This window comes from Chenopodium album, chromosome 4 (assembly GCF_948465745.1).
Source record: "Chenopodium album chromosome 4, dcCheAlbu1.1, whole genome shotgun sequence".
NCBI lineage: Eukaryota > Viridiplantae > Streptophyta > Magnoliopsida > Caryophyllales > Amaranthaceae > Chenopodium > Chenopodium album.
The window spans coordinates 64731137-64792084 of record NC_137837.1 but is presented as its reverse complement, the minus strand read 5'-3'; the positions used below and the strand labels follow the sequence as shown (position 1 = coordinate 64792084).

The 60948-nt window shown below is 37.4% G+C and overlaps 6 protein-coding genes and 1 pseudogene across 8 annotated transcripts in view; 4 read left to right on the top strand and 3 right to left on the bottom strand.

The window, feature by feature from the left end:
* Nucleotides 1–251: 251 nt before the first annotated feature.
* LOC145627089 (uncharacterized) lies at nt 252–5681 on the bottom strand. Its single transcript, XM_081679485.1, has 8 exons — nt 5610–5681; nt 5464–5496; nt 5250–5383; nt 3150–3330; nt 2289–2355; nt 1466–1580; nt 1160–1235; nt 252–567 (listed from the first exon to the last, which is right to left on the bottom strand). The coding sequence occupies exons 3-6, from the start codon at nt 5351–5353 to the stop codon at nt 1576–1578; spliced, it is 357 nt and encodes a 118-aa protein (XP_081535611.1). The 5' UTR covers nt 5354–5383; nt 5464–5496; nt 5610–5681; the 3' UTR covers nt 252–567; nt 1160–1235; nt 1466–1575.
* A 628-nt stretch (nt 5682–6309) lies between these two features.
* On the bottom strand, nt 6310–8158 carry LOC145627088 (uncharacterized). Its single transcript, XM_081679484.1, has 2 exons — nt 8008–8158; nt 6310–7922 (listed from the first exon to the last, which is right to left on the bottom strand). Exon 2 carries the CDS (start codon nt 7598–7600, stop codon nt 6926–6928), a length of 675 nt encoding a protein of 224 aa, XP_081535610.1. The 5' UTR covers nt 7601–7922; nt 8008–8158; the 3' UTR covers nt 6310–6925.
* Nucleotides 8159–18663: 10505 nt separating this feature from the next.
* Nucleotides 18664–20355, top strand: LOC145628022 (uncharacterized). Its single transcript, XM_081680354.1, has one exon. It carries the CDS (start codon nt 18664–18666, stop codon nt 20353–20355), a length of 1692 nt encoding a protein of 563 aa, XP_081536480.1.
* Nucleotides 20356–20412: 57 nt separating this feature from the next.
* LOC145628021 (uncharacterized) lies at nt 20413–21083 on the top strand. The gene is made up of 2 exons (XM_081680353.1): nt 20413–20958; nt 21054–21083. The coding sequence occupies exons 1-2, from the start codon at nt 20413–20415 to the stop codon at nt 21081–21083; spliced, it is 576 nt and encodes a 191-aa protein (XP_081536479.1).
* Nucleotides 21084–36692: 15609 nt separating this feature from the next.
* On the top strand, nt 36693–38126 carry LOC145627087 (uncharacterized). The gene is made up of 2 exons (XM_081679483.1): nt 36693–36809; nt 37196–38126. Exons 1-2 carry the CDS (start codon nt 36729–36731, stop codon nt 37826–37828), a joined length of 714 nt encoding a protein of 237 aa, XP_081535609.1. The 5' UTR covers nt 36693–36728; the 3' UTR covers nt 37829–38126.
* A 15664-nt stretch (nt 38127–53790) lies between these two features.
* Nucleotides 53791–59715, top strand: LOC145629199 (dolichol-phosphate mannosyltransferase subunit 1-like). The gene is made up of 5 exons (XM_081681740.1): nt 53791–54021; nt 58110–58209; nt 58306–58339; nt 58413–58489; nt 59158–59715. Exons 1-5 carry the CDS (start codon nt 53924–53926, stop codon nt 59566–59568), a joined length of 720 nt encoding a protein of 239 aa, XP_081537866.1. The 5' UTR covers nt 53791–53923; the 3' UTR covers nt 59569–59715.
* A 762-nt stretch (nt 59716–60477) lies between these two features.
* Nucleotides 60478–60948, bottom strand: part of LOC145629198 (tRNA-splicing endonuclease subunit Sen2-1 pseudogene) — a 10830-nt pseudogene continuing 10359 nt past the window's right edge. For both annotated transcript variants that reach the window (XR_014111598.1, XR_014111599.1), the window contains exon 2: nt 60478–60948. This exon is cut by the window's right edge. The product of XR_014111598.1 is annotated as a tRNA-splicing endonuclease subunit Sen2-1 pseudogene, transcript variant X1 (transcript).

Here is a 60948-nt window from a genome sequence, read left to right as displayed (position 1 = left end):
TAACTAATAAATTATCATGACCCACTTTGGTAAAGGTGTAGAGGTGCAATTTATCTTTCGAAATTGAGTTATGTTTCACCTTATTACTAGCTTGATCACTACTTTACTTTGGCTTATTTTCATTGTTGAGTCATGGTGGCTAGGGAGGTATGTGTTGTTTCACAAAATAATGTGGAATATTTTTACTGAATTCAGCTGTGTTAGATGGGAGACCCCCACTATAAAGAAGAAGAAAATAACAAAAGTAATCATACAAAGAATAATGACTCACATCATAGAAACCATAAGGATTACATAAAGCAGTATTCACTCAGACCATCCAATTTAACCGGTGCCCATCGTATATGATGTATCAAAATGTGCAGATACAAAATTGAAAGGCTTGGTAGGTATAATCACATATTAACAAATCTCAGCAGGTGCATAGAGCCAGAACCAAAACCAGAGCCCCACCTCTCTTCCTTCAACTTCAGCTTCTTACAAACATAGTTGTTCCTCATAGTTGTTCCCATTTGCCTTAGCCTATGTTCTTGTTATGAATTTTAATACACTGCAAGCTGAATTTTCCTGTTAAATTTATTTTAGTTAGTGAAAATGTTTTAGTCATATTAATTTCAGTAGAAATGTTCAAAGATAATTTCAGTAGGCGAAAACAAGGAAAATTATTGCAGTCACATTTTCCCTATCTCTTTATACCCTTTCGAATCCTTCATCCGCTCCCTCTCCTCCCCTCTTGCTTTCTATACTGCTCTCATATTCTATGTGCAATCAAGGACACAATCGAGGTCAGGTCTCTGTTACTTAATATATTTGGTTTTAGCAACACAACATCAAAAGGCCAATTTGTATCCTTATTGAAACTACCCATGTCTAAAACAATGCACATATTTACCAAATAAGTATCCTTCAATAATTCCAAATGTCACTTTTAAGTTTAACGCACCTCGATCATAGATTAACAAATAAATTATGGAAGGTAAATGAAACGAAATTGATTTGATGATAAAAATTCTAATAAAAATGAAACCCTAATCAGTATTAACTTCAGACAATTATAGCTAATCCAAATCAGGCTTACTCATAGCCCATAGGGTCTTAAACTCTTAACACATTTAAACAACCTCTCAGTAATCTTAACTCTTGGAAAAAGAGTTTTTACCTGAACATTTCTTTTCTGTAGACTTTGTACAACTCGTCTAAAGCATGAATGCTACTGGTATCAATGTCGATGAAAGCTGCATCAACCCAGGGCAAAAGTTAGCTTGGGTTATTAACAAACAGGTAAACAGATCATCAAACATTTCTATTAATCAATAAAAAGTTAAACTTGTCTAAAAATAGCTTACAACAGTTAGTTATCTCAGCAATATAAGAGGTCAACAAAGAATAACAGAGTCAAAGGATAATCCTGATGCCAATCTACCATACAAAGTGTCAATATAGATCTCATCCAGTCACCACTTACCTCCTCCATTGAAGATTAAATATCAGAAGGGGGCTTTGAATGCTCTTCGGAATACAAAGCAGCTTGTCAGTGCTGTAAGAAAAGTTTTGTTTGCCAGATTAATCAGTAATTTAGCCTGCAAAACAAACATAATAATGTAAAGAGGAAACAATTGTATAAATGCAAAAAAAAAAAAAAAAATTAAAACAAATTGCAGAAGGTAGATCAAATAGACAGATTCATAAACATTGGCAGCCACAATTAGTGACCTGATTATATTGTTTTTCCTTGACTATTGTTTCTAGATTCTTATATAAAAAGACAAACAAAAGCAACATAAAATGAATACCAAGAAGAGAGGCAAAGATCATCAATGAACAAAAACATCTCTGATTTACTGCTAATCAAATCCTTTGACTATACTAGGACACTGGTCTTATAAGCCTTCCTCTAACAATATAATGCCTAGGTAGTATAGTAAGTAAAGGGTGCTCTTACATAGATAACCACTATCCGAAATTTCAGCAGAATTATAGAGAACTATGAATAAGAATATAACCCTGATAAATCCAAGTCCTTAAACAATTAACATACAAACCCATTAGCACCAATTATCAATACTCTAGCACATAGCATATTACTGAAGATAATCCCTCAACTGCAGATTTCAATCAAACCCCAAAAGCAACCCCATCGAAGACAACAAAGTAAAAAGCTTTAAGCACACCACCTGCTCGTAGATATGACAACCCAAAAGAGAACCAACAATATGTAACCTTCCTGAACAATGAAAGCTCTAAACACAAACAAAAACACATAAATAGTCAGAACCACAAAAGCTTACCATGTAAAAAGGCAAGGTGATAAAAGGCAGAGCACAAAACCTGCAGACAAAATGACCAAGCTGCTTCCTGAGTCACCAAAAATAATGATATCAAAACTAACAACCTTCAGCAATTTTAATTAATTACAAATCTTAAACACAAATCAGCAGGTATAATGAGATAGTCTTTCAGAGACAAACTGTAATCGAAATTAACTCCATACTCATGCAAAAGAGAACTTCATAAACCCACATAGCTTAAAACAATAAGCAGTCTATATAAGCAAACCACCACCTACACATCAGGTCCAATAACAAGTACAAGCAATTAACAAATTCATAGAACCAAATAATCACAAGAAATAAACACCCTCTAATCAAACAAGAAAAGGTTTTTAAGGAAAATGGGTGCAGCCACGACACTTCCAGAAGAATTATAATGATATAGCAAATTCTAAACTTGACATACACCCTGAAACCAATTCAAAATATGAATATTACAACATTAAAAAAAAAAAAAAAAAAAAAAAAAAAAAAACAATATAAAGAGAGTTAAATCTTCAGCATATATGAAATATTATAAGACACTTATACAACATCATCACCAGCATCCTATACAAAACGACATTGATCTGCTTCAGACATTGAGATTTGCAACACAATTCTCCAGAGCTGCCACTGGTTACCACCATCCACAGCTTTCTCATGGAAAAGAGTGGGGGGCAGAGGGTGTATAACAAAACCACTACTCATATAGGTCAAGCGAAAACAAAGCCCTGCAAATTTCTTTTTGAATTTTATGGACCAGTGGAGCGGAGAGTTAGGTAAACCCCTAGTGTAAAAATACTACAGCAGTATCGCCAGAATGAGTGTATGACATACCTGGTATTGTGGGGAACTTGTAGGCCGAAGAATACTGTTCTGTATCTTCCAATCAATCGGATTCAGAGTTACTGCCTCAATCTTAATCAATACCTTGTCAGCCTTTGGATTGATCAGTTGCTGCCTCAATCCTAACCAATACTTCATCAGCCTTTGGATCAGGAGCAACAACCTCAACATGCTACAGCACGAACAAACTTAATGAGAAGACCTCTAGATAATAATTCTGTTCAAGAATTATTAACCTTTTTCTTGTTTAAGATATTTCATCTACTCAATAAATGCATCAAAGATTTAAACACACAGCATATACCAATAGGTCCAAATGTCCAATACTTTAGTGACTATGAGCAAAAGTTAGAAAGTAATTTAAATAACATTATGCCCCCCTTTTCTGATGCAACCGCATTGTTAAGGCTAAAAACTTGACATGGACATACACACCAAAATGTCCAAAATAAGTGAAAATTTATAAAATAAAATAAATCAAAAACCCTTTCTTGAATTCAAGACCACTAAGCCTAGGAAAATGTATATGTAAGAATTTTGTGGCATCCCTTACTACTAGACAAACATTAATGTAAGACGGATCCAAGGTGACTGATTATTATGCATCTCCTTTGTTCCATTAAAACAATTGAAGTTTCAAGGTCTTAAAAAAAAAATTATTTTATTCTGGGCAGTGAATGAGTAGATCTGTTGTTCATCGAATGTTGATCGTTGACATAACTATGAAGAATTGTTGGGCCTCCCCCCAAACACTGAGTGAGCAACTCTAAACAATTTATGAAAATTTATTCCCCCATGACTTACATGTCTCACAATAAATTAGTTTGAAACGGTCTCACCCAAGACATAATCATTCCACTTGATAGAATTCATGAACTTTGAACAATCCTTTAAAATCCAAATATTTTTCAAACTGACTCCGCTAAATAAAAATAGACATACACCTATATCCTATGCTTGAAAGTAAAAAAATAAAAAATAAAGTACACAAAAGGACAAATTGATCAATTCAAATCAAATTCCAGATGCAGTTTAATGCATATTGGCAAAGCAGCTATTGTTTTACCTCCATGGACATTCGTCATGATTTGAGCTTCTTGCAAAGAAAAGGAACATATTAAAGTCTAAAAGGGGCTCATTCTGAAAATGGAAGATTGTTTAAGAAGATTTGACAAAAAAATAAATACTAGTAATACATTTTGGAGGGAAAATTTTTAACCAAAAGATGACATATGGCACTCCTAGTCTCTCTTTTAGTATATAGTTATTGATGATTTGGCTCTTCAGCAAAAGACTTGGATAGTATTATTTTGACTCTTTAGCAGAAGACTTGGATAGTATTATCTTTGTAACAACCGTGTCCTTAGGAGGATTCATCAAGCTAGGTGATTGGCTGAAGACAAAAACCTATCCCACATTATACCTGTTATCATCCATGATTAGAATAGCTAAGCTTAGACATCTGCGACATTGACATTTTCATTAATCAATCATCTAATATCTCTCCTACACATGTATAAACCGACAAATACAAGTTTATCTGCCGGATAAACGAATTTTTGTTAATCAGGTGACATTTCTGTAAATATATTAAAAAAATGTGGTCATTTATTCAGTACTTTTGGTGAGGTGTCCAATTTAGAAAATTACACATGTACCCCTCAACTAGTACATAAAAAGACGCATGAAACCCTCCTTTGGTACTTGAAAAGACAATTATACCCCCAGATAAACAAAATCATTTATTTAGGGAATTAACTGGGCACAACTCTATATAAACACAATAACAACACAAAGCCAATTACAAGAGTTGTGCTCTTGTTCCAATCGCGTACCAAATAAAAAGTAATTGAACAGTATAAAAACACATGTAATTGATTTGTATTATTATATCCAGACCCTACAAGATCACTAACTCAAATTAATCAAGGGGATGAGTAAAAACTTAAAATGCCAAAACACAAAAGTAGAATTTCCGGTCCTAATTGACGCTTATAACTAAAGCCTAATTTGCAATTTGCGTCATTTTCAAAGCATCAAAAAAGTACTTGTAAAAGCAGCACTGGCATAAACAATAATATGAAAAATTACCGAGAAGGCGGAGCAGCATTAGAAAGCATCATGATCAAATCGCCATCGCAAACACCGAGTACACTGAGTTTGTCATGATTATTCATCTCCTTGTCATTGTACATCAATTGTTGCTGCTACAACACCACCCCACTCTGCTCCCCCAAATCTAAACCAATTACTACAATTCAATTTGATCAAATCAACAAAGATAGATTAGTGGTTGTAATTGTACCTCGACTTCAAGCAAAGCCTTGACATTTTCGACCTGAGAAGTTCAATTAAGATCATTAGAAATTGAATTGGAAAATTGAAATTTAACGCAAAAATTAGGGTTTAAGAGAAGAAAGTTAAGTTACAGTTTACTCGGGGTTGACATACATCTAAGGAGATGAATTTCTCATCAGCGATCATTACTGTAATCTTTATCTTCTTGTTGAACAAACCTGAATTGAAGAAAACTTCGCTGTAGGCCACAAATTGTAATCATTAGCTTCTTGTTAAACAATTGTGACACCACCAATTGCAAATGAAACCAAAATTAAAAATATCAGCAAATATATCACACAACTTCATTGAAAATTTTCCAAATTTCAGCATTGAAAGATTTGAAACCTCTCTATAATTCTTAAACAACCAGCTTCACAAGAGGGAAATCTCTTGTCCCTAATCAGATTGATCTTCTCCAATTTGTACTGATCTAAAGCAAAATGAAAGGTAAAAACTCTGGAAAAGGAACCGGCACACCCAATTTTTGATAAAGCAGCCCTGTGTCAAACAAATGAGGAAGATAGATCCAAAAATTCACTATTCATTTGGGGTATACTATTCTCTATTTTTAATAATATAAGTGAAATCTCTAGTATAGCTCCTCCCACAAAAGTGGTTCAGTAGAGGAGATAGATAGCATCACTCTGAATTCCGCACAAGACCAACATTGCTTTGCACAATATCACTCCTTGGCTCCTTGTTAATAATGATGCAGTTTCTTAAATTCAATTTCACAAGCATTACGAATAGTTTTAAATTTTAAAATGTACGGAGTAGCAAAACTTTTGCTATAAAATCACAAACGCTTGAATTCAACAAATCCCAGAAGCCATATATATTATAATAATGTAGCTAATTCAAGTTAACAATAACAAATATAAAAATGTATTGGCTAAAAAGAAACTTTACAAGAACAATACCAACTACCAAGAAACAAATAAGCTTGTTTGCAGTGATCTTAAATCATCAATACATTGAAAATCTGTAGTTGTTCCTATGTAAGACGGAGTCCAGATTTCTGCTTGGCTCGACAGCTTGGAACTCCGTATGCTGAATGATGACTTTGGCTGCTTTCGTCCAAATGATGAAGAGATTTTTCTTTACCTGGCTTCAGTCCCCCGTTGAGCTGACTGAACAATCCCATTCTTCCATTCTTTTCCAAGATCTGGAATGCTAATTTCAGCAACAGTTATCCGCCCTTTGCCTTTCCTAAATGGTCAAAACTCAAAGGTTGTGTCCAACTGTGAGAGTCCTAGAACCTTCAGCATTCTTCTTTAGAGAATCCTGGATAAGGTGGCTCAAATTCATGGATGCTAGAAGACCCTGAACTGTAAACACTTACACAGAAGACCCCATTCAAAAATTTTAATTGCAGGACATTATTTACGTAGCTACATGGTACCTTTCCTAAACTTAGAACATTTCCCTTACAACAAAACTTTCTTTTGTTTTTGAAGCTCACGAACAAGCCTTACCATTTCTTCAAACACAGCAGGAGTCACAGTTGCATGGTTATTTTTGCTCTTTTTTTGCCATTCAGTCAAAATCTTGTCCAGGTTGGTGTTGCACAAAACAGCTAAACAAGACCTCAGGCTCTTCTTAGAGCGTAAATGAAGCTTAGAAACATCTTCTGGTTTCATCTCAAAAACCCTCCTTCCACTCAATGAATATGTAAGCCATACTTTGCTTAGTAGTTTGAATTTTTTAATGAAAAACTCAATATAATTGGGAGGATTAATCGAAAGCTCGAAATCAATAGGTCCATCTCCCTTCACTAAAGAGTAAACATCGAATTCACTTTCAATAATTTGATTCTTATCACCAGGGAGAATAAAACTCTCTTCATCTTCATAAATCCGTTGGGTAAAGTTTCCAACACCAGAAGGTTTCAGACTTGTGCAAACAAATGATTCAATAACATATAGCCTTGCAGCTTCACATATATGAACATAAAAAATCTCAACCGCATCAACATAAACTGACATATTGGCTAAATCATTGGCATCAGCCTCATGAAGCAAATTGATAGCATCAATCATGGATTTTGGACCAATCTTTTTCCAAGGTTTTGTTCTATAACTCCCATCATAAACTTGTAGCATGACGAACGAATCAATTAAAAACTCACAACTAAACTGAAAGCTCAGCAAACGCAGCACACAGCCAATTACATATCAAGACGACTTAGCAATAAGAAATTTTGCAGACTTGTTTTCCGGTGTTACCACTTCAACTTCAACAAGTGGGTAACTTTCTCCACCCCAATTCAGATTTGGAATATCCTCAAAGACACTACCCTCAAAACATCCCATCACCCTCAACCAACTTACCATTCCAATGTATTTCCTAACACAACCACCTACATCGTCATTAATGAAGAACTTCTTCTTGTGATTAGAAGGCATTTCATGATAAGAAATTTTACTGGAAAAAAAAAATACAAATGTATCAGAAAACCTCAAGAACAAGTGATTTTGCAACCAAAAAAAAAAAAACCACAGTGACTTACGGGAGTGGCGGTTTTGATGGTTCTGGTTCTGGTTGAGCAGCGGTGGAAACTTCGGGTTGTTTCCGAGAACCTTCAGAGGTAGTAGATGGTTGTTTCCGAGAACCTTCAGAGGTAGTAGGTGGTAACTCATTCTCTCTCTTTCGTTCCTGGTTAGCTGGGTCTTGTTTGCTTTTTTTTTTTTTTTTTTTTTTTTTTTTTGTTGATTTTAATTTTTTCCCTTCTTTTTAAATCGTTCCTTTCTGATTTTGTAAGGGTGTTGCATTCTCACTAGTGAGCAAAAAAAATTCTCCTCATTCTCTCTCTACCCACTTTCTCTCTCTTCCCAACTAAATTTGCTCATGAGCATTTTTAGTGAGCAAAATCTATCCCACTAGTGAGCAAAAAAAAAATGCTCATCAATCTCTCTCCTACTTTTTCACATACCCCACCAATATCTCTCTCTCTTACACATCACCCTATTAATATTTAATATGTTTTGGTTAAATTAATATTTATGGGTACTAATTACAATTATACTTTTATTTAATTTAATACAATTATTAAATATTCATTCAAAATATTGAAATTTAATCGCTAATTAATTATAAATGTAATACAACATAAAATTTAATTAGCGTACGAATACATTTAATACTACAAACCAATAACGAACCTAGATTTTAAACGTACGATTAATACTCTATTAAATTGTAATCTTACGACAAATTTATTTTTTTTACTCATTAATAGAGCCATATTTTTGCCAAATGTGTTCCACTAAATCCGCTTTTAATTGAACATGAGTGTCTCTGTCACGTAGTGACATTCTTCTGTGGACGTACGTGTCGAAATCAACGTTTGGCGGTCGGCCAACATTGAATTCAAAAGGCTCGTTATTGTTAACTGTAGCACTTGTAGTGGGTCTTGTAATTTGCGGGCGATCTTGTTCATAGTACCTTCTTAAAACTTCGGCCCGAGCATAGTTGTGTCGTTCATCTTCGACAATCATGTTGTGCATAATGATACAAGCTTTCATTATGTCACACAATATGTCTTCGTTAAACGCAAGGGAGGGTTGTCGTAGAACGGCAAACCGAGCCTGTAAAACCCCAAAAGCCCGTTCAACGTCCTTCCGAGCTGCAGCTTGTTTATCAGCAAATAATTTTTCCTTTTGAAGTTGTGGAAGTGTTATACCTTGAATAAAAGTAGCCCATTTTGGGTAAATGCCATCTGCTAAGTAATAGCCCAAGTTGTACTCATGGTCGTTCACGGTGAAATGAATTGGAGGTGCCCGACCATGAAGAACATCATCAAAGACCGGAGATCGGTAAAGGACATTAAGATCATTACAAGATCCCGGGATCCCAAAGAATGCATGCCAAATCCATAAATCTTGATCTGCAACGGCCTCTAGAATGAGGGTTGCATTTTTATTACGGCCTGCGTATTGCGCTTTCCAAGCCATAGGACAATTCTTCCACTCCCAATGCATGCAGTCAATGCTACCTATCATACCGGGAAAACCTCGCATTTCATTTTGATGCAAGATTCTCCTTAAATCTTCGTCGGTGGGACTTCTGAGATATTCAGCTTCAAAATGTGTAATAACCCCATCACAAAAATGTTGCAAAGCCAATCCGGAGGTAGTTTCGCCAATGCGCAGATACTCATCCACCGCATCTGGACATGTACCGTACGCCAACATTCTAATCGCAGCGGTGCATTTCTGCAACGGTGATAAACCAAGCCTTCCAGCTGCATTCCTACGCTGCTGGAAGAATTGATCCCCCTCGACAACCTTGTTCATAATCCTACAAAACAAAGGTCGTTGCATTCGAAATCTACGCCGGAATTGTTTGTCGCTATAAACTGGATTACTTGCAAAGTAATCATTAAATAATTGAACATGCCCCTTTTCCCTATCTCTTCTATCCGTATCCCCTCTACGCTCTGGAACACATTCAACATCGGATACGGGTTGGTGTTGTGTTTGGTTGTTATATAACAAAGTTGGTAGATGGGTTGTGACAAATTCGTCAACTAAATGATCAAATTCAACGTATTGATCAGAATCAGACGAGCTGGAGGTTGAGCTAATGGAAAACATTGTGTTTGCTGGTTACTTGAGTGTTTGCAATATTTTTTGAGGAGTTGGATTATATTTGCTTAAGATGGTATAACTATCATTTATAAGCATGAAAACTCAGTGACAAGTCCAATTAATGAATGACAATTCCATGACTGATGAAACATGATTGACAACTCAATGACTGAGGAAACATGATTGACAATTCAATGACACTTAAGATAGTAAGACAGAAAAGAATCTTGACTATTCAAAATACATTTATACAACTGACATCAAATACATATGACTACTCAATGTCTAATAAGACAAGGGACATGAATACAACTCATAAAAATTGAACAAAATAAAGATATACTAATTAAAGATAAAATAATTAAACAAATCTAAATTCGGAATACAACTACTAATAAACTAATTGAAATTGAACAACATAAAGATAAGCTAATAAAAGATAAACTAATTAAACAAATCTAACCAAATAATACAACTAATTAAAAATAAACTACTTAAGGAAATACAGTCAATTTCTACCGTAGACTAGTTGAAGTAACTCGTCCTTGTGGGCCTCTTCAGCTGGAGTGAGCGGTGTTGTCCTTGCTAAAAGTGATTGAAGCATATCAAAATTCATCTTCTTCTCTGCTAACTCAACTTGTTTTTGCTTCCTCTTTTCCTTTTCTCTATCAAGTTCCAACCGTTGTTGTCGTAAATTCGCCTCCCTTTCTCTAACCTCAGTACACGCTTTTATCTGCTCACTAATGCTCAATATTGCACTTTCGGAAGCAACTGCTTTGCCCTTACGCTTAGCCTTCGTTTTTTTGACACCGTCTGGTCGTGGTAATCCTCCGGACATAAATCCATCAGTACGGATTTCATTCTCACTCTCCGCCCTAGACCTTTTCCCACTTCCACTGCTATCTTCCTCATCATCGGCACCGCAACCCTTTCTTTCCTCCTTTGACAGACCCCATCTTAGTTTAGTCCTCCACTTCGGATCTTTATTAACCATTTCCACTCCATGTGAAAATGCAAAATTATGTTGTGGATTAGAGGAGATATAAAACAACTTGGAAGCGTGTTTAATTCGATCGGCTTCGTTGTAACCACTTCCGCTTTCAGGGAGTTTGCCCGCCTCCTCATAGCAATTAGTCCACTGTAGCAAATCAGCTGCCATTCTTCTCCAATGTGTCTCCAAACTCTTCAAAGGTCTTGGCGGGAGAATATGCGGTTTCTCAGCTTGTAGTTTACAGTAAGCTGCATGAACTTTTCGCCATAGTTCGGATGCCTTTTGGCTCGTACCACGAAGCGCATCATCACTTAGTTCTAGATAGAACCCAATTAGAGCTTCATCCTCAGCAACCGACCAAATGCGACTCGCTTTGGCAAGTGGTTGATTGGTCGGAATCCTTGGAGGTGGTGGAGGGTACTGTGGTGTCTCCGGAACAACTTCTTCTTGGCTGAGATCGTACTCAGAGTTGCTCCCTTCGGTAACGGGAGGAGTTTGTTGCTCAAAAAAAGTGTTTTCATTGTTGGGAATCTGAGGAGGTGTTGGTTGATGAACGGAATTTTGAGAAGAAGGGTTGCCTAATCTTCCTAGGAATAATTGAAAATTTGGACTACTAATGAAATCATCACCTAAATCAGAAAAATGTTGAGCAAGTTGATTGTAATTAGGGTTGTTTGGATCCATTATATTGTATAATAAACAACATTAATTACTTAAGAGGCACACCTAAATTAAAATGGAATAACGTTAATAACGTTTTAAATAATTTCTAGTGCTACAAAAAGTAATAAAATAAATTTTTTTTTTTTTGTTGAGAAAAAAAGTAGTTATACTAAAAAATAAACAGTAATAGTAGAAAATGAAAATTGAATCAAACTAAACTTGGGAGTGAAAATAATAAAGAGTTTTTTGGCTTTTTTAAACAAAAAAAAATATTGCTACTTAAAATATCATTATAATAACGTTTTGAAAAAAATTAAAGTACTAAAAACTGTAATTAAAAATAATAAACCAAAAAAAAAAAAATAACCTTTCTCAACTTTATATTAGAAATTATAACATAAATATCACTAGAAATGTGATTAAGTGTAATATTGGGTGTTTTTGTGATTTTTGAAATTATACCAAAATATGTCAAAATGGATCTCTATTTGTAGAGAAAAAAAAAATATAACCGTTGGTGAATTTTTTTTTTTTTTTTAATAATTATAAAACGGTCAAATTACCGTTTTCATTTTATTACCGTTTCTAAACAGTTGAATTTTTTGATTGGAGGACAAGGCTGACAGGGACGCGTGTCAGCTTCCTATTGGCTGGACTGACGCGCCCTGTCAGCCGTTAATTGCAATTTTTTTTTTGCTTTGCTGCCTTCAAAACGACGCGTTTTGGAGGATGGTTGTTCAGACCAAACCCCAAAACTCGTCGTTTTGAGGGTGCGAAAAGTAAAAAAAAAATTGACGTTAGTGCTTGCTGTGGGCCCCACTATATCACTGTTCACTATCAGTTTTGCTCATAGGATGAGCAAATTTCAATATGCTCATGAGCATATTTTGTAATGCTCATTGGTGGGAAAGCAAATTATGCAATTTTCCTCATGAATTTTGCTCATGAGCAAAATTCTCCTCACTAATGGGAATGCTCTTAATCGTGTTTTGGCTTTTTTTTTTTTTTTTTTTTTTTGGCAGCTGTTAATTTCATGGAGTGGTTTGATGGAGCTTCTTTGGTCGCAGCTCTGGATCTGGTTGTTGAGCAGTGTGAGGTGTGCTTAATTATTGTTTCTCATTTTATTGCGAATTAGTTTAATTATTGTTGAGTTTGATGATAGAAAATTGTGAATGAGCAGCCCATTGTTATGTTTTAGCTTAGCTAATAAAATTGTGAACAGAAAATTATATTCTTGTAGATTTCTCCTATAAATTAATTAAGGATTAACTTAGCCTCAATGAGTATGTTGGTGAAAATTTGGCTTTGGAAATTACAGTGGGAAAGTAACTTGGCTTTGGAGACTACACTGTTCAAATACAGTATTTATACAGAATTGTCTGGTAGTGTATGTGTATATAAAATTTGATAGAGGGGTTTTACTGTGTATTTATTGTCCTTTTTTTTTCCCTGGGGAGATTAAAAAATGGTTGCTTTTTTGGTGAATAATAGAAATATATGTTCTTTTAAGTTACATGTGTATTATTTAATAGTTTTTAGAGGATAGATATTTGTTTATGATGTACTGGATCAATTTATATGGTGTAGCTTTTTTGGCTAATAAAATATAATATATATGTCCTTTGCTTTATTCTTTGCTTTCAACTTCTGTATTTATATGTACTGCATATTTGGTTTGCTTTCATTTCTTTTACATTTCTGGCTTGCTCCTTCTTTATCCTCTGACAAAAAAAAGGTTGGTTTGTGAAACTTTGCTGGGGTAATTGTTTAGCTTGTAATTATCTCATAAAAATGTAATGTGATTGCTGAAATTCCACATGGATCTCAATTATACAGACAACATTGGATAATGACTTAATGAATTTTGAACTTTTACGCTACATGATCACCTGGACATACATTGAACTACAATTACTTACTTTACAATTATGAACTTCATACTAATAATCTAAAACGAGTTATTTAAAGTTAATATAGATTTCTGGAACCTTGAATTTGGTTAGATAGCTTATTTTTTTTTATTTTCTGTGTTTTCTGTTCTCTCCTTTTTCTTTTTAATTTTTTTTTGAAAAATTAATTGAAAAAAAAAAACATAATTATTGTAGGTCTGTGCAGTTGGAGCGGTGTTGTTAAAATTGCTTGCTGCTATTGTTGGTAGGTTTGTTGAGATCTTTTAAATTAAGATTTTACAAGGTCACTTAGTTTTCTTAGATATGTTGACTTTGGCTGTAATTTGATTGTAGTTTTGATTTAGTGGATCTGTATGTTTCTTTAATTTTAATTTTTGCCGGTTACAAGTTATGGCTATTCAGTCAAGCAAAATTGCCATTCCATTTCGACCTCTTTTAGGTCAATTGGTTGACTGTTTAAATTTTCCTAAACCAATTTATGGTTTTATAGATAAGGATAGGAACAATGCCTGCGTTCGTATTAGAACTGAATGTGGCAAGTCTGAATTTGTATTTTTCGGTGGGGAGGCTAATACAGTTCAGGAGTCGCAAGAAAGGGCTGCTTAACAAGCTGTGCAAAAATTGATGAGCCAGTTTGGGGTGCAGGTGAGTGATTTTACATCCGATAGAGCAAGGATGTATCAGCTATGCAGTAAGCTTTTTAAGCATAAGGTTGTGAGTTATGTCGTGAGAAAGGAATAGAGATGCCTACTGCTCAAAAGAATTTGGGAAAAAAACCATCTAATGAAGTTATCCATGTGACAATTGATTTTGTGAGCTTTTTAGGAGCTGTTGTTACAAGGACTGGAGCAGAAGTGAGTCCATTAGAGACTATTTGGGTTGAATATTTGGGTTTTGTGTCTTGGCTAACAGTGTCTTGCCCACATAATGGAGCTGAAATGGAATGCATATATAGTGATCCTTGTCCTGAGGTAACTGGTGCAAAGCAAAAGGCTGCTAAAAGAGCTATTCATTACCTGGTGACTAAGTATAGCTTAGAGATCATTGATGCTAATTATGGTGCAGCTTTGGAGAAGAGTGTTGCTTGTAATGCTTTTAAGAGTAGGTTTTACCAGGTAAAGGAACACTTGGCTGCCAGAGAAGAAAACTTTGCTGGTGATGAATGCTTGACTCCTACTTCTAAAAGGTTTCAGATACCTAAGGTTGGTGTGCCTCCACCAGCTCCAATGAAAAGACGCTCTGCTACGCCATTAGATGCTGCATCTTCTTCTACCGTTAGAGTTTCCGAGCCTTTGGTTTCTGGCATACCTGAACTAGAGACTGTTTGGAAGCGCACAAAGTTTGCTTAGGTTATTTGGAGTCTTAGTTTAGTATTTTGGGTAGCAAGATGTTTGCCTGATTAAAGGTGTTTAGGTTTAGTATTCACATATGCCTCATATTATCTAGATTTCTATCTTTACTTTTGTTTTAAAGCTTAAGTCTAAGAGTAGTGATTGTTGAAATATTTCATTAGAAAATAGACTTGTATGCTGTAACTGAAATCTAATGTAATATGTATTTTGAGTAATTAATGGATGCACTTTTGATTTGCATGTTGGTTCAAGAATATTTTATAATTTTACTGTTTATTGCATGGCTTCTTAATTTAATAATACTCTTTTGTGTTTGATGTTATGTATGTTCAGCACATTACATTTGCCTAATAGCCTGAGTTTATGCACCAGACATTTGTCATGTAGGCATCCTCTATAGTTTTAAAATCTATTTGAAGTTGTCGTATAAGGTTTTTGTTTTTGTGTAATGCTTCTGTTATTGTTTTTTGTGTTTGTTAAGAATGAAGAAATAAGGATTGACTAGATTATAATCTGAAAGTTTTAAAATGTCAGATAGTTCATTCAGTCCATAAAGTTTTGTTAATGTAGGAAAGGAATTGGCGCAGCTTGCTCTTGCGGTTGGGTTTTCAGATGCCAAATTTTATGAGATTGCTGGCGGACTAATTGGAAATCTGGTGGTAATTCAATAAGTGGGTCCTTGTCTATTACATCATAAATACGACATTCTGATAAATTGGTGAATTATTAGCTTTTGTTTTACCTTGTCATCTTTTTATCTGTTTAATTACATACTGGATAATTTGTAAGTGTAATGAGTCTAATTATTGGTTCATATGACTTCTTTGCTAACCTAGCATATATTTGCATTTAGCATCTTTTGTTTTGGGGATTGAAGAGGGATTTTTTAGAGTAGATGAAGAGAACCTTTGAACATCCATAGAGTAAATAAATTGGTTAAACTTCCTCCGTTATTTTTAGATGCATCACTTTAAAAATGAAGGACTACTAGGCAATTTTTGGAGTACAGAGAGATAGAGAGAAAAAATAAAGAGGGCTCATGTAATGTAGGAGAGATAGAGAGAATTTATTAATTAAAAGGAAATTGATGCAAATATTGTTAGTGATATGCAGATACCATTAATAAGATACAAAGCAATGTAGTGGATTAGTAGAATTCATTTTGTTTTGTTTTGTGGCATTGAAAATAGGGGGGTATTGCAATTAGAACCTGAGATCAGTGTCAAATTCAGGAATTACTGTACAGCAATTAGAACCTGAGATCAGTGTCAAATTCACAGAATTTTAAGCAGAACAAATATTGAACAGGTAAACATCTACTTAGAATCGTTGAGAGAAATGTGCAGGTTAATGTATCAAGTTGATAGAATTTTTGTGGATTTAATTTGCAGAACCTCTCATTTTACAGACCAAAAAACATCTTCTGAACTGCAGCTTCGGAGAATTTAATATGTTTTCTTTTTACAGTAAATGACATAAACAGGAATCATCAATATCCTGTGCGCATTGTTGAGATAGCTTGATCTGCACCAAAGTAATATGGGTATGTCTGAAAATTGACATGATGTTTAGGAAGGATTTTTTTATATATGCTCATTGCTATACTCATTTATGATGTTTGTTTAATGTTTAAAATACTGAGTTATTGCTTTTAATATGTATATGATAGTTGATGCACCTGTTAACTTTAAGAGACCATCAAGTAAAGGGCGGAAATCAAAGCGAATAAGTGATTTGATATCAAATCATAATTCTTCTAGGTAAAGTACATGACTTATAACAATGGATTTTATTTTTTGTGAAGCAAATTCATAAACTCTTTATGCTTTGCACAGTCAAGCAGAACAGTCAAAGTCCAAAAAGGCAAAATCAAGACCTTCAAAATATACTGTACTTGAAAGTGGGTATTTTTCCTTGGTTTAGGTTTATAAAGTGAATATATATGTAGTGCTATTTAATCGGACCTGGTGTAATTTTCTCTTCGTACCTCTACAGAAAGACCCGTGTCTCTTAGAGTTACACCATCAAATGCATAGAGTTCAAAGTAGCTAAGGGATGCTGCTAAAAGTAAGCCTTGGTAGAGATTTCAGTTAATAGAGTTAACACTTATATGCTGTTGCACAATACAATTATCTTAGATATCCTTTTATACTATTACAAAAACCCCTGCGGCCACTATAGGAAGACCATTACCTACGCAACCCTTAGAATTATCTCCGCCTACCTACTGTGCTGAGTGCGGGGCTAAAAAGTTTGCGTTTGAAACCCTGCATTTCTGCTGTGGCAATGGTGATATTAAAATAGTTGCGAATGAATATCCCCCTGAATTAGTGAGACTTTTTACTTCAAGAGATGAAGATGCTGTGCATTTTAGAAAGTATGCTCGATTATACAATAACCTATTTGCCTTTAGTTCAATTGGAGGTAAAACTGACAGAGAAACATACAAAGGTATATATTTCTTTAAATTACATGGCCAAATATATCATTCTGTACCAGACTTAATACCAGATGAGAATGGTCCAAAGTATCTACAGCTTTATTTCTATGATAGCCAAAATGAATTGAAACACAGAACAAATTGCTTTCCTGAATTAAGACAGGATGTTATTGACAAATTAATGCAAATAACTAAAGATAATCCATATGCAAGATTTTTCAGATCTTTGAGAGAAGTAAATGTCGATGAAAGTACTAACATTATAATAAATTCAAACACTGTGCCAGATCAAAGGGTGTATAATGCTCCCACTTCAGATGAAGTTGCGGTTATCTGGCCTAATAGTGTTTCATCAAGTCAAAGTTCATGGCCACATGTTCTTGTGAAAGCAAAATCTGCGAAATCCCATCGGATTGCCCATTTTTATGGGTGCTATGACCCTTTATAGTATCCCCTGCTATTTCCAAGAGGTGAATGTGGTTGGCATCAGGGTCTAAAAAAAACTTCTTATGGTGGAGATAGGCAAGTGGCAGCAGAACCTGATCCTATTCAATCATGTGCAGTGAACACTCCGGCAGATTTTCTGGATGCAGAAGCTGCTCGTAAGTTCCTATCAAAACTATGGGATTTTTTTGGTTAATTTCTTCTTCGCCTATGTTCCCTTAAAATATGCTTAGTTTGAATTTTTTTTTTTGGATTTTAATGTATATAGGAGCTTCCGGAAGACATACGAAAGCTGATAAGAATATCTCTGCAAGGGAGTACTATGCTTATAAGCTTCAAATTAGACCAGGAAACATGCTCTTAAGAGCAGGCCGTGCATTTCTGCAATACATCACAGATATGTATATCAAGGTTGAAAATACAAGGTTAGATTTTTTCCGGCAAAATCAAGATACAATAAGAGCAGATCTTTATAAGGGTATTCTTGACACAGTAGAGAGTGGACAGACAAGTGCAGCTAATGTTGGTCATAAATTCATTTTACCACCATCATTTATAGGAGGCCCTCGTGATATGAAAAGGAGATATCTGAATGCAATGGCTCTTGTGTAGAAATACGGGAAGCCAGATCTCTTCGTCACTATGACATGCAATGCAAATTGGCCAGAGATAAAATCCGAACTAGAGCCCGGTAAGACTGCCCAAGACCGACCTGATTTAGTTGCTCGTATATTTCGGGCGAAGTTGATTGCTCTGAAAAAAAAATCAAGAAAGACATGGTATTTGGAAAAGTGGCAGCGATGATATATGTTGTAGAATTTCAGAAAAGAGGATTGTCGCATGCTCATTTCTTGTTGATTCTAGAACAGCAGCATAAGATGAAATCTCCTGCTGATTATGATAGGTATGTTTGTGCAGAGATACCTCCTGTTACTCAGCCTGAACTGCGTAAGATTGTATTAAGGCATATGATGCATGGACCATGTGGCCAATTAAATCCAGAGTGCCCTTGTATGAGAAAGAAGGATAATGTCTTTTCTTGTAAAAATGGATATCCAAAACAATTCACCGCACAAACAACGACAAATAAAGATGGTTATCCTTGTTATAAGAGAAGTGATACTGGAGAACAAGTGAAGGTCAGAAATGCCGAGTTAGATAATCGATGGGTTGTACCTTATAACCCTTATCTCGCAGCATTCTTTGATTGTCATTTAAATGTAGAGGTTTGTTCGACTATAAAAGCAGTGAAATATTTATATAAATATGTTTACAAAGGACATGATCAAGTGGCCTTCAATATTTCGGCAGAAGATAGAAATTCTGGAGATGAAATTGCTCAGTTTCAGTCAGGAAGGTGGGTGTCACCGTGTGAAGCGGCTTGGAGAATTTTCGGGTTTGATTTATTTGAGATGCATCCACCAGTCTTACCTCTGTCTGTTCATATTCCAGACATGAATACTGTCTGTGTACGCCCGTATGAACGTCTTGATATAGGTATTGCAAGTGGTGTTTATGCAAAAATTCAATTAACAGAGTTCTTTCGTATGAATGCAGCTACTGATAATGATCTTGGTTACTTATATGGAGAATTTCCAGAACACTATAAGTGGGATGCTTCAGCAAAAACATGGTCCAACCGACAAAATAAAAACTCGATGGTTGGCCGTTTAGCTTTTGTGGCTCCTTCTGAAGGTGAACGCTTTTACCTTCGACTACTATTACTGAATGTCAGGAGTCCAAAATCTTTTACAGACTTACGCACAGTTCAAGGTTATGTATGTGCAACTTTCAAGGAAGCATGTCTTAAAGCTGGCATTTTGGAAGAAGATGATGCTGCAAGCATTTGTTTGGCTGAAGCAACTGAAATTCAGCTCCCCGGAGCTCTACGCCGATTGTTTGCAACTGTTCTTATATTTTTCCAGCCGAGTGATCCGGCAGAACTATGGCGCAAATATTATCCTGCATTGTCAGAAGATTTTGCACAAAAGTACTCTGGTGCAGAAAGCAAAATTAAGAAACTAACTGTAAGATCAGTGGAACAACATTTAGAGGCTATGGGGAAGTCATTATGTGGCTGTGGTCTAGCTGTTTTAATGGATAAAAAGGATACTGAAATTGATAGAACAAAAGACATTCAAGATGCACTAGATGCTCCGATTCCTCAGGCTTGTATAGATAGCCGAATCTTGCTAAATCCAGCACAAAAGGAAATATTTACATGTATCATGCAGCATATAGTGGAAGGAAAACCAGGGACATTTTTTGTAGATGGTCCTGGTGGGACTGGCAAAACATTCTTATACAATGCACTTTATGCTGAGATCCGCCTTATGAATAAGATTGTTTTGCCAACAGCTACATCAGGAATAGCCGCAGCAAATATCCCGTCTGGTAGAACGGCACACTCAAGATTCAAGATTCCAATGGATAGTGATGCTTCATTAGCCTGCAGCGTTTCTAAGTAAAGTAGTTTAGCAGCATTAATAAAAGAAACGGCTCTTATAATATGGGATGAAGCATCAATGGCAAACAAACAAAATCTAGAGTCTCTAGACCTTCTGTTACAAGACATATGCAATAATGATGTAATATTTGGTGGAAAGGTCATTGTCTTCGGTGGAGATTTCCGACAAGTGTTGCCTGTTGTCCCTAATAAGACTCAGAGAGAAGCTGTTGAAGCAAGTGTAGTGAGTTCTTATATATGGCAGCATTTAAGAAGATTCAGGTTAACTGAGAACCTAAGAGCCAAGGAAGATCCTTCATTTTGTCAATTTTTGCTTGCACTAGGAAACGGTGAATTGCAAACTTTGGAAAGTGATTTTGTTGAGTTGCCTTCGCAAATAGTGCAGACTTTCCAGCCTGATGATGATCCAATAGTTGGATTACTTGAATCTTCTTTTCCGGAACTTGGTTCAGACACTTTAGATCCTCAAATTTTTTCTAAAAGGGTTGTTCTGACACCTATTAATGAGGATGTCGATAATATAAACTCTTTCATGATTGAAAGATTCCCGGGGGAAGCCATAACTTATACAAGCTATGACAGTATTCTAGATGATAGTGGCAGCGTATATCCTACAGAATTTCTAAATAAACTATGTCCGGGAGGAATGAGTCCTCACAATCTTGTGCTAAAAAAAAACTGCCCATCAATATTGCTCAGAAACCTTTTGCCCTCTTCGGGTCTATGTAATGGAACACGCCTTATATGTAAAAGGTTTTTGCCCAATTTAATTGAGTGCGTGATTTCTGTCGGGCAGTATCAAGGGGAACATGTTTTTATACCCAGAATCAAGCTCAGGCCATCAAGTTCTTAGAAATATCCTTTCCAATTTCAGAGGAGTCAATTTCCCATCAAACTGAGCTTTGCAATGACCATTAACAAGTCACAAGGGCAGACTTTAGATCAAGTGTTGGTTTATCTTCCCCGTTCATGTTTTTCACATGGTCAATTGTATGTGGCTCTTTCACGGGCACGATCTGCCGATAAAGTGAAGGTTATATCAGTAGCTCCTTCTTTACAGCATTCAAAGAACTTTGTTAAAAATGTGGTATCTTATACTGTCCTAAAGTTAGCAGGAGTCATCTAACCAACTATGCATTAACCAAGAAAAGTGAGTTTATTTTTCATTATGCAGCACTTTTTTTGACACCAATAATCAGGTTAACAGTCCAAAGCAGCTTAAATTAATAGCTTATCATTTTTACATTGCAGGAAAAAGCTCTTCAAGAGAAGGATGGGACAACAACTTATTGATGAGCCAAGCCTGTAAAAGCTATGTGCCTAATGATAAACTTACTAAGGTGAATTGCAAAGCCTTTTATATGTATAGGATACAATTCAAGTTGGAAATATTCTTAAATTAAAGCTTGGTTTATTTTACATTGCAGGAAGCTTGTATTTAGGAAATGAGGAGATATTTGTTCAACTTTAGGATGTTAAGATGCTAAAAAACTCTACATTTTGGGGCCAAAAATTATTCTTCTGCTTGGTTTTTAGACCTATGTGGTTACACATTAGCCCACTAAGGTAAATTGTATAACTTATGTTTTGAAGCATGGAAAATAAGTTAATATTAAAAGCTATTCAGTATTTTAAATTTTATGTACATTTTTTTAGCAGAATTCCTAAAGTTATGCTTTGCTTATGACAGTGTATAAAAGAAATTCCCCTAAAATTAAGAAGATTGTTCCAAAAGATTTTACTGAATTGTGGCTGTCATAATTTGAGATTTGTCACATAAAAAAATCTACCATTATTATATTGTTTATAAAGGGACTTACCTTTTCCAATGTTTGAAAACTAATTAAAAAGTACAATGAGCAGCCCAAATTTCTTTTCCAGAAGTGTTTCGGGGGTTTTTGTCCCTCGGGAGAGTTACAACACTGAAACTGGATTCAACTGAGGATGCCTGTACCTGCAAAGCAAACGGACCGCCGGATGGTCGGTGGTCCGCCTCCGAAGATTAAGTCAGTAAACGTTCGGAGATAAAACGTGCGGAAGTAAAGTTATCTGCTTGGATTCCAAGCTCAGGTAAAGTGAGATAAGTGACGTATTGTCTCGTATTGCGTGTGCAAAATTCTCTCCCTGTCATAAATGACATAATGTCCCTATTTATAGGGTCCTTTTGAAAAGTGTGCCTTCCTAGGATCTGGTGACCTAGTAATTAGGTCACGCCGTTTTGCGGCGCCTCGGGATTTGGGCCTTAGAAGGCCGCCATCCCAGGGCCAATGCCTGAGTGACACGTGTCACTGTGCCCAAAGGATTTTGAAGCACTTTTTGTGTGACACGCGTCGCCACCTGAATGGTCCCTGCTGGACCTTCAGTCCACGTAGGACGGAGAAGAGTCCACCCTCCACGTGTCATCATTCTATAGGTCCAAATGGGACCTTTACGGAGGACACGAGGCACTTTCTGATTGGGCCACCTGGCCGGGTATAAAATACCCAAATCATTTGCCCCTCACAGGGGCCACGTGCATTGCACGTGACTCCTGTGACAGGTGTCAGTATCTGAGTGGTCAGATTCGAAAATTTACTGGAGGGAAAAAATTAGGGTTTTACCCCCTATAAATAGTAAGGTTTGATCCCCCCTCTTGGATTCACACTTTGGCGAATCTCTGGAGAATCTTGGACTTTTTGACTTAAAGAATCTCAAAATTCCCTAAGCGTTTTTCAAGCATCCGACACTCGGCTACCAGTTCGACTGTTCTTTAGTCAACCAGGCGTCTTTCTCCCTTCTTCTAAAGGTAACGCCTGTATTTTCTTTTTACTCTTCATTTTTTCTTTGTTTTCGAAAAAATGGCTCCCCAATTGCATGCGGCACGGCGTAGGATAGTGATCAGCCGGTCACCGGGGACGGCTGAATCTAGAACTAGCAGTGCCGAATGCTTGGCCAAAGACCCTGCTTTGCGAACTTCTCCGAATCCGACCGTTTCCGTGTCTGTGCAGGACACTATGGCCAGAATCAAAAGAACAGCAAGGCAGTGTAGCTCCGATGGAGTTTTCTACCATTCGGATGGGTCGACTGTTTTTTCAGACGGCTCAATAAGAGTGCCTCGAAGTGAGCTGTCGGAACACCCTGAAAACCCTTCCTATCTTCCTCCTACCCCCACTTATTACCATTCGCCCACATCTAGTGGAACTCCCAGTGATGGAATCCTGGGGGAGGCGGATGAAGAATATCAACCCGGGCCTTCTGGACAGGCGCCGGAAGAGAGTCTAGGGGAGGACCCCGCTGGCACCAGTCGGCGGTCCCCTAGCTCTGATGAGAGCTCTGATGACGAGTCGGCCTCGTCATCTTCTTTAGAGAATGCCTCCGTAACCTCAGAGGAGGCTAGATCAAACATAGATTCTGCCAGAGAGTCCCTGGCAGTGGATAGGGGGGAAAGCTGGGCCGAGCCGAGTGCTTCCAGGCGCTTGGAGAGAGCCCCCTACTATCAGCATGTTCCGCCAGGCAGGCGGAGCGCCATGGCGTCCGGCCTTGCCAATTTTAGGCGCAAGGTCGTCCTAGGCTATGGCTACACTTTGTCGGTCCCTAACGAGGGCGACACCATAACCTGGCCGAGCCTGGCCAGCTATCAAGACAAAGCATTCGGCTGCTATGAAGCGGCCTTCCAGGCTGGCCTCCGCTTCCCTCTCCATCCGGCCGTGGAGAGGATTTTGGACGGATACCAACTGGGTATCTGGCAACTTGTACCCAACTCCTGGATCAATATTCTGGGGTACGTTGCCGCCTGTGAGATGCTGCAGGTGGAGGCGAGCTTTGAAGCGTTCGCCCACATGCACTATCTGAGCAGGGCGCCTGCTAGGGGCGGTGAAGGCTGGTACACCTTGACCACTTGCAAGGGGTACATGATGGCTGTTGGCAAAGAGAACAAGTGGAAAGACTGGAGGACTAAGTTTTACATAGTCAAGTCTGCCGACAGCTGTCTGAACCAAAAGTATAACAGGTGGAATAAGGATCCACCTCTCCTAGCAGGCAGGAGCGCATTGCCGCCTATTCCCAGGCGGGCAAAGGAGGAGATCATGGACGCGGGGTTGTTTACCGTGTCCGTGTGGACGAATGATGTGGGGGACAAGGAGGTCACCCCTCAATGCTATCTCCCTTTGTACAAGTGGTTTGAAGAAGGGACATTCTTAGCCGCCTGTGGGCTAAGTTCTGAGATGCCGAGAGGTAGTCGGCCGTCTATTTTTTATGCAATTTACTTCTGCTTTTCAGTACTTGTTTAATGATGCTAATCACTTGTTCATTTTTGCAGACAAAGCAATGGAAAAGCTCTCGGCCACAAGGAAGCCGGCTGTATCTGCTGCTCGATACAGGTCGAATGTCTTAAACAGGGCAGAAGTAACCACTCACACCAAAGTGGTCGAGCAGAAAACTGGCGGCACCTCCAAGGTAGAAAATTGTTATACTTTCATTTCTGACCAATATTAAATTTGCCCGAATGATTTCTAATTTGCGTTTATCTTGTGTTGATGTAGGGTGCGCCTTCCAAATCTCCTTCAAAACCATCCGACCCTAAAATCCAAAAGACTAGGGCGGGTGATGTGAGCGCATCCGGCAAGGGCGGCCGGAAGCACATTGCTCATAGGCCCAAGATGGGCCCAGACGCCTCTTCTCTCGATGCTGAAAAGGAGATCAGCAAACCGGATGCCCAGAGGGCATCGAAGGGTGGCTTTAAGTAACCCACCACTGCTGTCGGCTCAGCAGGAGAGAAGAGGAGCCTGGGGAGAGAGGAGGAACAGAAGGACGACGGTAAAATCCATTCGCCCCTATTGTTCTTCCATTTAGATGTACTTGAGTTATTTTTCTAACTTTCTCTCCTTCTCAGTTCCTGTGTAGAGGCCGACTGTAGTCCAGATGGCCAAGTCCATGCTGAGGGCGGTTGATCCTGACGACAAGGCGTCTGTCAGAGGAGTCGGCACCCTTGACTTGGATGGCATCTTGGGGAACCTCTGCGAGGTATGAGTCTTAGCTCAAGCAAATTTTTTTTATTAAGCATTATTTCTTTTTCCGCCTGGTTTTAACCATTCGGCTCTTTTGCAGGCCATGCTGCGCGTCCAAGGGCTCAGGCAACCCCTCAAGGAGAAATCCAAAGAGGTAACAATCGCTAAAGCTCGGGCCGAGTCCGCCTTGGATCGAGCTCAATTTGATATTGCTCAGAATGAGTATCTGACGCTTGATATGATGTATTCGCAGGCGGAAGCCAATATGCAGGTGAAGAAGGACCTGGACTCGGCCCGCCTGCGCATCACTTCCCTTAAGAAAGAGATTACAACTCTTAAGGAGAAGCTCGAGCCTCTTCAAGATGCCAAGGAAGAGGCCGAGAGAGCCAAGCAGAAGGTGGGCCGCCTGGAGCAGCGCCTCAGCAACCAGGAGCATCAGCTGAAGTCCAAGTTTGAGTCCGTGGCTGATCAAGAGAGAGAGGCTCTTGTTAAGCAAATGATGAGCGATTATGAAGCCATCATGCGGGACACTTGGTCGGCTGTACAGCCGGACTCGGACTATCAGATTTGGAAATCCAAATTTGACGAAGCCAGCAAAGCATTCGACGCTCGCCTTATTGAAGAGGCTGAGAATGCTGAGGCCGAGGAAAGTTCTAGGTCCGACTCTTCTGGGGAGTCGTCCTCTGGTGGCGAGGAGGAGGATCAGGCGGAGGAGCCAGAGAAAAAGGAGGAAGAGCAGCCGAAGGACGACAAGCCGGCTGCCACTGAAGAGGCTCTCCCCTGATCACTTAAGCTTTTATGCTTTTCTGCGGCCGAATGGCCATGTACTTTTCTTTTCCGGCCTGTGTGCCGAGTATTTGTATCTTTACCGACCGAGGGGTCGGGTAATTTGACAATCTTTCTGGCTTTGCCAGATAACAATCTTAACCAATCGTCTGGTGACGATTGGTCTTTTTTAATTTAAATCATTCGGCCATTTGGCTGACGTTATCCATATTGTTGTTGTCCTTTGCATTTTGAATTTTTCATTGCATGTTTTTGGCTAAGTATTATAACCTGTATACCATGCGAATGTTCTTGCCCCTGGACGGATGTCGAGTGGTTTCGGTTTATTGGATTGATTGACTTAGAAATTTTTGATACTTAGAAGAGTATGCATGGTTTCTAAGTCAATCAATCACTATGGTGATTGCCCCAAACCACGCGGCAGACGTCCATCCAAAATTGGCAAACATAAGTGTTCATTCGGCCATTGGCTCGAACTAACTCAAATTTCCAACTTAGCTAATTTGCTAAGGGTAAACCTCCGCTTGTTCTGCCCCATAAGCAAAAACAAGCGCCTCCGGCCATAGGCCTCTTTGAGATAAAATGCTAAGTTTGTAACTTAACCAATTTTCTTTAAAAATAATTGTCCGCCTGTCTTGCCCCATAAGCAAGGATCAGGCGTCATCCGGCCAATAGCCTCAATAAGTGCTAAGTAGTTAACTTAACTTGTATATTAATCAAATATTCCGCCTGTTTTGCCCCTGAGCAATAACAGGCGCATCCGGCTTTATGCCTCACTTAGCCTCTACTCATGAAACAGTGACAACTGCGTTAAATAGAAAATTCAGGTCTTTTAGATTTCACTTTCGATTAAAACAAACGACTGCGAATGCTGCCTTAGCATTCGGTAGGGCCGCTTGATATATTCGTAGAGCAATGTGCCACCCAAATGGGAGATGCTTCTCCTCGACGAATTCGCCCAAATGGACGTCGCCGGTTATCTGACTCATGTTGGAGCAGGCGGTCATACTCATGTTGGAGCAGACTATGACCATTCAGTCTCTTTTTGTTTATTAACATCCGGCCATGGGCCTCATCATGGTTTTATCTGGCCTTAGGCCTCTTAAATGATTAAGTAAATACTCGTCAAGTGTTGGTGTAAACTTGATGAATTTAGTAGGAACGACTGTTCTAAAACAATCGGCTCCTTCAGAGGGTTTGGGGCGTCTGCTGTTGGGACAGACGCTTTCCAAACATATTGGCCGTCTGTATTTGGTACAGGCGACACTTAAAAAACTTAAATAAAAAGATAAGTTGGGAAATGAAGGCATATTCTCATTAACAATACGTGAGATTTACAAAATTGAGGTCTTTACATTCGTACTTAGAAGTAGTACTTTTTCAAGTTGTCTACATTCCAAGTTCTGGGCAGCTGCCCGCCGTCTGGTTCTTCCAGGCGGTAGGTGCCGTCTCTTACCTCCTCATAAATTCGGTAGGGGCCTTCCCAATTTGGGGTTAGCTTTCCCTGTTCATTCGCCCTACCGACTGCCTCCATTTTCCGTAGCACAAAGTCCCCCACTTTGAGAGGACGCTTGTGTACTCTTTTGTTGTAAGCCCGAGTCATTCTCAGACGGTATATCTCATGACGCAAGGCAGCATTGCCCCTGCGCTTTGGAAGTGAGTCCAATGCTAGGCGCATGGCCTCCCAATTCGCCTCTTCATCATACAACATGATTCGAAGGGTCGGCTCATAGTGCTCAATGGGCAGAACAGCTTCTGCACCATACACCATTAAGAATGGGGTTTCTCCCGTTGCCCCTTTAGCAGTCGTTCTGATGGACCAAAGGACGTGTGGTAATTCATCCGCCCAAAGGCCACCAGCCCGCTCAATTTTCTTTTTAATCCCGTCTGAGATTAACTTGTTGAAGGCTTCGACCTGACCGTTTGCTTGCGGCCGGCCGACTGATGCGAAGAAGCTTGAGACCCCCTGGTCTCCCAGCCAAGTCTTGAGTTGAGGCGTCTCAAATTGAGGACCATTGTCAAAAACCATAGACATGGGCACCCCGAAGCGAGTGATTATGTTCCTCCAGATAAAGGAAATGACGTCTTTAGTCTTGATGTTTTTGACTGCCTCAGCCTCTACCCACTTGGTAAAATAATCCACAGCCACCAATATATAGCGCTTGCCGCCTAGTGCAGTTGTATATGGCCCCAGAATGTCCATGCCCCATTTGGCAAAGGGTATTGGGCTGTGGATGGCTGTCAGGTCTGTAGCCGGACGATGGATGAGCTTGCCAAACTTTTGGCACTTGTCACATTTTTTCACCATTTCCATGGCATCCGACTCCAGCGTTGGCCAAAAGTAAAGCCGCCTGGCCTTGGCCGCGAGGGATCTGCCGCCTATATGGGAGGCGCAGAATCCCGAATGCAACTCTTCGAGAACTTCCTTCCCCTTTTCAGGGGTAACACACTTCAACAGGGGTTTCAAAAAGCCAGCCCTGAAGAGCTCTCCTTGTCGCAACTCGAAGTTAGCTGCTCGTTTTTTTAGAACAGCCGCCTCCCGTGGTGAGTAAGGGAGCGTGCCGTCTGCAAGATAGGCCCGGATGCTGTCCATCCAGGTTGAGCTTCGGTCAAGAATTCCAATGGGGTCTTCCTCAGATATACTTCTTTTTTCCATGACTTCCCAGAAGACTGACCGAGGCGTTTCACAGGAGGCGGATGATGCCAACTTGGACAGAGCATCCGCCTGATTGTTTGAAGACCTGGGCACTTGAGTTAGATGAAATTCTTCAAGTGTCCCAACTTCACTCTTGACCGCCTGCAAATATTTTATCATGGCTGGATGAGTGGCCTCGTACGTTCCATTAACTTGGAGTACGACCAGTTGAGAATCGGAGCAGGCGGATATCTTCTTCGCCCCTGCCGCCTTGCAATACCGGATGCCGGCCAGCAGGGCCTCATACTCGGCCTCATTATTAGAGACCTGAAACTTGAACCGTAGTGCGTATTCGTACTTATCTCCTTCAGGAGATTGACAGATAATCCCCGCACCAAAGCCATTCACAGTGGAGCTCCCATCCACATACACTTTCCAGACCTGGTCCGTATTGTCCGGAACAACCGGCCTTGTCATTTCGACAATAAAGTCAGCGAATGCTTGTCCCTTTATTGCCTTCCTTGGTTCGTAAGTGATTTCTAATCCTTGCATTTCAATCGCCCATTTGAGCATTCGTCCAGAAGACTCCAAGGTTGTGAGTGGCCGTTTGATCGGTTGGTCAGTATAGACCTCTATCGCATGCGCCAAGAAGTAAGGTTTAAGCTTCTTGATGGCCATGTAAAGGGCAAGGCCGGATTTCTCAACCATGGGGTACCGAAGCTCCGCATTTCTCAAAACATGGCTTATGAAATACACCGGGAGCTGGATGCCGTCTCTTTCAGCTAAGAGGACAGCACTGAGGGCATGATCAGAGACGGCTAAGTACATGAAGAGCTTCTCTTGAGGCAAAGGGCTGACAAGCCTCGGCAAAGAATGCAGATGAGTTTTTAGCCTTTGAAAGGCCGCCTCTGCATCATCCCCCCATTCAAAGTTTGTCTTCTTTTTTATTGCCTAGAAAAAGTAGAGACACTTGTCGCCTGAACGGCTGAGGAATCTCCCCAGGGCCGCCAGACAACCTGTTAGTTTTTGCACTTCCTTCACAGTACGGGGCGACTGCATGTCGATTACCGCCTGTATTTTCTCAGGGTTGGCCTCTATTCCCCTTTGGTCAATCAAAAATCCGAGAAACTTCCCAGACTCAACACCAAAGACACACTTTTTTGGGTTAAGCATGACCTTGTGCCGCCTGAGTGTGGCGAATGTTTCTCGGAGATCAGCAAGGTGATCCGCCTGCTGTTTGGATTTGACTATCATATCGTCAATGTATGCCTCTACATTCCTTCCGATTTGATTAATGAAGACCGTATTAATCATTCGTTGGAAGGTAGCGGGCGCATTCTTCAAACCAAACGGCATCACCGTATAACAGAACAACCCCTGATCAGTGACGAATGCCGTCTTTTCTTGATCTTTTTTCCACAGGGGGATCTGATGGAAACCTGAATAGGCGTCCATGAAACTCATCAGGGCATGTCCGGCTGTTGAGTCGACCAGACTGTCGATCTTAGGCAGTGGATAGCTATCCTTTGGACATGCCTTGTTGAGGTCTGTGTAATCAACACACATCCGCCAAGTTCCATTCGGCTTTTTTACTAACACAACGTTAGCTACCCACTCAGGGAAGTTGCACGGCCGAATGAACTTGGCATCTAACAGCTTTTTTACTTCGGCAGCTGCCGCCTGACTTCTTTCTTCGCCGTGGTTTCTTTTCTTTTGCCGGATGGGCTTCTTTTTAGGATCCACGGCGAGTTTGTGGACAGCGAGATCTGGGCTGATGCCTGGCATCTCCTCCACTTCTAAGGCAAAGATGTCTTTGAATTCCTTGAGCAGCTGGTGAAGGTTTTCACCCAACTTTGCAAAGGCAATCGTCCCCACCTTAACAGTCCGCTCTGGACGGCTATCATCCAGAGGGATATCAATGTGCTCACCAGTAGGCTGGGGACGAAGATCATCCGACCTTTCCCCGGTCAGTGATTGCTATTGCTTTTCTTTTTTGACCACCACCAGCTGATCAGTCTTTCTTTTCTTTCCGGCTGGTGGAGCCGACTGTTCTTCCTCGACATCGTCGAGGTCAATCATTTGCTTGCCCCGGCCGGATGCTGCGGCCGCAGGCTTGACGTCCGAGAGATAACACTCTCGAGCCGTCTTTTGGTCCCCATTAAGGGAACCAACTGTTCCATCATCCTTCTCATACTTGAGTAGCATGAGAGCAGGGATGATGACGGCCTTACACTCATTAAGAGTGGGTCAGCCAAAGATGAGGTTGTAAGCCGTGAGCTCTTCAACCACTAGGAAACGGATGGTCATGTGCCGACCGTCTCCCCTGCTTCCCAGGCGGACAGGTAGGTCAATTCGTCCGACTGGGTGCACAAGTCCTCCCCCAAACCCAACTAAGGTGTGGGTGACCTCCATCATGCTATCCGGTTTGTACTTGAGATTGGACAAGCATTTGAGGCTGATGAGGTTAGAGGAACTTCCTGTGTCAATCAGAATTCGGCCAACCAGCTGGTTGGCGACTTTACACTCAATGACAACAGGGTCATCATGCGGCCGACGGACTTTGCCTCTGTCCTGTTCGGTGATGACAACTTTAGGGAAGGTGGATGTGCTAGTTGCATCCCCCTCCTCAACAGAATTGACCATCTTTCTTAGATGGTCCTTGGTACCCCGAATGGTCGGGCCACCACCGGCAAATCCGCCTGCTATGGTGTACACCGGTTCTTCATCAGTTTCGGTACTCACAGCGGGCTGGGGAGTCTTTTTCTTGGACTGCCCCGGATTTGCCTTTGAAGTCACTTTGGACTTCACATAGGACTTCAGTTGTCCTTTGTCGGCCAGACGGTCGAGCTCCCGCTTGAGACTAAAGCAGTCGTTCGTGTCATGGCCAACATCCTCATGGAAATGGCAATGCTTGTTCTTGTTCCGATTTTCAGCGGAACCTTTCATAGCAGTCGGATTTTCAAGAGTTAGCCGATCCTTAATTTCCAAAAGGATGGAGCAGCAGTCCTTGTGGAATTCGTACCTTGGGACGTACGGTTTCCACTCTTTTTTCTTCTTCTGGGCCAGTTGATCAGAGTTATCAATGGCCCAGACTTGCTTTTTCTTTTTGCTCTCTTCTGGCTTAGGAGCTGGCTGAGCAGGCCGACTCTCTTTCTGTCGGTCGGACTTCTTATGGTCCGACTGCTTATTGGAGGAGCAGAGTTCGGTCGCCTGTATGTAGGCTTCCGCCTCTCGCAAGGCTCCTTGCAGGGTAAAGATTTGTTTGCGGACGAGTTCGTACTTAAAAGTAGACCCGTCCTTCAGACCCTTAAAGAAGTCTGTGAAGGCGACCTCATCAGACAGCCCATGAATCTGGATTCGGACCAGATTGAACCGCCTGACGTAGGATCGCAAACCTTCTCTATCTCCCTGCTGTACATTGCTCAAGTCAAGACTTGTCTTTTTGGCAGGGATGTTCATAGAGAAGTTTGATGCAAACAAGAACGCAAGCGTCTTGAAGCTATTTATGCAGCCAGCCGGCGGGTTGCCAAACCACTGCTGGGCTATGCCCTTCAGGGTGGCTGGAAAGCAACGACACCATGCGGCATCATCCAACCCCTGTAAATACATGAGGTGGGTGTATGCTAGCAGGTGGTCTTCTGGGTTGGAGGTCCCGTCATAGGCTCCAACCAGAACGTTTTTAACTTTAGCCGGCTGTACGGCTTCAGTTATTTCCCTGGAGAAAGCAGAGGGTTGATCTCCAAGGTGTTGCAGCCTAAGCTGTCAGTCCATCGGCTGATAGTCGTATGCCGCCTGTCCTCCATAGAGGGTAGGTTGCATGTAAGGTACAACTGGCGCCTGGTACAATGGTTGTGCCATGTACTGGGCGGACTGAATCACATGCGGCCCAGACTGAACCCTTTGGCTGCTTGCTGGGGTCTCATGTACAGACTGGGAACACCTCACAGAGGTACTCCGAAAGCTATCATGATAAGTCGACGTTGAAGCCGACTCTGATAGCTGAGTTCTCTTCTCCTCGATGTATTGCCGAGCGTCGGAGAACGTCTTCTTGCTGCCATCCGGCTGTACATGCCGGATGGGCTTTCTTGTGCTCGTTTCTGGGAAACGGAGCCGAGTGAGATCAAATTGGGGCCGGGCCTTCTCCTTAGGGGCAGGATGAGGAGTCAGCTGACGGTCCCTGACCGACTTCTGTTTGCCAGCTTGGGCTGGCTTCTTGGCCGACTGCTCCTTTCTAGGGACAGGCGACTTCTTAGAGGCGAGCTGCTTGATTTCACCCCTGAGGCTGCTCAGGAGTGACATTAGCTCATCCCGAGTGACGGGAGTTGATCCTGCCGCCTGGGAAGGATCAACCGGCCGCCCCGAGGGCTTCTTTGGCTGACCAGCAGTTTTGCTTGGTCCTGCCTGAACATGGGGACGCTCTCGCCGTTCCTTACTGCGGATGCGTTTAGAGATGAGGGATCCATTTGGATCCACATAGGTTTCGACATCAGCGTCGTCACCTGAGTCATGGTCCGTTTGGACCAGTACATCATTTGGAGGCCGAATGGCCTCCGGATTTGGTACAGGTTCTTGTGAAGCCATTTCAGAGGTACTCTCCCCACAGACGGCGCCAAATGTTTCGGGGGTTTTTGTCCCTCGGGAGAGTTACAACACTGAAACTGGATTCAACTGAGGATGCCTGTACCTGCAAAGCAAACGGACCGCCGGATGGTCGGTGGTCCGCCTCCGAAGATTAAGTCAGTAAACGTTTGGAGATAAAACGTGCGGAAGTAAAGTTATCTGCTTGGATTCCAAGCTCAGGTAAAGTGAGATAAGTGACGTATTGTCTCGTATTGCGTGTGCAAAATTCTCTCCCTGTCATAAATGACATAATGTCCCTATTTATAGGGTCCTTTTGAAAAGTGTGCCTTCCTAGGATCTGGTGACCTAGTAATTAGGTCACGCCGTTTTGCGGCGCCTCGGGATTTGGGCCTTAGAAGGCCGCCATCCCAGGGCCAATGCCTGAGTGACACGTGTCACTGTGCCCAAAGGATTTTGAAGCACTTTTTGTGTGACACGCGTCGCCACCTGAATGGTCCCTGCTGGACCTTCAGTCCACGTAGGACGGAGAAGAGTCCACCCTCCACGTGTCATCATTCTATAGGTCCAAATGGGACCTTTACGGAGGACACGTGGCACTTTCTGATTGGGCCACCTGGCCGGGTATAAAATACCCAAATCAAGAAGTATGGGCTCAACAGTATAAACAGTGACAAGGATTAAAAAAAACCAATGGCTATTCAGAACACTGTTACTCAAACCAAGCACAATTCCTGTGCTCTATTTTCTATTCTTATATTCTGTCCTAGGTAATATAAAGGGATTTGCTACTTGGCCTTTCGGTTTTTCCACACAACAAAGCAAACTTACCAGAAACTTAATTAACCATGGAAGGTATAGTTCTCTCTTTTACAACATTCCTTGCATTTTATTTTAATTTTACTTGTGCATATTTTTATTCCTATAGAAATTTCTTGTGAGTTACTTGATTAGTTAGAATTAGCTAGATAAGTGATGAAAAATTATGCATTTCATAAAAAGCTGCTACTAACCAGAATATTACTGGAACCATTTGCATGCACAGATCAGAAATACAAAACAAGACAGAAGCCAGAATATGTGTACTTGAATCAATTAAATGCAGCAAGCAAGGCTTATATAGTAAGGGTGGTTGTTGCTGAAAAAGGAAGGGACATACTATCTTCCAAAAAAACGGTCAGATTCCAGACTTTACTTCTAAAGGATGAAAAGGTATGCATTTATTACTTTATATGTGACTATCATACTAAATCTGCTACATTTATGATGCAATTGAAAAACTACACTGTAAAAAGGTTTCACATACTAAAATACTAAAATATTGAGAATAGCAAACCTTCAAAAGATCGCATTGATTAGCTAACATTCACATAAACAAGACTACTATTTTTAGATCATGTTTGAGTGCAGTTTAATTCATATCAGGCAATATGGTAGGCTGTACAATAATTATAGTAACAAATAATAAAAAACAGCTTGACTGATTATATTACTTTACTATTTTTATATTGTGATTTAGCTTTTAATATAATTTTAGTTATGCTGTAATCAATAATCATACTCAGATTAACATTTAGTTACCTGAATTATACTATAAATTACACTATAATGCAATTCCACTTATGTCTAAATGATAAAAATTCAAGTGAAATATTAGCTTTTTAGATTTATCTTACAATAAGAATAAAACCACCTTCTAATAACGCTACTCTACAGAGCTTAATGTTGTTAAAAGTTTTGAATGGATGCTTATCATTTATAGTCAATTACATCAGTGATAAAGTAACTTTGTCTGAGCAACAATTATATTAAGCAAAGCACATATTGTATGCAATTTAAATCAAAGAGCAGTGACGCCTTATTCTCCCTACCTAACAACAAGGTATATATAGTTAACAATTTTGATGCATAACTATAATATAATGGTTATGGTCATTGAACTTAATTACTGATGTCTGCTTCACAGGGTAATAGAATGCGCGGTACTTTATTTGGCGATCAAATTGAAGCCTTTGATGAGGCATTACAGTACCTCGGAGAGTATGACATTTCTGCTGCGCCAATTAAATTCATTGACGAAAAATGGAGGACTGAACTTGATCAGTTTCCTTACCAAATGACTTTTGGTAGTAGAACTGTAATTCAGCCAGTACATCCAGAGCTTGGACCAATTCTGCCCAACTATCGACCAATAGCAAGTATACCTCGTGCGGTAGATCCTGATGAGAGATACGGTATAATGCACTTACTAAACAATCTCGCACCAAAGTTAGATAATTAAAAGGCTAACAAAGTTGTCTTAATTCACAGATGTCGTAGGTGTAGTGTTATTTGTAGAAGAGGAGCCGAGGAAAGTTGAAGCCAGAGATGGAAAGAGAGAAAGCTGGGTGCGAGAAATAGTCATCACTGATCAAAGGTTCATTTTCAAAGAACTAAATGTTTGGATATGCCAGATATATAATTTGGTACAAATTACAAATTAAGATCACTAAGAATATGCATTTCATGTAACAGCTGCGATCGACCGCTCACCATCTCAATGTGGAATGACCTTACGGCAGGAAAGTACTTCGACGAATTACCTACTTGGGCAGAAGCGTTCAAGGTTATAGGATTCACGGCTCTTAAACCATACACTCGTCGTGGTAAGACAGATATTACTATAACTTACGTAAATGGTTAATTGCGATGAATCAATGATCCCATGTTGGTTATATTAGGTTTTTCGATGAATTCTGCTATGTCCACTCGAATAATATATGAACCTGAGGGAGAACGAGCTCGTGTGGTGTCTGATTGGTAATTTCCTAAACCTAAACTAACAAAAATAATAGCCTTTACAGTGTGCTGATCTGCTCTTTAACTAACATTGTGTCAGGGCTAATCTCTTCCACCAGAGGTTAGTAGATAGACAAGCAAGAGTCTTAGATGTAAGGTACCCAAGTGAAAACAAAAAAATTGTTTCCATTGTTGAACTAAAGCAGAAAAAGGTAAACATTAAGGAATTACTGCCTATTTTCAGACGTTCATGCTAAACTATAATCAAGTATACAGATTCTAACTGATATTCATAAATATAATGTACATGTAGCCAAGTAACACCTTGCAAGAAGAAACTTTATGGATTGAAGTGACTATTCAGGATGCTGAATTAGAAAAAGTGAATGCATATACGGGTTGCTCAAACTGCTGCAAGCGCACCAACCTTCCATTGCAGAAGCGCTATTCTTGCTCTTCTTGTTTGAACAAAGAATGCATCTGCACTGAGAGGTATAAAACAAGTTTCCTTTTATATCCATTACTATTTATTAATATTCTACATGACAATGCTTACTTTACATTTGTACCAGAATTACGTTCAAATTTGAAGCTAGCGACACCATAGGAACTATGGCATTCACCACTTTCAACGATGATACAGAAAGATTATTCAGGAAAACTGCAGCTGAAATTTATGCCATTAAAGAATCGGTAAATTAATTTACGATATTCTTACCTTCTATTTACTTTCCAGCTTATATGTGCAGTTTAACCTTACAAAGAATGCTAAAAAAACTTTGCATTCAGAAAATTTTCAGCCTATATGTGCAGTTTAACCTTACAAAGAATACTAAAAAAACTTTGCATTCAGAAAATTAGAGTTATAGGCAACAATATGCTTAGACTTAGGATTAATCAAGTTAAATTTAACACTTGAAATCTTCTCTACATAATTCATTATGTAAGACCAATAAAGCAATCTACTTACATGAAATCAGTGCTTATACAGATTACATTTTTATTTTATATGAGTAACGATTCTACACGTGCTCTTTCAGTTAATTCTAATGCTTGCTGTTATAACAAAATCAACGCAGGATGATCACAACGCATTCAAGGCCATTCAAGACTTACTCAGCAGCACACCGTTCTATATTAAAGTTGGACCTACTTGGCACTTGGGTCAGAACAATGTGCTGGAGTGGACACTCAGAGCTATTGAGCTTAAAGAAAATCCTCACACCCATGAAGCTGAGCAACTATCTGCTGGTTACTTCAGCCAAGAAAAAGATGCAAGTGAAAAGGTTCCAGAGAACACTATTGAGTCAGGTAATTCTGAACCGTTCATTCCTACCCCAAACTTGAAGAAAAATTCTGACAAGCATACACAAGAAGAGCCTTACACTGAAACACTTGACACCCCTCAGCAAAGTATTGAATCACTTAAGCGCAAGAAATCCTTAGGAAAAAGTCCTATGGAATTTGAAAGTGAAGAAAGCGAATCCCAAGTGCCACTATCACAAGTCGGGGCGAAAAAGAAACTTTGCTTTGGCGGAATGACTCCGAAGAAGGACACTGCAGGTCAAAATCCTACAATACCTTTGGCAAAGGATCGTGTTGAAGATGTAGCTGAGCCTATGGGATCTGAGCACAGGCAAACCACACCAATTATTGTGAAGACTGAAAAGGTTAACAAGCCATCTGTTGAATCTGCCACCAAGGAAAAGTAGTCCCTGAACTACTAAGAAACTATATAAGCTGCTAATGAAGTATTGAAGATTATCTACTTAAGGTGCACTACTTGAAAATCTTTTGCATATTAAATCTTTTGCTAGACTTTAAGTATATGGGCAACTATAAGAACTTCGCTTTCGCTGGGACAGTAGATCAGCATATTATGATAAGGACAATAGATAGTTGCCGAAAAATTTTATAAAAGCTCCAGCATCGTGTAGTACTAAACTTCAGTTTATCTCCAGAATTTCATGTATATAGGAATTAGATGCTGTGGAGAGAAATCTTTTGAGGAGTTTTCCAGGAACAATAGCAATAGTTAATGTTCCTGGAAAACACCATACTAGGACTATATTCTAATGTACTGCTAAATTAATGTGCATGATAAAATATATCTATAAAAAATATATTAGTTTATGTATATTGCTTTTCGTGAAATTTATTACATTGCTTTTCGTGAAATTTATTACTATGATGTTTGTTTAAAGCTGCTTGAATTATGATCAAATAACTAACAAAATATTGAGAGCAGTAAGCTTTCAAAAGATCACATTAATTAGCTAACATTCACGTAAACAAGACTTTTCTAAAAAAACCATTAATACATATAATACAAATTAACTAAATATTACAACCGTAGATATAGTACATTTATCTAAACAGTGGTAATACTAGCATTATAGTTTGAACATCCCACCAAAATATACAACATAGATAAATGCAATGGCAATATAGTTTGTTCAAGATAAGACTCAACGTTGCAGAATCTTGACAACAAAGTTGCATCATTAATTCCAAATTGTGAAGAAGCATGCATGTTCATACTGCAGCAAAATAAACAAGCATGCATGACACTTATTCAGAGATGACAGCAATTGCAATTTATCATGCACCATTCGTTTACAGCTGTAGCCATGTGATGCTTAAAGTGAATGCATTGTAAAATATCTCTATGAAGCAGAGGCACTATGCAAGGTATTATCAAAATAAAGGTGATGCTTAAAGCTGCAATTTTTCAAAGAGAATACCCGTAGTACTTTTAAGCCATTGAACTTTTAAAATTGCTCAATTTAATTTGAACAAATTATCAATTCATTTGCTTATTAAAGTAAAACTAAATTACTTATGCTGAACAAATAGTTTTATAGCCGCGATAGCTACTTACATGAGCTTGCTACTTAAATGGTGTATGGACGTAGATCCAAGGATCAAGACTTATTCTCACATATGCGAGTATACTTTTGGTAATGCTGGTAAAGTAATCGTATCAATCGTTCTTTATGTTGAACTTTATATGGTTACTACAAGTTACATGATCTCGGAAGGAGATAATCTAAACAAGGTATTCTCGGAATTTTCAGTTGGAGTATTTGGAATCCCAATCGAAGGCAAATCATGCTTCATAGTAATCATTGCTCTAATTCTTCTCCCAACTGTTTTGTTGGATAGTCTAAGCATTTTGGCTTACATTTCTGCGATTTATAATTAAAAATCTATTTAAAGTGATATAATTAACAGACCAATCACATAGATTATAACTGTCAAACGAACTTCGTATCATGGTGGTTCTCCAAATGCTTAAGATTCTCAATGTAACTTGTAAGTATGTAATTTCTTTAGTAATTGTTACATTATTGTATTAAGATGATGTTCTTTTACAAGAATATCATGCTGCTTAGCAATTTGATATTGGTGGGCCGTTCATACATGCATGCAATCAAATAAAAAGCAATAATGAAAGCACTACAAAACAAAGTGCTCACCTAAAAAAAATTTTACCTGTAAAAAAAAAAAAAAAAAAAAGGAGCATTTTCTTACTATAAATAGGACTTAACATGAATATGAGCAAACACAAAATACTTCATTCCAACGCATTGCAAACCAAATAGAAACCAAAAATTCTCTACAAAAAGAAAAACACAAATTCCTTATTATCCTAACTTAAAAAATGCCTCAAACAATAACTACCAAAATATATCGATTTCCCCTACCTATTATAAACCAAAAAACAATTTCAGCTTACATAAAAATACCGTTTCATCTACACATAAAAACACAATCAGCAGCAAAGTTCGTGGTAAAACAGGGAATCAGCACCAAAGTTGGTGGTAACGATTCCTTTAAAATGCACTTTAATATAATTATGTTACTGGTGGTTAAATTCACTGCAGAAGTAACATATTAATATTAAAGTGTATAAATAAATCCCAAGTTATGCATTAAAGCAAATGGAGTGGGTGTTTATGTCAAAGAAATGGAATTAATTTCCATCAGATGAATCCAACTCCAACAAATAAACTTGGGAGAAGTGTGCGAATATGAGAAAATCTATAATTTTAGATATTTTTCATATTACGTACACGTATATATATATATCTGTTTAGGTGAGTTGTCACTAAATAAAATCACTAAAAAATGGACAACTAAACACCTAAACAGAATCCAAATTGGCCGGTAAAGCCAATGGTGTTGGTGTTTACATGAAAGAGATGGAAGAAAACTCCATAATAGAAGATCAACACCAACCGACCAACTTCATTTTGGAGAATTTTACACGTTAGATGGCTAATAGCGAAAAAAGTTTTACATATCATTAGAAAAAATTGTATCTTAAAGTATATAGTGTAAAGTCACGATATTACCATGTAATATAATTACTATTACTTAATAAATGTAATTTAATATACTTTTAAATTATTTTTTAATATTGTTCAAAATCATAATAAATATGAAACTATTTTTATGGATCATTCCACCAATAAACGAAATATTTGAAGCAATTACTCACTAGAAAAATTCGAAAGGATCTACTATTACAAAAAATAACCAAGGTAGATACATTCACCAATAAAATTAAATTATCATACATTTTTCAACTACTATATGTACATTAAAGTGACAACTAAATGAGGCAAAGATAGTATTGATTCTGATTTTTTATTTTTGGTTTTAATTTCGATCAGTAGTTTGCAATTCATAGATGATCAATACAATGAGCCCATGAGCCTACGGCCCATAGAGTATACCAGACCTAACCCATTTAGACTAGACACTTGTGTATAGCCTATACTAGGATTGAACCTTAATCCAAAAATTGTCCTTTTTTAAGGTATTGTCAAATGCAAAGTATATTAATTAATTAATTAATTGTAATAAAGTTAAAGTAATGCTTTGCATACGTCAGTAGGTATGTATTTGTTTAAGTTTGATTTCTTTTTAATTATTCCTTAAAGCATGAGCAAGTGACCATTATTATTAATGTATTATTTATGATATTGTAACTATTTAAACAGTTGGATCAAATTAACATGAAAACGCATAAAATTAGATAATTCTCATCGAACTTTAAGATGCTTTATTATGACTCAAGTCATTATAAACCACATTGCATTTTATTCCATGACAAAGGAATTCGAGATTTGCTTATTTGTGCACAACTAATATTCAATGATATGGAACTAAAGTATGATGGATATCACTGTATTAAATTATATCCAATTACATAAAAAGAGATGCTTTTATTTATTATATATATATAAGTAAAAAATTTAAAAAAAGGATGCTTATATTATTTATACATAAGACCAACTTGAAGCTTTGTAAATATCGATGTAGTCATACTCACTAACTCTTTCATAAAACCGTACTCATACTTAAAGTCATGAAAAATAGAGTATCAAAAAAGTGCAAAATATGTATAAAGTTTGTATAACTCTTGTTATTTCCAATAGAAATGCATGGTAAGTGTTAAACTAAAGAATATTGTAATACCTAACTTGCCTAGAACTCCTAAACAAGATAAACTCTCCAATAATACAATATTAACAAATATAACAAACGAAACTCTAATACAATATTAGCAAAACGTTGATTCTGCTCCATCTATACGATGATAATCTGTGTTAAATAGTCTAATAAAACAACACCACCAAAAATCAAATTACGGCGAATTACATTAAAGGATAAACAGCGGCTAATTAGACACTAATCACCAAAGCAAAATCACCGTTGGGGGATCGCGCGCGCGCGGGCCAACAACTAGTATATATATATTCACTCTTCTTTTTTCTCTCTGTATTTTACCATTTGAAATAGTTGAAAATTCTTCTATTGCATCCTTCTAAGATAAAATTTCTCCTCAAGCATGCCCAAAATTAACCAGCTAAATTATTTTGTTAAGAGAGTTAATTAGGGTTTAATTTTTGTTAAATTTTGGAATTGTTGCATTTAATTTGCTCAAATATACTGTTAAAGTAGTGGTACTGAATCTGCTCTTGTTGAGCTTAGATTATACCTTATGTTATTTTTCTCAAATATAATGTTATTTTTGCTTACACCTTGTGTTTTTTTGTTAAAACCATGTGCTATCTTACAGAAACTACTTTGAATTTTTTATTTTAATAAAATCTAATATATATATATATATATATATATATATATATATATATATATAAAGGGGAGTTTTTTCCCGAGATTTTAGAGCGCCACGTAGGATCTAATTTTCTTAGTGCGCCACGTAGGATTATAAATCTTAGTAGTAGCCAATTAAATAAGAGATTATTAATTTCTTTTATAATTAAATAATTCAAATGTCACGTAAGCAAAATTGGCGAATGAGATTTTTAAATTTAAATTAATTAAATTTAAAATATTATCTTTTAATATTAGGAATTTTATCTAAATATATAACAAATTTTAGCTAATAAATACAAAAAAAAAAAATAATAAAAAAAAAATCAAACAAACCGTGCATCGCATGGGCTTCATCTAGTTTGTATTATGTTACTATGATCGTGTTGTTTTTATTGTTATGGTGTGCTATTTAGTATAAAACCTAATATTATTCTTTATATGATTTAATGTTATTGCGCTTAAAAATAGTGATATATATTCCTTTGTTATTTTGTTTAAATATGGTGTTATTTTAGATTATATATACCTTCTGTTATTTTGCTCACATATAATGTTATTTTTGCTTACATCTTGTGTTATAATGTTATTTTTGCTATATATATATATAGGGGAGGGATCCGGTAAGAACCCTTCCTTAAATAAGAACCCTTTCTTATGTAAGAATCCTTTCTTATGTTCTAAACTTTTTCCTATGTTCTAAATTTTTTTCTACTTATGTTCCAAATTTTTTCCAATGTTCTAAATTGTATTTTAGATTATGTTCTAAATTTGTTCATATGTTCTAAATTATATTTTTCAGCTTATGTTCAAAAAAAATTTCTATGTTCTAAATTTTTTTTTTCAGTTTATGTTCTAAAGTTTTTCCTATATTCTAAATTTTTTCTACTTATGTTCCAAATTATTTTTAATGTTATAAATTGTTTTTTAGATTATGTTCTAAATTTGTTCCTATGTTCTAAATTATTTTTTCAGCTTATGTTCTAAATTTTTTTCTATATATTATTTTTTCAAATTATGTTATTAATTTTTACCTATGCTTTTATTATTTTTTTCAACTTATGTTCTAAATTATTTTTCTTATGATCTAACTTTTTTGGATGCTTATGTTCTAAATTTTTGCTATCTTCTAAATTATTTTTCTTATGTTCTAAAATTTTCTGCTTATGTTCTAAATTTTTTCACCTTATGTTCTAAATTATTTTTTCTATGTTCTAAATTTTTTCTATGTTCTAAATACAAAATTGTCATTACTAAAGGATCATTTTAGATGGTTAGATCAAAACTAATAAAGGGCTGAGATTGGTTCTTATATAGAGGAGGGTTCTTACATGAGCCTTCCTATATATATATATATATATATATATATATATATATATATATATATATATATATATATATATATATATATATATATATATATATATATATATATATATATATATATATATATATATATATATATATATCAGTTAGTTATATTGTGTGAACATCATTTTTTTTTTTTTTTGAAAAATTGTGTTATTTTACTTAAAGATTGTATTATTTTGTTTAAAACTTAAGTTATTTTAATTTGTCAAATTTTTGTTTGCTTTATTTTACTGTTTCACCGCTTCTTTCAGATTTCTTCATCACAATCTAGCTATCTCGTGTTTACATTTTTTTTTTCCAGAATTTCAACATAATTTTCAATTAGCCATCATTAATTATATTGAAATATGATTTTTAAGTTTCTTGCTCCGTTTTCCTCTAATTTCTATCGCACGCACTCTCCTTTTTCCCCTTTTCTATTTTTTAAAATTTAATATAATTAATCCGGAGTACCATGCTCACGGTACTCCGGGAGCATAATAGAAATTGCGGTTATCCAATACTCCCTCCGTTTCATAATGTTAGTCCCATATAGAATCAATTACATAAAATAAGAAAACAAATATATTTGGAATCTAACATTAAAATACAACATAATTCATAATTAGTTTACCTTATTTAACTTTTTTATTTTTTTATTAGGAAAGCACAAGTCATAATTGCATAATTTAAGATAAAAACTTCCTTACTTAGAGTCATTTCATAAATCCACAATCAATTAATTCCAAAAAAATCAAGTTATAAATGAAATATATTCAATATGGGTAGATCTTTTTGAAACGCCCAAAATAGTATATGGGACTAAGGGCCTGTTCTCATTGACTGAACTCAGCTGAACTGAACTGAACTGAATTAAGCTGAACTGAACTGAACTGAACTGAATATTTTATAAGAGAAGGAAATTAGGAGCTGAACTGAACTGAACTGAAATGAATATTTTATAAGAGAACGAAGGAAATTAGGAGCTGAACTGAATTGAACTGAATTTCAACGTAAGAGAACAGGCCCTAACATTATGAAACGGAGGGAGTATATAATTTAAGAGTCGATTCAATGAGGTTGCAACAAATCCCCAACCCTGCTTTCTCATTCAATCCCGCCAAAACATCTAATCCCTCCAACAATCCCATAATTTAAAATTTAAAAAAAAAATAGATTATCACCCTAAAAAATAGCACGTACCCTATAACAGTTTGTTCTTGTCACTCTCTTATTCTCTCATTCCAAAAAATGGGTAACTGAAAAAAAAATACTCTAACCATCTCCATTTTATCAAGTACTGGTGCGTCATCAGCCACGGTTCCTTCTTGGCTTCTTTCAAAATATGGTGATTTCGTTTATAAGTTCCTTAAAAACTTGTTGGCGGCTCCCTACTTTTCTTGTCCCTTATCGTGTCCCTAATCATATATGTCAATTCCCACTTTCTATGAGTGCCAAGCATATTTACAACATGCTTAATGTAGGCGCACTTCAAACGACGCCTACACATACAAAAGCGCGTTTTATCTTTTAATTAGCACAAACGACAGACTCTGTCGCCAAACGACAAGTCTATCGCCAAACGTGATGTCTGTCGTTTCGCGACAGATGCGACAGCTCCGCGACAGAGCTAGTTTTATTCCGAGTCTAATTCGATTTCTTTTCTATCGTTTTTGGACTGTTTTCTTTATAAATAGGGTCCTCAACCCCCATTTTTAAATCATCACAATTCTCTCTCTTCTCTCTCTAAACTAAAGCTTATTCTTTCTCCCTCTTGCTTTCTAGCTAGCCTTCACTAGTAGAAAAATTGCATTTTGCACCCCCTATATGGCACCGGTTCAGCCCAAACCGATGCCAAAAATCGGCCCAAAATTGGGCGGGTTTTTAAAAAAAGGGAAAAGGCACCAGTTTGGCCTGAACCGGTGCCTAAAAGTAAAAAGGCACCGGTTTGAACCGGTGCCAATTGAACCGGACCCAATTAAAAAAAAAAAACGCGGACTACATACCTCTTCTCCTTCCTCTCTTTCTCTTTCTCTTTCTCTTTCATTCCTTCTTCAATCCTTACTGTTTCATTGGAGCTGGGTTTCGACCTTCAATCCTTCCTCTCTCTCCCTCCACCACAGCCGTCACCTTCACCGGCGGCCACCAGGGGTTTCGAAAACCGGTCGCGCGCCTTCAATCCTTCCTCTCTCTGTTTTCCCTTTCTTTCTCTTTCGAAAATAAACCACCTATTCGAAAAATCCTTCCACTGCCCTGAGGTTGCTCCACCACCTAGCCGCGCCAACCCCCTGAGGCTCCTCCACCACCGAGCCGCGCCACCAGCCTGAGTGTCCTCCTCCATTTGTCGTGAGTGCTAGCTAGCTGCTGCCCTAATTTTCTCCTCCACCACCTAGCTGCGCCACCCCCCTGAGGCTCCTCCACCACCGAGCCGCGCCACCGGCCTGAGGGTCACCACCGAGTCTCAAGGTTTATTTTTAATTTTATGTAATTTTAACTTCTCAGGTTTCATAAATCACTATATATGCCCTTTGATTTTAGGGTTTAAATTAGGTTATTATGAAATTTGGGATTTCTAATTTTTGATGCAGTGGCTGTTTTGTGATGAGTGACTTAGTTTGCAACTTTAAATCTTCCCAATTACTGTGAAATTGAACCAATTTACTTGGTAATTGAGAAATGTTAAGTGTTAATGTTGTTGTTGCCTCTTATTATGGGTGTGTAATTGTTGGGTTTGTATTTAGTTTTAGTTTCTGATTCAAGTATTTGAGCTAGTGAGAATCTCTTATGAATTGAAGCGGTCGCTTTACTGTTTATTCTCTCAATTTGGGAGGATCCTGGATGTTGTAGCTTTGAAGACACCTAAACTTCGAGGTCAAGCTTGGATTTGTTTTAGTGAGATTACAGCAGCGAGTAATGTTGTTCGGCAAATGCAGAATTTCCCTTTCTATGATAAACCTATTGTAAGTACATCCATTTCTAGCCGTCTTTCAATAGTTGTGTATTTTAGTTGGTAAAATATGAAGGTGGGGGGTGAGGAGAAGCAGCAAGTATAGAAATGGTCAAATGGGCTTGATAGATATATGGGGTCTATAAAAGATGGCGCACTGTAATCAACTGAAATTGGTATGAGACCCTGCCTTCTGCTGTCTGATTCATTCTGGTGGGCTCAGTAAATGTAATACTGTAGACACCCATTTGTGTCTCCCCAAAACCAAACCCAGTGATGAATACCTTTCACGTCGAACCATAATCGAATGAGGTGAAAGTGTGAAAAGTCTAGTGTTGCGGTTAGTTTTTGTTAAAATTCTTTCTTTCTGTTTTCGAAAACCCACTCTATTTTATGAAAACGTCCATTCCAGTTTAGTTTGGCCCATGATAAAGGTCCAATAATGGTGTAGTTGTATGGGGCTTGAAAAGACCTTTCCAACGATATATTATAAGCCCAATTCCGATGAATAATGAGGAAGTTATGGCCAAAATACTAAACTGGGCCCAAACCGGATTTTACCTACGACCCAATGATCATGAGGAGGGTCCAAAGGTTTAATCCTATTCCTAAACTAATTAGGATTAATTAGAATCTTCTATAAGTTTCTAAAATATCTTAATTATCCTTTTTTGAAAAGATAAGATTAAGGAATTTGATTTAAATATAAACTTTCCTTTTTTATAAAACTTTCCTTTTTTAAAGTCCTAATTCTATTCGAATTTAAACATGTTCAAAGACAGTCAGATATTATTTTCGTGCCTCATATTTTTATCCAAATTTTATATGGTTGGATAGATCTTGAAATTATCTTTCCAATGATATATTATAATAATAATTCCGAGCTATAACGGAAAAGATATGAATAAGATATCAAACTCTATCCAAAACTGACACCGTCTCACTATTTCGTTCATATCTTTTATTCTACAACATATTTTAATCTGATTTCAATTGGGTTAGAAAGTAGACTTCAAGATCTTTCCAACGACATCTTATTCATCTTATTCCGATTCCTGGATCAAAAGATATGATAAAAACAAAATCCGCAAAAACTGCTGTCTACGAGTTTTATTTCGATTCGAATTTGGGTGCTTTTCTTAATTCTTCTACCCTCTTTTTTCCTATAAATAGAGGTCATATCTCCCCTTTTTCAATCACCAACTCTCATCAAGATTTTCTTGATTATTCTCTCTCTCTCTTTTTCTAAACTAGTCTTTTCTCAAATACAAAATTCCGCATTCATTAGATCTAGAAACACCTAGCTATATTCGAAGTTGCCTTCGTCCTAGACGTGAAAGGTTTAATTTCTGAGGGTTTGGTCCCAAATCTCTCTTTCAATTATTTAATTTAATTGCTTTGATTATTATTTTCCTTGAAGTTACTAACGTGTGTATTTTGTTATTAGAAAGAGGTACAAGGCATCCAAGTAAGTACTTTAATGGTTTAATTGATTTTATGATGTAGATATCATGCTTATATTGTTATTTTGATTCCTAGTATCATGTCTAGGGTAACTTTAATATTAAATATGATTCTTGTGATGCTTCCTATGTTCTTCCTAATATTAGTTCATGTTAGTATCATGTTAGGGTTAAAGATTTGATTTTTATTGCTTAGTGACATGTTATGGTTTGTTATTAATCTTGTTAGTATCATGCCTAGGATCTTGCTATTTTTATTATGCTTTAATATTAACATGAATATGATTATGATTATAATTGTTATAATGATTATGAATATTATTATTTTGATGATTATTTTATTTATGATAATTATTTCAATTATTATTAATATGATGATTATTTTCTTTTATGATTATTATCATGATTATTTCAATTATAATTTATTTTTATGATGATGATATTCATTATTATGTTGCTTGATGATTTATTTATTTATTGCTTGATCACGCCTTTTTATGCATGTTTAAAGGGAATTGGTACTTGTAATCACGCTTAATAAGATAATTAATAATCTTGTTAGGGTTAATTTTGATTATAATTCAAGTGATCGCCAATAATAGTTTATTTGTGCATTAAATTCAACCAACATAGATTAAACAGGTTTAGGGTTAATTCTATTGATTGTATGTTAATCAAAAAGCGCACATGAATACGAGCAGAATAAAGTAGAGGCCTATTATTAGGGCAGGTTCAATCTCTTTTAGGTTGGATTTGTACCATCATCCCCGAACCCTTATTTGGTTCATGACCTTATGGAGTTGACGATCTCTTGGATCGTTAAGGGGTGTAACCTTCACCTCGTGATGGTTTACAAGTTCCTTCAAAACTTGTTGGCGACTCTTTTGCTCTATCTTCTTCCCTTTTGGACGCCACCGTACTTTAGTGTATGATCACAGTGGGGTTCAAGCTAGTGGGATTTTAAAGGCTTGAAACTATTCCCTACAAATACACTCAGAGTCCTACACTAGTATGTGTAAATAGGAATGCATATAGCTGATTAGCCCCATAGGTCCAACATTTGTTATACAAATACTTACTTCATTCCTTTATAAATGCACCATTTGAGTTTCACGCTTACGAATACACAAGTTTAACTTTAAAGTAATAATAAGGATATATTGGAAGTGTGAATCAAGGCGAATTTTACAAGATAGTGCAAGATTTGATTTACCATCCCTATGATATGTAATGTTGGCTTGGCACTCCTAGAAGTTTGATTTACTTAAGAGTCTTATTTCTGATACCCTGCAAGCTTACACATGAATATAATTACATATATGCTAGTATGTTTAACATTGTATTGTTCTTCTTGATGACTTCTTTCAGCGGATACAATACGCTAAATCCAAGTCAGATTGTATTGCGAAAGAAGAGGGAACTTATGTTCCTAAGGAAAAGAAGAAGAAACAAGAGGAGAAGGGTAAAAACCCTGTTCTATTCTTTGACTATTGTATTATCATATTGCCAAAAATTTCTCATGTGTGGTTAGCAATTTTAGAGTAGTGGCTGTTTAGGAAGCCATAATTACATAATTCTTTGGTACATCCAGTATTTAATTACTGAGTGGCTTGACAATCACTAGGAGCCATTTAATAAGAAATGTAGGAAATGGGCAAAGTAAGGTCATATAGGCCATATTCGGGCCATTTTGAGTAAAAAGCGTCATAAACCTTAATAAAATGCTCTCCTATACAATTTTAGGGCTTACACACATACAACTACCCAACATTGACATGTTATGAGAAAGAAATAGTTCATTTGATAAGTAATGTAGAAATGGGCTGAATAGAAGTCATATGGGCCATATTAGGGCCATTTTGTGTTAATATGCTCTTTTGATGTGATTTCTTTCCTTATACACCTATAACTAGATAATATTGACATGTTATGAGATAAATAAAGTTCATTTAATAAGAAATGTAGGAAATGGGCAAAGTAAGGTCATATAGGCCATATTCGGGCCATTTTGGGTAAAAACCGTCATAAACCTTAACAAAATGCTCTCCTATACAATTTTAGGGCTTACACACATACAACTATCCAATATTGACATGTTATTAGAAAGAAATAGTTCATTTGATAAGTAATGTAGTAAATGGGCTATATAGAAGTCATATAGGTAATATTTGATAAAATACATATTGTTTGCCTAATTAATTATTTTTAAAATAATGTTTTTGTATTTCAAGTTTTGCAAGGTCCAAAAGGATGGTCCGTTGACAATCAAGGAGCTTAATGAAGTTCGTGACATGTTGGCGTCTTTCATCACCTTCAACATGTAAATGGCATTGTAATTATAAATTATTTATGTTAACTTTTGAACTGTATATAACTTATTATTCATTATATATGTGTACTTACTATTATTTGTATATGTAAGCAACTTTTTTTTTTTTTTTGTATTGTGTTTGTGAATATTTATATCTATATATATAATTGAATTCTTGTATCTAATATTATTTTTGTATATTTTTGTATATAATAATATTATTATTAGTTATTATAATAATAAAATTATTAATTATTATATTTAATATAATTGCTGGAATTACAGGTTATTATTATTGCAGGTTTTTTTAAAAAATATTATTGCACGATGGAAAAAAAAAACCAAAAAAAAAAAATTACATAAACCGGTTAGGCAGCAATCGGTGCCTAAACTATCCACCACCCAAAAAAAAAAATGGCGGGTGAGCAGTATTAGGCACCGGTTAACCGGTGCCTATTCCACCCTATGGCACCGGTTTTGAACCGGTGCCAAAAAGCATGTTTTTGGCACCCCTCAAATAGGCAGCGGTTCAAACCGATGCCTTAGACCGGGTTTGAACCGCTGCCAATTGCTGTTTTTCTACTAGTGCTTTACAAAACACAATACCGCATTTACAAGTTCTAGATACACCTAGCAAAGTTCGAAGTTGCTTTCGCCCTCGACGTGAATGGTTGATAATTTCTGAGGGTTTGGATCCAGTCCAATTTCTAACTTCATCTCCTTAATTTTATTATTTAATTTTATTTTTTCCTAGAAGTTACTGACGTGTGTATTTTGTTATTCAAAAGAGGTACGAGGCATCAACGTGAGTAATTTTATTACTCTATTCTTTAGAAAGCATGCTTAGATTTTAATCTTGTTAGTATCATGCCTAGGATCTTGCTATTATTATTAGACTTTATTGAGATTATGATTGAGAGTATGATGATTGTTGTGTTTATGATTAATATCATGTTGCTTAATTTATCATTGTTATTGCTTGGTCACGCCTTTTTTGCAGGATTAAAGAGAATTTGTACTTGAAATCACGCCTAATAAGATAATTAATTTGGTTTAGGCTAATATGATTTTAATTCAAGTGATCGCCAATAATAAATTTACTTATGCATTAATATTCAACCAACATAGATTAAACAGGTTTAGGGTTAACCTAATGATTGCATGTTAGTCAGAAAGCGCACATGAATATGAGAAGAATAAAGTAGAGGCCTATTTTATAGGGCGGGTTCAATCTCTTTTAAATTGGATTCGTACTTTCATTCCCGAATGTCCAGTCATGGTTCCAGACCACTATGGAGTTAGTGATCTCATAAATGTGAAGGGGTGTAACCTTCACCCTGTGAACGGTTTACAAGCTCCTAAAACTTGTTGGCGACTCTTTTGCTCTTGTTCTTTCCCTTTGGACGCCACCATGCTTAAGTGTATGATCACAGTGGGGTTCAAGTTTGGGATGCTTGAAATATTCCCTTCAGTGATATAACTTGCTATTTTTTTTATAATGAGTGTGGTGTTCTGTGTAGATACATTTCTATTGTGCTTAAACAAAATAAGAAAACAAAGACTACCTTTTTTTCCTCTAGCGCTACAAGCTAGATTATGAGTAGCCTTAAAATGGATACAACTAAACTTAGAACTAGAATTACAAAAACATAAACTATTATTAAGTTTCTTCCTTGGATGTTCAAAGAGAATCATTACCGTACCACCCTTTCTCTTCATATGTATGAAAACTAGACATAATGTTATGATAGGCTACATTAAGAAGCAAACTCGTTTTTCTTCTTCGAGCCCTTTATCTAGTTCTCTACTTTTGCAGATCTGGATTGTTGGTCATGGCTTCAGAAAATCTTTTCTACCTTGACTTACTCTTGAACTTGGGCGATAGAAGAACGTTGTCCTTCCTAAGAACTGGCCCACTAGGTCACAGACTTGATGCTCCTTCAATTCCTTGTTGCACTCAACTTCTTGTTGCAGATACACATAATTCAATTCCACATTAACAAAGGCATTCTCCTCTCCATTAGTTGATGACGACTTTTTTTAGACTGGTGTCATCATCATGGGTAACACTCGAAGTGGGTATCGAGTGAGAGACCGCTGCTTCCCTCAAACTATATTTATGGGGGGTCTCCATTATGATATGTACTTTTGGGGTGAGGGTACATAGCCTCAACATAGACATTAATTGTGGTTGATATAGAGCCACAACTCTTTCCCTTGCCTCAAACTTATCAATATTCAAGGGATCTTCATTTCCCTTTACAGCTATGTAGATTAAGAGTTGACTGTGTTCATATAATTAATGTTCTCCCTTCGTCCTTGAATGTTTGTTACTTTTGATGAATATTCATGAGAATTAAGGTGGAGAAAATAGAGTAATGACAATATATGGAAAAGTGAAATTCCCAACCAATAAAGTAATAAAAGTGCATGGAAAAAAAATCTCAATTAAAAAAATAATTCAAGTACATGGGAAAGAGAAATTGAGAGATTTAGGAGTGTAAAAAATTAAATTATTCAAAAGTTGGCTCAATATTTATGAAATCTTAGGGTAAAATAAGAAGTGGGCTTAATAAAGGCAAAAAAAAAAAAAAAAAAAAAAGGCTTGTTGTAATACGCATCGTATGCGTAATATGAACAGATTAAGGATACTGCCAAACATCACCGTTTAGCTTCCCATGCAAGAGTAAATATTGCCGCTCAGAACCTTATGCTCGATTAGACATTTCATTGCATGTTTAATATATCGAGTAAACATTGTTCATGCAAGAGTATAATAAATCCCCGCATAATCTGAAGGACATATACACAACAATTATCGGAGTATCTAAAAGCTTTCTTTTGATCTCTTTGAGATCCTTTGTTGTAAAACCAATCTTTTTTATTTTTATTTTTTTATTTTAAAAAAAAAATAATTATGATAGTATGAAATGTGCTAAACATATAGGGCCACCCAAAATGACAAAAGTGAAAAACATTATAATTCGAGGACGGAGGGAGTATGATTTATCTTGTTTAGAAATATGTAACATTAAGGTATGTTTACTGAATTCAATAAACAATCCGAGCAATGCACGGGACACAAAAGTAGTTATGCATGTAGTAGTACATTTTTTCTATCCTATTTATTTGCAAACAAATAGCAGCTATGCGCTAAGGGTTAACCGAACCCAACCAGGGGCTAGATTAAGCCGACCGGATTATGACCCAAAGATAAAATTGATCAAATCGAATCCGACCTGTATACCTTAATTCAGATTAACCGTTGCATCTGTAATTTTTATTTTTTTTTTATTTTTTTTGAATGGATTGCATCTGTAAATCAGTAAATTAAATACACTTTGTTACGAAAATTGATTTTGGCACACCCTTTATTGATTTTGGCACACCCCTATGTGAGAAGAGCATAGAAAATTGTGCTCTCACATAGCGCTGTGCCAAAATCATTTCCCTTTGTTACCCTATTGATCTAAATTTGACACAAAGTTATACTCTTGTTATGAAAAAGTACAGTAGTAAAGTCAAAACTCAAACTTGGACTTTTGTTCCCGCATTGAGGTTTGATCTTTGAAGTAATCGAGAATTCTAGGGTTCATCTTCCAACCCAAAAATGGCGCAAGAGAAGAACAAATTCAGTATAATCGTTCCTACTTACAACGAACGTCTTAACATTGCACTCGTTGTATACCTCATGTTCAAACATCTCAAGTAATCATCCCTTTTCCCCCTTTTTCGTCTTTCTAATTTCTGCTTGATTTGGCTTTAATTATAGAAAAATTCTGCGCAATTTTTTAATATAGAAGTTGTATTACAATTTATTTATGTAATTATTTATTGATTGAGATTTAGTTGCTGGAATTGTGTAATTATGATTGTTGATCTGATTTGAAGTCCGATCGTCATGTGATGATGAACTCATAACACTTTTGATGGGATTATTGTTATTTATTTATTTATTTTTGAGGGAATTAGGAATGCAAGTAATTAAGAGAATTTTGAGGATTATTGGGTGTCTGATTCATTGATTTATTTTAAAAATTGTACATGTACAAGATTCGAGGGGAGGCGGGTGGTGGGCAGTATTTTCTTTCCAGATTGAATCCGGTGTCGAAAATCTGGGTTTATCGTTGTTTTTGTTTTAGAATATTGGGATATTTAAGTGTACCGTCCCAGTAATTTGGATTCGGTACTCTATTGACACAGTCTTAGGGATGGGACTCTGTAAGGAGAGCCAGGATTTGATTCATGATCTGTAGGTTGTTAAATGGAGTTCACTATGTATGGATTGTTGATGATTGTTGTCGTTCCGTTTGATATTTGAATACTAGTTGGTTGAGTTTAATTGCTGCATTTGTAATTGTGGTATGCTGGTACCTTCTGTTCATGATTTTGTACCAGTAATTTTAAGGGGGAATTTTATTGTAACAGAAATTGGTTGATTGGATCTGCCAGAAGCTCAGTGTTATTGCAAAGGGGTGAGGGGAAGAAGTTAATATCAGCCTTATTGTTGCCAGGCTGATAAGCTAGGATTGTATGACGGATTATACTTACTGATATCAGTTATATTATAAGAGAACATGCTAACTCATATGATTAAGTTTGTATTAAGTTATCTTCCCTGTAAATTGAAGCTGTCTAATGTTAACTATGTGGTTTGTTATGTGTTGTGTATAACGTAATGCTTTCCCGATTTTCTGTTCTCTTTTCATCTGTATGGTTCCTCTTTTTCTTTGGTTAATTCTGGTCCGGGAGAGAAGGGAAGAGAGTCCTGGATTGTAGTAGCTTTAAGCTATGATGTATCTTCCATCCTAAATGTCCATTCTAAAACCGATTTTTCTGTACTCCTTTTCACTTGAGGAAAAGGAGGTCAATCAATCAATCAATCAATCAAAGCCTTAATCCCAAAAGTGGGGTCGGCTAACATGAACCAAATTTGATTATTCCGTGTAGTCATCAACATAAATCTTTCTCCTCCATCCCTTACGATCCAAAACTTCATCCTCACGTAAATCCATGCACTTCATATCCTTCCTCACTCCTTCCAACCAAGTCATCTTTGGTCTCCCTCTTCCTCGTTTAATCCCTCCATGGTCCCACTCTTCCACTCTTCGCACCGGTGCACCCTCGGGTCTCCGTCTTACATGTCCAAACCAACGCAGACGATTTTCCCTTAATTTATCTACAATGCCCGCCACACCTACTTTCTTGCGAATAACCTCATTTCTGATTCTATCTCTTAAAGTGTTTCCACACATCCACCTTAACATGCGCATTTCCGTAACCTCCATCTTTTTAATATGCTCTTTCTTAGAAGCCCAACATTCTGTACCATAGAGCAACACTGGTCTTATGGCAGTCCTGTAGAATTTTCCCTTCAACTTTAAGGGAATGCTGCGGTCGCATAGCACTCCCGTGGCCGCTCTCCATTTAAGCCACCCTGACTTAATCCTGTGGGTCACGTCTTGATCAATGTCACCATTCTTCTGGATGATCGACCCTAGGTACTTAAAACATTCACTCATGGTCAAATCCTTTCCATCCAAACTCACCACTTCATTGCTTGTCCCCCTCTGAGTGCCAAAACGACATACCAAATATTCAGTCTTACTCCGACTTAGCTTAAACCCTCTAGATTCCAACCTTTGCCTCCATTGCTCCAACTTGACATTAACCCCATCCTTAGTCTCATCCACCAAAACGATATCATCTGCGAACAGCATACACCATGGAACCTCATCTTGAATTGGTCTAGTTAATTCGTCTAGAACCGTTGCAAAAAGAAAAGGGCTTAATGCAGACCCTTGATGCAATCCGATTGTAATAGGGAAATCTTTTGTCAACCCTCCGCATGTCCTCACATTTGTTGACACATCCCGATACATATCCTTAACTAGGTCTACATACCTTCGTGGGATACCTTTCTTCAACATTGCCCACCAAAGTATCTCTCTTGGCACCTTGTCATATGCCTTCTCTAAATCAATAAAGACCATATGAAGATCTTTCTTCTTTACCCTATAAAACTCCATCATTTGTCTTATCAAATGGATTGCCTCCATAGTAGATCTCCCAGGCATAAAACCAAATTGGTTATCTGAAATGCTTGTGCATGCCCTCAACCTTTGTTCAATCACCCTTTCCCACAACTTCATAGTATGGCTCATAAGCTTAATTCCTCGATAGTTAGAACAATCTTGAGCGTCTCCTTTGTTTTTATAAACCGGGACCAAGGTGCTCTTCCTCCAATCTTGTGGGATCCTTGTAGCCGTCCATATCTTGTTGAAAAGGTTTGTTAACCAATCAATACCAATCTTACCCAAACACCTCCACACCTCTATCGGTACCCCATCAGGGCCAACCGCCTTCTTAGGTTTCATCTTCCTCAGTGCAATCTCCACCTCTACTCTCCTAATCCTTCGCACATACTCCATGTTGATTTCTTCATCACTCATAGAGGTATCTCCTATCACAACTCCATTACTTCCATTAAATAATTCATCGAAGTACCCCTTCCACCTGTCCTTGATGCCCTCCTCTTGCACTAGGACCATTTGGTTCTTATCTTTGACACACTTCACCATGCCAATATCCTTCCTTGCCTCTTGTCTTCTCTTTGCCATCTTATAAATGATCCTTTCTCCCTCCTTGGAATCAAGCTTTTCATAAACCTCCTGATATGCCTTTTCTTTTGCTTGGCGAACAGCTGCCTTTGCCTTACTCTTAGCCTCCTTATACGCTGCAAAGGTTTCATCCCTCCTACATTTTCCTAAGGCTTGATAGCATTCCCTTTTTTGCTTAATTACTGCTTTCACCTCTTCATTCCACCACGAAGTATCTCTCTGTACCGAAGTTCTTCCCCTTACTTCCCCTAAGACCTCTTTGGCCACTCTTAGGAAACAGTTCTTCATTCGTAACCAGGTCATGTCCGGATCCACCTCTCCATCCCAATCCGCTTCTTCAATTACCTTTTCTGTAAAAACCTTAGCTTTTGCATCCCTTAGGGTCCACCATCTTATCCTTGGTTCTTCTTGTCTAACTTTTTTCTTCGCCTTCTCTTTCAGACGAATAGTCATTACCAATAGCCGGTGTTGGGTGACCACACTCTCCCCTGGGATAACCTTACAGTTTATGCAACTTTGTCTATCTATGCTCCTTGTGAGCAGGAAGTCTATTTGAGTTGCATTTGCTCCATTCCGAAGGTGAAGAAGAAAAAAAAAGTATTGCAAGTTGAAAGAGAGGCATGCCCCCATAAATAAAAATAAGTGGAAAATTAGGCCTTTCAAGAGTTTCGACTATGATCCTAATTTTTCCTGTAAAGTTGCAATATTTAGTGAGCTCAACTTATCTTAGGAACAATTTTACTTTTCCTTCTTAAACAATAAATAATTTCTGCTCAGCAGGTGTGATAAACATACAATACGATGATACAAACAACCATATATCTTAAATTGAAAATCTCCTTGTTTTTTCATGCGCTTATTCTGGCAGACAGAGTAGTATCATAGTACTATTACACTACCCAGCTTTTATCCGTGCTGTCACTTACCACAGTTGTTGGACTTTCTTGATTTCTTTAGTGGCCAAGCCAAAATTTAGAAGGTTTGTTGGCTTGGGATTTTTTGCATGCATCAATCTTTCTTTCTTTCTTAATATTCATCTTATGATAAACTCTATGTGAGAACCTAAAAATTATTAATTGATGTGGAGCTTTTGAGGAGTCGTGGAAAATTACAATATCACTTTGCAATTTTCTGAAGTCAATGTTCATGATAGTGTTTGTGGTATCCTGTATGTAGGGATATCGACTTTGAAATAATTATCGTGGATGATGGGAGTCCAGATGGCACTCAAGAAATTGTTAAACAATTGCAGCAAGTATACGGGGATGGTCGAATAGTAAGTGTTGTAAATATTTTCTGCTCCTTCAACTAACATGCTCAATTTTGGTTACTCCTATTGTTCTGATCACTTATTTTCTTCTTAACCTTTCAGATTTTGGCAGCTAGACCTAAGAAACTTGGACTAGGTAGGCTTTAATTCTTGTTGACTTGTTGGTGTTAAATTGAAGAGACCTATGTCATATTCGATGGATTTTGCAGGAACTGCATATGCTCATGGGTTGAAGCATGCATCTGGCAATTTTGTTGTAATTATGGATGCTGATCTCTCGCATCATGTATGTATGTCTCACATTAATATAGCTTGTTAAATAGATCCAGTTTGGATTCAAGTTTACCTTGCCTACATTAATTTCGTTTTTTCCTTCTACATGGACATTAGTGCAGAATATTACCGTGAATCAGTCTCATCTCTAGAATTTCATTATGTTTTAGCGTGACAACTACTAAGTCACTATTTGTTTGGTTTTATTTATCAATTATTTCGTTTTCAAACATCGTAAATCCTAGATCATTGTCATAGCTAATCAGCGTAGCTTTCATGCTAGAGTGCAGTTTCGTTTTTTTCGTTCTGGAAAGCCACACATTTACCAAATGTAGCTGATTGTCTCATCCCCCAGTTAAAGATACTTGGATAAATCTTTGGTTTGTAGAGGCTGCAAATTCTGGTTCATTATTGTATTTAGCATCATGCTAGTGTTTTTGGAAGAGGGTTTGGTATTTCCGTTTGACTTGAAATGGAACATGTTTATAGAGAGTAGCAAATAATGCTGAGTACAGAATTATTGGGTAGTAACATTTTGCAATTACCTTGCAGTATGGAAAAGGCCTTGCTTGACAGCGGAATGTCTGGTTGGCTGTTGGTCGTAATTATCTGTGTTAATTAATAATTATGTATTGAGAAACTTGAATCGGCCTTGACTTTCTATTTTTCTTTCTCTTACAGCCAAAGTATTTACCAAGCTTCATCAAGAAACAAATGGATACAGGTGCAAGTATAGTAACTGGAACTCGTTATGTTAGCGGTGGTGGTGTACATGGGTGGAATCTTATGCGCAAGCTTACAAGCAGGGGGGCAAACGTACTTGCACACACTATTCTTTGGCCAGGTGTTTCAGATTTGACTGGATCATTTCGGCTCTACAGAAAATCTGTTCTTGAAGATCTCATCAGCTCTTGTGTCAGCAAAGGTTATGTATTTCAAATGGAGATGATTGTCAGAGCTTCAAGAAAAGGCCATCATATTGAAGAGGTTCCCATAACATTTGTTGATAGAGTGTACGGAAGCTCAAAACTTGGTGGATCTGAAATAGTTGAGTATTTAAAAGGCCTTGTATATCTTCTGTTTACAACTTAATACCTGTAATTAACAGCTTTTTTCCGGGATTTGGCATAGCAAATGTGTGTGATGAGACTTTAAACAGGAGAGAATTTCTTGTCCTACATCGTGAATTTTTTTGCCCTGGTCTGGGTTAGGTTAAAGATTATACAGTTTTGTTTCCGATGATTGGGCATCATGTTACAGTCAAGTTCATCCCTATTATTTTACCTTGTACTACTGTGGATGCTTTTTTTATTTACCCTTTATATTTTATAGTATATTGTAAGGTGAAAAGGTTCATTATGTGTAAAAGTCCATTAAGCAACATCTTTAAGACCTTGATTTATCCAAACAGTTATTTGAGGGTAGCAAAGTTCAAGCACAGGATGGTTGAAGGATGTGCGACAATGCGATATAGGCCACTCCTTGTAAACAAACTTCTGCCTAAACTGCAAATGATCTTTTTAACTTTCAATTTCTTACACACGCTAGCTTGATATTCTGCCTTGAGTTGTACGAACAAATTACAACAAAGTTAATGTTAACTATGGTAAACAATCTTCACAACAATACGCAGAGACTGATATATGTTCTTTGACAAATCTATATCATTAGTCCAGCTCAGAAACCGACATAACCAACATTGTTGAGAAATGAATGTGGTACACCATGGAAGAGGGCCAATTAGAGATCCGACCTATTAAGAGAATACCTGATGAGGACAATCCATATCGAATTCTCACAACAAATAGGTGAGCACCATTGTGGATATGTGGGTTGAACTCAACAGACAGAAAAGTAATGAAGCTGTTGAATGGCTGTCTTAGAAAATTATCGACAAACAAGATCAATGCAAATGATGCCAAACAGAGGGGTGCTCTTCTTTGGGTACTCATGTTAAAAGAAGACTATACGTTACATAATACCTTAGTACGGAGTAGAATCTAAAACAGAGTACGCTATAGTTATCATACAAAAGATAGCACTTCAAATATCAAGTATGCATTTTAGCTTCACTACAAATTTTAGAATCTGTTTTCTTTTCACGAGTTTTCTCTGGTATCCATCTAGAGATTATACGCGGTTCTATTTCATAATTTTCCAAACACACCGGAGAATTGTTGTCTTTACTGATGCCTAGAACATGTAAAACTAGCAATGTCTTAGCAACACCACCACAAAGCCGAATTGTACCATACAAATCAAACCACAACTTCAGTCGTCCACTGGAGATGCCATTAATTTCCGACAGAACAAGAACAGCATATTCGGAATGGACCAAAGCTGGATGGTGGCGATAAGCAACATAATCAACACCATATTGGGATCCTGACCTAACTACCCAATTTTTCATTCTTAGATGGGCATATGCTTTGAAATACTCAAGAAACTTTTCAACTTTTGAAATCATGAAGT

What these genes read in the sequence shown, in the direction of transcription:
- LOC145627089 (XM_081679485.1), bottom strand. Translation starts at nt 5,353, where the DNA reads ATGTACAATGACAAGGAGATGAATAATCATGACAAACTCAGTGTACTC. An exon ending in AATGCTGCTCCGCCTTCTCG is followed by an intron (nt 3,331 to 5,249) that starts GTAATTTTTCAT and finishes TTCGTGCTGTAG; the next exon opens with CATGTTGAGGTTGTTGCTCC. An exon ending in CAAGTTCCCCACAATACCAG is followed by an intron (nt 2,356 to 3,149) that starts GTATGTCATACA and finishes TTGGTGACTCAG; the next exon opens with GAAGCAGCTTGGTCATTTTG.
- LOC145627088 (XM_081679484.1), bottom strand. Translation starts at nt 7,600, where the DNA reads ATGCTACAAGTTTATGATGGGAGTTATAGAACAAAACCTTGGAAAAAG.
- LOC145628022 (XM_081680354.1), top strand. Translation starts at nt 18,664, where the DNA reads ATGGTATTTGGAAAAGTGGCAGCGATGATATATGTTGTAGAATTTCAG.
- LOC145628021 (XM_081680353.1), top strand. Translation starts at nt 20,413, where the DNA reads ATGGCAAACAAACAAAATCTAGAGTCTCTAGACCTTCTGTTACAAGAC. An exon ending in TTCTAGATGATAGTGGCAGC is followed by an intron (nt 20,959 to 21,053) that starts GTATATCCTACA and finishes AATATTGCTCAG; the next exon opens with AAACCTTTTGCCCTCTTCGG.
- LOC145627087 (XM_081679483.1), top strand. Translation starts at nt 36,729, where the DNA reads ATGGCATTCACCACTTTCAACGATGATACAGAAAGATTATTCAGGAAA. An exon ending in TTTATGCCATTAAAGAATCG is followed by an intron (nt 36,810 to 37,195) that starts GTAAATTAATTT and finishes AAATCAACGCAG; the next exon opens with GATGATCACAACGCATTCAA.
- LOC145629199 (XM_081681740.1), top strand. Translation starts at nt 53,924, where the DNA reads ATGGCGCAAGAGAAGAACAAATTCAGTATAATCGTTCCTACTTACAAC. An exon ending in ACCTAAGAAACTTGGACTAG is followed by an intron (nt 58,340 to 58,412) that starts GTAGGCTTTAAT and finishes TGGATTTTGCAG; the next exon opens with GAACTGCATATGCTCATGGG. An exon ending in ATGCTGATCTCTCGCATCAT is followed by an intron (nt 58,490 to 59,157) that starts GTATGTATGTCT and finishes TTTCTCTTACAG; the next exon opens with CCAAAGTATTTACCAAGCTT.